The following is a 72,089-nucleotide window of genomic DNA, read 5'->3' on the forward strand; positions in this document are numbered from 1 at the left end:
TGTCCTATAGGGTCGCTATGAGTCGGAATTGACTCAACGGCACTAGGTTTTTTTGGGGGGGGTGGGATTATTTCTAATATTCATTTTACTTTGCATACACTAATCTGATTGGTGACAAAGGAAAATAAAATGTTTAGGCTATTATTTTCTTGGGCCTTGTATTTTTCTTATAAGGCATAGATAATCACATTTCATAGTTATGAATGTTATGCCAATTAAATATTGCTTCTGGGATTGAAGCATTGTTGTTAGCTACTTGAGTTATCTGAGGGCAAAAAAGAAATACATGGCACTCTTTGGCCAACAAACATCTGGTTTTCCACTTTATTTGTCTAGCGTAGAGAGGTGATCACTTTTTTTAGATGTGAATAAAATAGCACAGTGCCAGACCATGTGTCATTTGAGGTATATTGCATATTCCTTTTCCCTGTGTATTTCTATCTTAGTGGCCATAGCTCCACAGATGCTGTCCCAGACTTCTGTGTGGTCCCTAGTTGTCGAGCTCCTTCCCTTATGTCTTCCCAAATTCATCTAACTTGCTTTCTAAGCATTCATTCAAGGCTTGTCTCAAAAGTAAGATGAGTGTCCAAGTCTGTCTGATATATTTGATGGGCACTGCCACCAAATATTGACTTGTCATAATGAAGAACATGTCACTGTGAGGGTTCCATTCTCTTCAGTTGTGTAGATATTTCAGACCTCAAGTCTGCACTACTAAAAATTCATAGACCTCTCGGATGGTAACAAGAGCTAAAATCATAACTAGCACTTAATAGCAGCCCTAGCTGAGGAAGGCTTTAGATACAAGGATGTCTCAGCAAAAAGGAGATGGGCATTGAAGCCGATCTCTGGGATAAGTTTATAACTCCAGTGCATGCACTTGTATATAGTATGTGGTAGGCATGCAATAGACAGCGAATAGAATTAAAGATTGGCAACATGAACTGGAAGGTGCTTAAGTCAGTGATTAATCAAAGTCCACAGTTTGCTGTGAGGCTATGTCTTTAGGGCATTGTTAGAGGACCAGCAAATCAGCGTCAAAAACTAATTCAACTTAACATAAAATGCTTATAAAGGATTTCCAAAAATGCTCCTCCAACACAGAAACACACACACCATGCCCCATGGCTTCATGTAAATGTATCTACTATAGAATTTTTTACACAGTGTAATCACTGATTCAGGTGCTCATACAGTCCAGGCAAATGCCATGAATGTCCAAACCATCATTAATTGACGTAAATGGCATGTCACCACCTATTAGAGGGTGTGCTTCCTAAAGGGGCATGTCATATGTGATGTAGGCTCCAAGTTGCTGTATAGTATTTTGACTTTTTTTAGGCTGAAAATACACATTAGCTTAAGGTGAAATTAATTAACAACTCATCTAATATTTGGAAGGCCAACTTTGTACGGGCTAAACCTGTTGTTGCTCGTAATTTGTTGGCCTCTAAACTACAATATGATCTTCTGAAGAGTATCTAGGTATTGTTCTTCTATCTTTGGAGCTTAGCACAGTGTCCCAAGTGTAATAAAAGCTGAGTATGAACATATTCTTAAAAGTTCCCAGAAGAGTCTAATGTTGAGAACAATTATATTAACTGTACAAAACACCTCAGTGACCATGGGAAATGGCTACGTAAATATATATATTTTTTCTCCTCTAAAATAGAGATTTTTTTTAAGAAGAAAATCTCTATTTTTACATGCTCTCCCCCTTACCATAATATATCAAAAATATGATGAAGAAGATATAAAATTCATTCTAGGTAAAATTATCAGAACCCATAAAGTAAAATAATTTATTAAAACAACACACTTTGATATTTTATTAGTTTCAAGACAACTATGAAACCATCAGCTAAAATATATCAAGATGGTGCCAAGACTTCCTTGACCCTTGTCCTCTGGCCACAAAGACACTTTGGGTGCTTCACGATAGACTCCCACCCACATTCATGTATGCAGTGCTCCATGTGCTCATGAAATTGTTGCCAGTGAAACTGTCAGAAAGAAAATTTTGACCCAGAGAAGATATTCTGAAGAGAGTTAACAATCACTCAACTGTATGAGCTTGCTCTTTGCCAAGAAAATTAAAATGAAGCTTAAAGCTTTATCTATACCACCAAAGTGCAGCAGAGATTTGCGGAAATTATATTTCGGACTAAAAGAAGAGTTTAGCCTAAGTGTGCCAGAATTGATCATCTGTTTGATTTAAATTCAACAGCCATTCTGATAAATTCTTCTTTTTTTTTTTTTTTCTTGTTTAGACAGCCTCGATTTAATCTCCTTCCTTTGTTTCCATCTGTATAAAGAAGCTCTGCATTGCTAATCATTGGATTAAAGGATCTGAACTTGGGGTGCACACATGGGCTTCATGGGCTCCATGGACCCAAAAAAATTGATTGCAAAATATTTTCCGTATATGTTTTCTTTTGGGAAAAAATGAAAGAACTTTCATTAAATTGCCAAACGGACTAAGAAAATGTTAATAAACACTGGCCTAGAAGAACTTCCATTTCTCTTCCAACACTGAAATTTCTGTGATTTTTATAGAAAGTCATGCAAAGTGAATGTGACCACAGGAATAACTAAAAAGTATGTAAACATTTTATTGGAATAATAGATTAATTAACTTAAAAGTAAATGGCAAATAGATTGCTTTTGAAAAGTTTGGATTCTGTATCTTTTGAGATTGTCTACCATCATATTACAAAATTAAAAGCCAACTCTCAGTATACAAAGAGCTCTAGCAAATCAATAAGAAATGGATGAGCCACTCAAAAGAAAAAAAAAAATGAGCAAATGTTATCTCTTCTCCCAGGCCCGACCCTGATGCTTTATATATAAATATATGAACATGAATTTACTTATTGCTCCAGAACAAACTACTCTAAAATTCAGTGTCTTAAAGCAGTAATCATTTAATACATCATGCATCTGTGGGTAGGCTAGAGGTTGGTTGAAATCAGGTGGGCTTACATCTGTAAGTCAGTTGGGGACTCTTCTCTCAGCTGGGATGGGCTGGGGCAGTCTAGCTGCATTTCTCTCATCTTCCTCCCGAGAACAGTAGGCCATCCTAGGCATGTCCTGATCATAGGGATGGCAGATACATAATAACAATTAGAGACTTGGACCATTTTTAAGAGTCTATATTTGAACAGCCACATCATCACTTTTGCTTCATTTAATTGCCCAAAGCAAGTCATGTGGTCAAAGCTTGGAGAAATATGGAAGAACTGAAAAGTCACATGAAAGAATGCGTGAACACAGGTAGGTATAAAGAATACCAAAACAAAACCAAACCCATTATATATAGTTTAGAGGGAATTGTTGTTGTTGTGTGCCGTCAAGTCAATTCTGACTTATAGCAGGCATATAGGACAGAGTAGAGCTGCCCCATAGGGTTTCCAGGGAGTGCTTGGTGGATCTGAACTGCCAACCTTTTGGTTAGCAGCTGTAGCTGTTAACCACTATGCCACCAAGGTTATCTCTATAGGTGTTAAAATAGACTTTTACAAAATTCAACATTCAAAACTAATGAAAATTCTCAAGAAAATAGGAATTGATGGATACATCCATAACAGCATTTTACTTAATAAGAATATAAAGACATTTTCACTAAGATCAGGAAGAATGCTCACACTAAAATTCATCATTGCCCAGAATGTGTTGGATAATGCAATTAAATAAGAGAACTCAAGATGAAGCACAAGAATTGTAAGAGAAAAAGCAAAATCTGCAGAAGATATGAGCTTGTCCCAGAAAAAACCTACAGAATCGATAATAAACCAACTCAAACAATAAGGGAATTCAGTAAGTTAGAAGAACATAAAATTAATATACCAATATTAATAGTTTTCGTATATTAAACCAATAATGAGTTGTAAAATTTTTTACATTTACATTTAACAGAAAATATAAAATATTCAGGAATAAACCTAAAAGAAATATACAAAACCTATATGAGGGAAATTTTTTAGCCTCTCTGAAAGAATATTATTGCTGTTGTTAGATGTCATGGAATTGATTTCGACTCGTAGTGATCCCATGTGACAGAATAGAGCTTCCCCGTAGTATTTTCTAGGCTACAATCTTCACAGGAGCAGATCGCCATGTCTTTCTCTGGCAGAGCCAATGTTGTGGTACCAGGGATCCTTGAAAGAATACTAGACTTAAACAAATGAAAAGATAGTCCTTGTCCTTAGATAGGACAAACTAGCATCATCAAGTGTTAGGCCAACATAAGCTAATTTATTAATTTAACACAATCCTCAAAAATACCAAAAAGTTTCTTTATAAAAGTAGACATATTGATACTAAACACGCAAAAATCGTCAGGAAAACTATGTGAGGAGGCTAGCCCTAGTAGAGGTTAATCTTGTTGTTTTTAGCTGCCTTCAAGTCAGCCTCTGACTCATGGCAAACCCATGTGAAACGTACTTCAAAGCCTGTATAGTTCAAACAGTGTGGTATCTGTGGTATTACTGTCTATGTTTATATTAACACTACAACAGAATAAAAAGTCCAGAAATAGAACCACATTTATATGGAATATTAGGAAGTGGCATCTCAACTGGGCCGAGGATGGACTTTTAAATAAATGGTTCTGAGAAAACCGAGATGAAATGGACAAACTCCTAGAAATACACTACCTACCTAAACTAACTCAAATAGAAGTAGAAAATCTAAAAGACCCATAACAAAAGAAGAGATTGAACATGTCATCAAAAAGCTGTCAACAAAAAAAGCCCAGGACCAGATCGCTTCACTAGGGAATTTACCAAACATTTAGAGAAGAGATTATATCAATTCTACTCAAATTCTTCAAAAACAAAGAAGAGGAAGGAATATCCCCTCATTCGTTGTATGAAGCTGGCATCACCCTTATACCAAAATCAGGTAACGACATCACACACACAAAAAGCAAATTACAGACCAATATCCCTCATGAATACAGATGCAAAAAGTTTCAACAAAATTCTAGCTAAAAAAATTAAACAACACATCAAAAATATCATACACCATGATCAAGTGGGATTCATACCAGGAATGGAAGCGTGGTTCAACAATAGAAAATGAATCAATGTAATTCACCACACAAATAAAACAAATGAAAAGAATCACATGATCATACCCATTGATGAAGAAAAGGCATTTGATAAAATCTAACACCTTTTCCTGATAGAAACCCTCAGCAAAATAGGAACAGAAAGGAATTTTCTCCGCACAATTAAGGGCATATGTGCAAAACCAACAGCCAACATCATTCTCAGTGGAGAAAACATTTCCCTTGACAACAGAAAGGAGACAAGGATGCCCATTATCACCACTTTTATTCAATATTGTACTGGCAATCCTAGCCAAATCAATAAGGCAAGACAGAGAAATAAAAGGCATCCAAATCTGAAAGGAGTAAGTAAAACTATCCCTACTGACATCAAATACCCTAAAGATTCCATAAGACAACTGCTGGATTTAATAGAACAATTCAGCAGCCTTGCAAGGTACAAGGTCAACACACAAAAAATCAGTTGGGTTCATTCACACTAACAAGAAGTATTCTGAAAAGGAAATCAAGAAAACGCTATTTACAAAAACCACAAAAATGATAAAATACCTAAGAATTGCCCCTGGAATTAACCCGGGGACATAAAAAAACTTACACAATGAAAATTACAAAACACTACTGCAAGAGACTGAAAGAGAACTATAAAAATGAAAGGACATTCCATGCTCATGGTTTGGAAGACTTACTATAGTGAAAATGCCAATACTACCTAAGGAGAGCAGATACAATGCAACCCTGATACAAATTCCAGCAGGATTCTTTATGGAAATGGAAAAACTAATGACCAACTTTATTTTATTTTATTAATTGCATTTTAGATGAGGGTTTGTAGAGCAAATTAGTTTCTCATTAAACAATTCATACACATATTGCTTTGTGACATTGGTTGCCACCCCCATGAGTGTCAACACACTCCCCTTCTCTACCTTGGGTTCCCTGTTAACAGCTTTCCTGTCCTCTCCTGCGCTTTCGTCCTTGCCACTGGGCTGGTGGAACCATTTAACCTTGTTTTGATTTATGGGTTTGTCTAATCCTTGGCTGAAAGTGAAACCTCAGGAGTGATTTCAGTACTGAGTTAAAAGGGAATCTGGGGGTCATACTCTTGGGCCTTCTCCAGTCTCTATCAGACCAGTAAGTCTGTTTTTGTTTGTTTGTTTGTTTTTTGTGTGAGTTAGAATTTTGTTCAACATTTTTCTCCAGCTCTGTCTAGGACCCTTCTACTGTGATTTCTGTTAGAGCAGTCAGTGGTGGTAGCTGGGCACCATCTAGTTGTGCTGGACTCAGTCTGGGGGAGGCTGTAGTAGTGGCCTATTAGTTCTTTGTACTAATCTTTGCCTTGTAACTTTGGTTTTCTTAGTCCTCCCTTCTTCCAGATGGGGTAAGACCAGTAGAGTGTTCTAGATGGCCACTCTCAAGCTATTATGACCCCAGACATTAGTCTCCAAAATAGGATGCAGAACATTTTCTTTATAAACTATATTATGCCAGTTGAGCGAGATGTTCCCCTGAGACCATGGTCCTTATCTCTTAGCTTAGTAATTCAGTCCCTGAGGCAGTTTGGATGTGTTTACGGAGCTTCCATGACCTTGCCTTGTACAAGTTGTGCTGGCTTCCCCAATATTGTGTACTATCGGGCCCTTTACCATAGTTATGACTTATATATTGTTTACTTAGTGTTTTCCCCCACCCCTCCCCTCCCTTGTAACCATCAAAGATTGTTTCTTTTTGTGCGTAAACCTTTTCATGAATTTTTATAATAGTGATCTCATACAATATTTGTCTTTTTGTGATTGACTTATTTCACTCAGCAAAATGCCCTCCAGATTCATTCATGTTGTGAGATATTTCACAGATTCATCATAGTTCTTTATTGTTGCACAGTATTCCATTGTGTGTATGTACCATAGTTTGTTTATCCATTCTTCTCTTGATAGGCACTTAGATTATTTCTGTCTTTTTGCTATTGTGAATAATGCTGCAGTGAACATGGGTGTGCATATGTCTATTTGTGTGACAGCTCTTATTTCTCTAGGATATGTTCCTAGGAGTGGGATTGCTGGATCCTAAGGTATTACTATTTCTACCTTTTTAAGAAAACACATATCATTTTCCAAAATGGTTGTACCATTTTGCATTCTCACAGGAGTGTATAAGAGTTCCAATTTCCCTGCAGCAGAGTTCCAATCTCCCCATAGCCTCTCCCAAATTTTTTTTTATATCTATTTATTCGTGCCAGTAATGTCGAGGTGAGATAGTATCTCATTGCAGTTTTGATTTGCATTTCTTTTTCTTTTAATGGCTAGTGATCGCAAGCATTTCCTTATGTGTCTGTTAGCTGCTTGAATGTCTTCTTTGGTGAGTTGTCTGTCATGTCCTTTACCCACTTGTTAATTGTACTATATGTCTTTTTGTTGTGAGGGTGTTGGATTTCCCTGTAGATTTTAGAGATTAGAACATTGTCCGATTTCTAATAGCCCAGAATTTTTTCCCAGTCTGTAGGTTTGTTTTGGTGAAGTCTTTTTTTTTACTTTTTTTAAATTGAAGTTTAGTTGAAGGTTTACAGAACAAACTAGTATATCGTCAAACAGTGCACACATTGTTGTATGACATTGGCTAGCAAGGCCATAACATGTCAACACTCTCCCTCCGCAACCCTGGGTTCCCTATTACCAGCTTTTCTCTTCCCTCCTACCTTCCAATCCCTGCTCAAGGGTTGGTGCGCCTCTTTAGTCTTGTTTTGTTCCATGGGCATGTTCAATCTTTGGCTGAAGGGTGAACCTCAGGAGTGATCTCATTACTGAGCTGAAAGGGTATCCGGGGGCCATACTCTCAGGGTTTCTCCAGTCTCTGTCAAGCCAGCAAGTCTGGTCTTCTTTTTCATGTTAGAATTTTGTCCTACATTTTTTTCTGGTTCTGTCTGGGACCATCTATTGTGATCCCTGTCAGAGCAGTCAGTGGTGGTAGCTGGGTACCATCTAGTTGTACTGGGCTCAGTCTGGTGGAGGCTGTGGTAAATGTGGTCCATTAGTCCTTTGGACTAATCTTTCCCTTATGTCTTTAGTTTTCTTCATTCTTCCTTGCTCCCAAAAGGGTAAGACCAGTGGAGTATCCTAGATGGCCACTCACAGGCTTAAGACCCCAGACACTACTCACCAAAGTAAAATGTAGAACATATTCTTTATACACTCTGTTATGCCAAAAGAGCTAGATGTTCCCGGAGACCATGGTCCCCGCAGCCGTCAGCCCAGCAATTCAGTCCCCCGGGGAGTTTGGATATGTCTATGGAACTACCATGGCCTTGCCTTGTACAGGTTGTGCTGGCTTCCCCAGTATTGTACTGTCTTACCCTTCAACAAAGTTACTGCTTATATATTGTCCGTTAATTGTTTTCCATCCGCACCCCTCCCCTCCCTCTTAACCATCACAGATTGTTTCTTTTTGTATGTAAACCTTTTGATGAGTGTTTACAACAGTGTTCTTATACAATATTTGTCCTTTTGTGATTGACTTATTTCAAGCAGCACAATGTCCTCCAGATGCATCCATGTTATGAGATGCTTCACAGATTCATCGTTGTTCTTTATCGTTGTGTAATACTCCATTGTGAGTATGCACCACAGTTTGTTTATCCATTCATCTGTTGATGTACATCTAGGTTGTTTCCATCTTTTTGCCATTGTGAGCAATGCTGCAATGAACATAGGTGTACATATATCTATTTGTGTGATAACTTTTATTTCTTTAGGATATATTCCTAAGAGTGGGGTTTCTGGATCAAAAGGTATTTCTATTTTTAGTCTTCTAAGGAAGTGCCATATCGTTTTACCAAAAGTTGTATCATTTTGCATTCCCACCAGCAGCGCGTAAGAGTTCCAATCTCCCTGAAGCCTCTCCAACATTTGTTATTTTCTGTTTTATTGATTCGTGTCAGTAATGCTGGGGTGAGATGGTATCTCATTGTGGTTTTGATTTGCATTTCTCTGATGGCTAGAGATCGTGAGCATTTTCTCAAGTGTCTGTTGGCTGCTTGAATGCCTTCTTTGGTGAAGTGTCTGTTCATTTCCTTTGCCCATTTTTTAATTGGATTATTTGTCTTTTTATTGTAGAGCTGTTGGATTTTCTTATAGATTTTAGAGATTAGACCTTTGTCTGATTTCTAATAGCTAAAAATTTTTTCCCAGTCTGTAGGTTCTCTTTTACTCTTTTGGTGAAGTCTTTTGATGAACATGTGTTTAATTTTTAGAATATCCCAGTTATCTAGCTTATCCTCTGGAGCTTGTGTGTTGTTGGTTGTGATTTGTATCCTGTTAATGCCATGTATTAGGGCCTCTAGCGTTGATCCTATTTTTTCTTCTATGAACTTCATAGTTTTGGGCTTTATATTTAGGTCTTTGATCCATTTTGAGTTAGTTTTCGTACATGGTGTTAGGTATGGGTCCTGTTTCATTTTTTTTTTCATATGGACATCCAGTTTTGGCAGCACCCTTTGTTAAAAAAAAACTGTCTTTTCTCCATTTGATGTGCTTTGGGTCCTTGTTGAAGATCAGGTGACCATAAGTGGATGGATTTACATCTGGGCTCTCAATTCTGTTTCATTGGTCAATGTATCTGTTGTTGTACCAGTACCAGGCCGTGTTTACTACTGTAGCTGCATAGTAGGTTCTGAGGTCAGGTAGTGCTAGTCCTCCTACTTTATTCTTCTTCTTCAATAGTGCTTTACTTATCTGGGGCTTCCTCTTTCCAAATAAAGTTAATAAGTTTTTCCATCTCTTTAAAGAATGTTGTTGGTATTTGGATCAGTATTGCATTGTATTTGTAAATCACTTTGGGTAGAATTGTCATTTTCACAATGTGGAGTTTACCAATCCGTGAGTACATTTTGTTTTTCTATTGATGTAGATCGCTTTTGGTGTCTTGAAATTTTCTTTGTACAGGTCTTTTACACCCCTCATTAGATTTATTCCTAAGTATTTTATTTTTTTATGGGCTACTGTAAATGGTATTGTTTTCCGCATTTCCTTTTCATCATTTTCTTTACTGGTGTATAGGAATCCAACTGATTTTTGTATGTTTATTTTGTATCCTGCTCCTCTGCTGAATCTTTCTATTAGTTCCAGTACTTTTCTCCTGGAGTCTTTTGGATTTTCTAAGTATAGTATCATATCACCCACAAATAGGGACAGTTTAACTTCTTCATTATCAATTGGGATGCCCTTTATTTCTGTTTCTTGCCTTATTGCTCTAGCAAAGACTTTCAACACAACTTTAAATAGCAGTGGTGATAAAAGGCATCCTTGTCTTGCTTCTGTTCTCAAGGGGAATATTTTCAGCCTCTCTCCATTGAGAAAGATGTTGGCCATTGTCTTTGCATAGCTGCCCTTTATTATGTTGAGAAATTTCCATTCTATACCTATTTTATTGAGAATTTTTATCTGGAATTTGAGTTAGAGTTTGTCGAATGTCTTTTCTGAGTTGATTGAGATGATCACGTGATTCTTTTCTTTCCTTTTATTTATGTGGGGGATTAAGTTGATTGATTTTCTAATGTTAAACCATCCTTGCATACCTGCTATGAATCCTACTTGGTCCTTGTGTATTATTTTTTTGATATGATGCTTAATTCTATGGGCTAGAATTTTATTGAGAATTTTTACATCCATGTTCATGAGAGAAATTATTCTACATTTTTTTTTTTGGTGCCTTTGCCTGGTTTTTTGGTGTCTGAGCCAGGGCTTTTATTGGGGGGTAGGGAGGTTATTACCTTGTCCATCTCTTATCCTGTTATGGTTCTGTTCAGATTTTCGACATCATTTTGTGTTAGTTTGGGTAGGTAGTGTGTCTCTAAAAATGTGTCCATTTCCTCGAGGTTTTCAAATTTGTCGGAGTATAGTTTTTCATAATACTCTGTTATGATCCTTTGTATTTCATTTGGGTCTGTTGTAATGCTCCCTATTTCATTCCTTATTTGTGTTATTTGCATTCTCTTCTGTTTTTCTTTTGTCAGTTTGGCTGGTGGTTTTTTTTATTTTGTTGATCCTTTCAAAGAACCAACTTTTGGTTTTGTTGGTTCTTTCTATTTTTCTATTTTCTACTTCATTTATTTCTGTTCTAATCTTTATTATTTCCTTTCTTTTGGAGACTGTGGGCTTCTTTTACTGTTCTCTTTCTGTTTGTTTGAGTTGTGTAGCTAATATTTTGATTTTGTAATGACCAACTTTATATGGAAAGAAAGAGGCCCCTAGAGCCAGAGTACTATTGGAGAAGAATGAGTAAGAAGGCTCATACTCCTCAATGTCAAAACATACTTACAGGCATTGTAATCAAAACAGCATGGAATTGCTTCGGTTATGGACTCATAGACCAGCAGAGAGAGAACCCAGAAATAAATCCATCCATTTATGGACAACTGATTTTCAACAAGGGATCAAAAGCCCTTCATTGGGGGAGAAACAGTATCTTTAATATATGGTGCTGGCAAAACTGTATATGCACTTGCAGAAAAATGAAACAAGACCCATACTTCACACCATACACAAAAAACTAACTCAAGATGAATCGAAGACCTATATGTTAAACCTAAAACTAGTATGTTCCTGGAAGAAAACTATGGGACCTATTTTTTTTTTTTTTGTAAAAATAGAGTAACAAACATGACTACAAATGCAAGCATAAAAAAAAAAATTTTATGTATGCATAGGAGAAGACAAATTAAATAATTGTGACCTCATAAAAATTAATGTTTATGCCTACCGAAAGACTATACCAAAAGAGTAAAAAGACAGCCTACACAGTGGGAAAAACTCTTCAGAAATTACATATCTGATAACAGTCTAATCTCTAAAATATATAGAAAACTTCAACAACTCAACACCAGAAAGACTAACAACCCTATTATACAATGGGCAAAGGACATGAACAGAACATTTACTGAAGAAGACATCCAAGCAGCCAACAAGCACAGGAAAAGATGCTCAAGATTGTTAGCCATTAGAAAGTACAAATCAACACAACAGTGAAATACCATCTCACCCTGGCTAAAATGGCACTGATTATTAAAAAAAATACAGAAAACAATAAATGTTGGCAAGGTTGTGGGGAGATTGGAACCCTTATTCATTGCTAGTGGGACTGTAAAATAGTACAACCACTATGGAAAATAGTACAACCACTATGGAAAATAGTATGCACTTGCCCCCAAAACTAGAAATAGAACTACCTTGTGATCCAGCAATCCCAGTCCTAGGTATATACCCTAGAGACCTAACTGAAGTGACATGAACAGACATATACACACCTATGTTTGTTGTAGCATTATTCACAATAGCAAAAAAATGGAAAAAACCTAAGTGCCCTTCAACGTATGAAAGGATAAGCAAATGTGATACATACATGCAGTGGAATCTATGCAACCATAAAGAACAATGATGAGTTCAAAAAACATACTGTATGGATGGATCTGGACGACATAATGCTAACTGAAATAAGTCAATCATATAATGACAAATATTGTGTGATCCTACTTTTATAATAAGACAAGAATAGATAAATATACAGAGACCTATGAGTTGTCTCTATACTGAATCAGTGTCCTGTGAACAAGAGAAACAAATACATGAGCATAGATATGTTTCTAAGCAAGGTATGAACAAAGCACTATGAGTGCACAAACGAAGGCAATCAAATCCACCAGGGGTCATCAGGGAAGACTTCTTAGACCAAAAGATACTTGAGAAGGATGTTGGGACAAGAAGAATTTTCAGGGCCAAAAAAGGGTTATTCAAAGCAACATCTTCAAAGTCACAGAGTCGAGAGCATGTGGTGTGCTCAGGGAAATGTAAAAGGTGCTCAACCTAGCTGCAGTCCTCATATCTCCTTTTGCCTCACTCCTCAGAGAGCCAATGGGCTTCTGAAAGGTGGGCCTGGACACATTATTCAGGATTAGTCAACAGCCCCTCTGGCTAGAGTCTGATGAGTTTAGCACTTGGGTAAAACAGAATACTGAACGGCGGCTTGAGCAGTTCTTTTAACTCATGAAAATTGCTTTTAAACCTATGTTCTTTTTTTGGCATCAACCCAGTGACTCATTTGGGTTCCTGAGGCTTAATCTACTGAACCACCACTTGTCTGTCAGTTTGTCATACTGTAGTGGCTTGTGTGTTGCTAAATGCTGGAAGCTATGCCACCAGAATTTCAATTACCAGCAGGGTCACCCATGGTGAACACGTTTCAGTGGAGCCTCCAGACTAATAGAGACTAGGAAAAGGGACCTGGTAGTCTACTTCATAAAAAGATTGGCGAGTGAAAACCTTAGGAATAGCAGCAGAACATTGTCTGATACAGTACCAGAAGATGAGCCCCTCGGGTTGGAAGCCACTCAAATTACCACCAGGGGAAAGCTACCTCCTCAAAGAAGAGTCGACCTTAATGACGAGGATGGATTCGAGTTTTTGGGACTTTCATTTGCTGATGTGGCACAACTTAGAATGAGAAGAAACAGGTGAAAACATCCATTAATAGAATGTGGGATGTATAAAGTATGAATCTAGAAAAATTGGAAGTAGTAAAAAATGAATTGGAATACATAAAAATTGATATCCCTAGCATTAGTGAGCTGAAATGACTGGTATTTGGCCATTTTGAATTGGACAATCATATGGTCTACTTTGCCATGAATGACAAATTGAATAGGAATGGTTTCACATTCATCATCAAACAGAGCATTTCAAGATCTATCCTGAAGTACAACATTGTCTTGATAGGATGATATCAATATGTCTACAAGTAAGACCAGTTAATATGACTATTATGTGAATTTGTGCACCAACCACTAATGCCAAAGATGAAGAAATTCAAGACTGTTACCAATTTCTAAAGTCTGAAATTGATTAAACATGCAATCAAGATGCATTGATAATTACTGGTGACTGGAATGTAAAAGTTGGAAAAAAAAGAAGGATCAGTAATTGGAAATATGGCCTTGGTGAAAGAAACAACACCGGAGGCTGCATGATAGAATTTTGCAAGACCAATGACGTCTTTATTGCAAATACCTTTTTTCACCAACACAAATGGCAACTCTACACATGGACCTTTACAGGTGGAATACATAGGAATCAATTGACTACATCTGTGGAAAGAGATGTTGGAGAAGCTCAATATTATCTATCAGTCAGAAAAAGGCCAACTGCGCATATGCAAGTTCAATTTGAAGCTGAAAAAAATTAAAACAAGTCCACGAGAGCCAAAGTACAACCTTGTGTATATCCCACCTGAATTTAGAGACCATCTCAAGAATAGATTTGACTCTTTAAACACTAATGACTGAAGACCACATGAGTTGTGAAATGATATCAAGGACATCATACTTGAAGAAAGCAAAAGGTCATTAAAAAGACAGGAAAGAAGGAAAAGACCAAAATGGCCAAAATGGTTGTCAGAAGAGACTCTGAAACTTGCTCTTGAACATAGAGTAGCTAAAATGAAAGGAAGAAATGATAAAGTAAAAGAGCTGAACAGAAGATTTCAAAGGGCAGCTGAAGGAGACAAAGTATTACAATGAAATGTGCAAAGACGTGGAGATGGGAAACCAAAAGGAAGTACATGCTTTGCATTTCTCAAGCTGAAAGAGCTGAAGAAAAAATTCAAGCCTTGAATTGCAATATAGAAGGATTCTACAGGAAAAATACTAAACGATGCAGGAAGCATCAAAAGAAGATGGAAGGTATCTCAGGCTGGGTCCTCTAGAGAAACAAAACTAGTGAAGCTTATATATATATTTATATAGGGAAATTTATCTCAAGGAAGTGAAATATACAAAGTCATTGTACCAAAAGAATTGGTTGACATTCAAACATTTCAGGAGGTAGTATATGGTCAAGAACCAACGGTCTTGAAAGAAGTTCAAGTTGTACTGAAGGCATTGGCGAAAAACAAGACTACAGGAATTGATGGAATACTAAATGAGATGTTTCAACAAACAGATGCAACACTTGAAGTGCTCACTTGTCTATTTATGCCAAGAAATTTGGAAGATAGCTACCTGGCCAGTCGACGGGAAGAGATCCATACTTGTGATCATTACAAAGAAAGGTGATAAAACAGAATGTGGAAATCATCAAACAATATCATTAATATCACATGCAAGTAAAAAATTTTTTAAAAGATAATTAAAAAAATGGTTGCAGCAGTATATCAGTAGAAATCTGCCAGAAATTCAAGCTGTATTTAGAAGAGGATATGGAACCAGGGTTATCATTGCTGATGTCAGATGGATTTGGGCTGATATAGTGCTGGGAGATTAGCTGTCTAGGTTGGGAGGCACTCAAAATATGCAATAATTGCAGCAATGGATGTGAGCATGCCAATGATCATGAAAGTTGTGCAGAACCTGGCAACATTTCCTTCTGTTGTACATGGAGTCTCCAGGAGTAGCAGCTGACTCAACAGCAACTAACATCACGTAAAAATCTTAATTCTTTTCTATATTCCTCTAAACTCCCTCAATGTTTTTGCTCTTTAGTTTTCCAAGCTTGTATTGTTTTTAATACATCTATCAATTGCTACAATGTACAAGCACTCCATGCTCCTAGAATCTCTCTTCTAATCCTGGCTAATGCCTGGCCCAATCCTGCTTTACTCACATTTTCTCCCTGCTGTCTAGGTCTCAATTCTTTGTTGTAGAGGAAGAGAGTAAACAAAGATTGGAACCTTAAAGGCATTTGGCAAAAGTAATGACAGGATCCTAATATAACAACTTAAAACAAACAAATGGAAACCCAAATTCATTTTATACTAATGACACCACTTATTTCATAAAGTAACCAAACGGAAGGCATTTCCATCTTTCTCAGTAACCAGGTCTCAGAGAATACTCTATGGCCTATTAGCAGGAAAGAAGAAAAGCAATTTAAGGATACAAAACCAAAGCCCATTCCCAGTTTCAGCTATGCAGCTTAATAAAATACGGATGTGAAAATGAGGACGCAGCCTGAGGAAAGATCAGCTCCCATGGTTGCCTCCTTTAACAATAGTGTATTGAGCAGTTATGATGTCATTAGAAACCACATTCCAGGCAACCAGGACTGGGCATGGTTGTCAAGGCAGGCTCCTCTGCAGAAAAGGGATCAGAATGCTGCTGTGCTGATGGATAAGATGGGTGGGAGTCACTCTGGGAAGTGAGCCGGGTTGCTTCCAGGAGGAAGGTCTGGCAGATAAATTCTGTTTCCTATGTATCTTTTGAGGATCCCTGCTGGGGCAATGGTTAATTAAGTGCTCAACTGCTAACCAAAAGTTTGGCAGTTGAAATCCACCCAGTGGCTCCATGGGAAAAAAGACTTGATGATCTGCTTCTGTAAAGATTACAGCCAAGAAAATCCCATTAGGCATTTCTACTCTGTAACACATGGGGTCACTATGAGTTGAAAATCAACTGAATGACAAAAAATGTATCTGTTGTAATCTTTGGGTGGTACAAAAGCTCAACACGCTCAGCTGCTGACCAGAAGGTTGATGGCTTGAGTTTACCTACAGGCACTTCAGAAAAAAGGCCTGGTAATCTACTTCCAAAAAACCAACCACTGAAAACTCTACGTAGCACAGTTTTACTCTGACATATATGGGATCACCATGAGTTAGAGTGGACTCCTTACCAACTAGTGGTGACAGTGGTGGATGTTTCTTTTAAAGCAAACTGGAGGAGCAGAAAGGCACTGCTAACTTGTGTGAAATCAGAAATAGATCATCTTGGCCTATCCACTGCAGTGGAATAACAATGTCTTGGAAATAAGTGAGAATGGAATAAAAGGAAAGACCCCAAATAAGCATTGCTTGGACTGCTGTAGTCCTTTTCTTCCCAAGACTGAGTGGCCACTGAGTCACTGGAAAACACCCAGCCCTACTCCTGGGAAGGAAGATTTGGTGCAAATACTTTCAATTCTGGTCAGCATTATTTATTCCCAAGGTGATCACTCCTAAGCATTCACCTATTGGGCTTCCCCTCACAGAGGATCTAAGTGTGGTGGGGAGAAGGGCATGTGATGAATGAAGACAGTGCATTACAACGAAGGATATAGGACTGAGAAGGGAGTGACTCACTCCACCAGACTTGGGAGGGGTATTTGGATGCAGGCAGATACAGAGAAGCCTCCAGAGGGGTAACATATAGGCTGCATCTTGAAGGGTGAGAACTTGGGCAAGTGAAAATTTGAGAGGTTCTGGAAAGTGAAAGTTTCTGGCAAATTCTTGGAATGAGTGAATCTGGGAAGCAGGTTTTTATTCATGTGGGTAGGGCAGACAGGAGACATAGACTGGAAACACTGGTCAGGGCTGCATCACAAAAAGGCAGAGTATTAGGATGGTGTCAGCACAGACTCCGCAGCCAGACTCCTAGTCCTGTTACTCACTTTCAGCTTAAACTCCTTGCCTCAGTGTCCTGGTGTATAAAATGAGGGATGGAATCACTCCTCTATATGCAATCGCTGCATACAAATATAATCACTATATGTGTAGCACCAACTTGAGCTACATAGCTCACTAAATATTAGCTATGCCCAGATGCTAAGTTCTCTCCTAGGTATTTCTTCTGTATATTATTCCTGAACAAGTTGTTCGTTTGGGTTTTTGTTTACAGGTTATGGAACCCGCTCAAACTCAGCCAACAAAGGGGCATTCACTAGAAGGAGGCAGGGTAAAAGTTAGATGGTGAGGCTGAGCTGTCCAGAGATGAAATCTGGGATGCGATCCTCCTTGCCATGTCGGTCAGAAGCCAAGGCAGCCAGTGTCTGCTCCTCAAGGGGCCAAAGGATTCTCTTCTCTCATTTGCCTGTGTGCCTTCTCTACTATGTTCTCCTTTTCATCCTGACTCTTCTGGATCCATCAAATTCATCACCACAAAGGCAGAGGACGTTCATCAAAATGAAAATCTGAACATGGCAGGTCCTTGCTTCAAGCCTTCAGTCATCTCTCACTGCCTACAAGAATAAGTCCAAGCTATATTTTTCCACCCAATCCTAGTAAGGTAACCTTCACCATATGTGTTTCACACCTCCCCCCTTCTCCACCATCATCTACCATCACTCCACCTTGCATGTGCCATCTTTATTGGAATTGTGGTCCTTGGCCCAACCCCAAAACTCCTCAATGTAGCTTACAAAACTCCACAGGTGGCTTGTATGTGCTTGAAAGTTTGAGGAAAACTGGAATAGCTCTCCTACCACCACTGAGATGGGCAGAGTAAAGAGTAAGCTGGTACTCACTACGGGTGTTTGAACACACTCACTTGCTCGCGAAGCATCTGGAATGTTATCTTGGAAAGGGAGGGGCCAGTCATATTGGGGCTTGGAGGGACAGGGAGCTCAGGGGTAGTTAGGGGTTCTTTCCAATTTGACCTGTGGTAAGGTGAGGATCCTCTGCCTGGCACAGGCAGCTACACAAAATGGAGGTTTATTTAACCCATTCCACATTATGTTACTGCAACCATTAGTAAATAGTACTTTATTTTTTTTTTTTTAGAAAATGAAGAGCTCCAGGCAAAAGTAAAACCAAAGAGGACTATCCCCAGCAAACAGGGAAATGTAATAATTACACCTTTGGTAAAATTGCAGCTACTACGTGTATCTTCTCAAAGCTAGAGGCTTTATAAAATCCATACCCTGTATAATTCTCTTAACTACTGTTTCAAAGACAAGGTCAAAAAGCATTTGTCTTTTTATTTAAAAAGTTATTCATTTTTTGTTTTATTTGTTCTTTTAGCAACGTTTCTTGTTTAAGTTAAAAAAAATCTTTTAGGGAAGAACCTCCGATGCCACCCTCATGTCCAGCCTGCCTTCTTTGTCTCTATTACGCATTCTACTTTAACAAGAAGTCAGAGTCATGATAAAAACCTCCCAGAAATGGAAGGTAGGTTAATTCAGGGAACAGTAAAGTCCCTCTGGGAATACACTAGCAGAAATATTCAAGCAATGATATCATTCAGATGAAGCTACTGAGCCTGCTCTTCAGCTTAAAACATAGAACACCTCTTGAATATATAAAGATTTTAAACAATCTTCCCTAAATGAACATACACTATTAAGAGAAATTGCAAAGTTCCATTAACATTTAACACAAATAGATTAGAACTTGGCTCTCCCTGCTCTCATTTTCATCTTTTACAAGGATATGAGTTAAATCAAGCAAGAAACAAAGCAAGATTGAAGAATGCCATTATCAAAAATTATGATTGAGCCTTGTGCAAATAAATTGGGGATTTGAGATTATTTTTTCTCTGGAGGAGAAAACAACAGTAAAGAGTTGTTGATACTTCAAAAAGTTCTTTGATGATTTATAAGTAGTTTAGATCTAATGTGTTCCTTTCTAAAGTCATTATTATAAATCGAGGGTCACTAATATTTTTAATAAACATTGTTAAATTTTTTGAATATTTGTATTTTCTCTAATACAAGCAAATTAAGGTATTACAATCACTTCCTAGGACTTTGTAAAGTGCTTTACATTGTTTCAAAGATAATAGTTAGACCTTCTGAGCACCTATTGTGAGCCAGGCACTGGACATACATTATCTCTGCTCCTTATTCCAATTCTTCAAGGTCAGCATTAGTATCCTCATTTTACAGTAAAAATAACTGGGACTCAAAGTTATTAACTTAATTTCTCAAATTGTATACCTAGTAGGTGATATCCATTCTTACACTTTATCTGTTTGGCAGCATTTCCATGTGTTATATTTTGGCTGTATGATCTTTTATTTATTTTTTCTTGAGGAATTGGCTGAACTAAAAAAGGCAATGGTGAAATTATGTTATTGCTAGAGACCTTTATAAATAGCCCCAAAGTATAAGAAATACAAAATTTAAATAAATAAAAAGAAAAAATACACCAAATTCTACCACTCAGAGAAAATATAACCAATATTTTGGTATGGATTCTTCTAAAATTTTCCCCATGCAAATGTTAAGTAAAACTGCACCCACTGTATATATATCTTCTCATACTCAGACACAAACACACGCATGAAGACGTGTTGAGCAGTTTATACATACATTTATCCATGTATAGTCATTCACGCAGTTATCCATTCATCCATCTATCAATGCATTCACTCAACAAATGGTGAAAAACAGAGCTGGAGAATTGGGCCCAGGTCCTGTAGGGTTCTATTGGTCATCTTGAAGGTTTTAGACTTTAGCCTAAGAACACTAAAAAGAAACCATTGAAATGTTTAAATGAGGGAGTGATAGTATCATATATGCATTTTTTAAAAAAAATGACCCTGACTACAGAGTGCCGAGTTCTTAGACCTCAGTCTTAGGAGGACATGAGCAGGGAAAGAGTTCTGTAGCAAGCTGTGCAAGACGGGATGAGGGCTCTGGCCACTGTGGTGGTCCCAGGAGACTCCATGAAGGCACAATAGACAAGACTGTGGATTGAGTGCCCTCTATATTCTCACTTAATATATGCTGACTGTCCTTTCCATGGGAAGCCTGGTGAAGTAGTAGTTAAGAGCTACAGCTGCAAATCAAGAGATCGGTGGTTTGAATCCACCAGCTGCTCCTTGAAAACCATATGGGGCAGTTCTACTCTGTCATATAGATCACTAGGAATCCAAATTGATGTGATTTTTTTTTTATCCCGTCCATGTGAATAAATGTAGATCTATATGATCATTTTAATGGCTACATATTGAATGTTATGGGCATAAAAGCAAACAAACAAAAAACCAAAAAAAAAAAAAACGTTGCTGTGGAGTGAATTCCAACTCATAGCAATTCTATAGGACAGTGTAGAACTGTCCCTACAGGGTTTCCATGGAGTGACTGGTGGATTCCAACTGCCCACCCTTTGATTAGCAGTCGAGTTCTTAATTACTGAGCCATCAGGGCTCCGTTATGGGTACAGCGTGATTTATTTCACCATTCACAAATGATTTGGACAGCTACTTTAAAATTCTCAATATTAGAAAGAAACTGCAGAGAACAAACTTGTACATAAACCTTTTTAAAATATTTCCTTAGGATAGATAACTGGAACTGGAATTAATGCATAAAAGGGCTTGGAGGAGCTTTTGAACAATAGTGCAGCTGGATAGGTTGTACAATTCACTTCCACCAGGAGTGAAAAACAGTCAGCATTTTCTTGTATTCTCTGCTCATTTTTTGTAATCTTTGGCAATCTGATGGCCAATTTTTTCTTCTCAGTCCACTGAATAGTTGGATAATTTGTATTCTTCCATGGTTGGTCTTTTTTTGTCCTTAGCTCATTTTTCTATTGGAAGTTTAATTTTGTTAGACTGATTTAGAAGAAACCTTAAAGTAAAAACCTTTAACCATATGTCAAGTCACATATGTATTTTAGAGAATTCTTCCTGGCGTGGTACTTTTCATCTAAATTCGGTACATTTTTGGAATGCTTTTAAAATCTTTATAAAACCAAATTTATCAAATCTTCATGGGTTCTTACTTTGGTAACCTTAAGAAAGCATATTGTAGTTTTTTTTTAATTTATAGAGGGAGATTCTGCTAATAACATTACAAAAAATTGTCAAAAAGTATACGCATGTGGTTACAAGTGACAAGCACCTGAGCGGGTCTCTATCCATTCCTCCTTTAATACTTTAAAGGCAATGACTTTTAAGACTGAGCGGTTACTTTTCCCCACTCCAGTTATTTCCAGGGCTGGTTTTATGGTTTTTGGATCTACGGTTTACTCTCCCTTTCAGATTACCTTGTTCTGCGGCACACACATCTAAGAAATGGGGAATAGGGTAAAGTCTCTGAATCCTTTCCTGTCTGAAACATCTTATTCTACCCTCAAATTTAATAGATCTTTTGTCTAGAATTAGCAAAAAAATCCTAGATAAAATATCATCACCCCTCAGAAATGTGAAGATATTACTCTGCTATCTGCCAGCATTCAATGGGGCTGATCAGAAGTCTGATACCATTTTACCTCCGTTTCTTTTAGGGGTCATATTGATGGTGATGCTGGTGTGTTTGTTTTGGTCTCTGGAATTTTTAGTAGCTTTTTTCGATCTTAAGTCCTGTGAACTTATAAGATGATGAGTCTAGGTGTGCATATACACTAATTCATTGTGTTGAGCCCCTTCACTTTTTTTTCATTTCTTCTCTCTCTTGCTAGAACTCTTGCTATTTAGATATGGGACCTTCTGAACGGTTTCCCTTCTCTCTTTCCTCTGAGATGTTCTCTTTGTAATCTTGTTCTGCTTTCAAGAAGATTGCATCTTCCAAATCATTTATACATCATTGAAAGATAAGCTTCCTTATCTTTAAAAAGAAAATAATAGAACTCATCTCATGGAGTTGTGAGAGATAAGTGAGCTAATATAGGAAAAGGACTTTTTACAGTAACTGTCAGACAGCAAGCACTGTATAAATTCTGGGTGAGATTCTGTGAGAGGGACTTGCTTCATATGTCTGGAACTTTTTGCCTGTGTGTTTACATTTAAGTGAGGCCCTAAAACGTGTAATTCGGGAGCTCTGTGAACACAGACAGGGCTTGTTGTCTAGCAGGGTTTGGTTTTGCGATGGCCACCATTTTGCTGGAAAGTTTCTGATGTAAGTATTTGGCTTTTGTTCCCCCTGAAGCCTTTCAATTTTCTAAAGAAGAACCTTCAGATATTTTGCCTCAAGGATGAACGCCTGGTCACTCCCAATCTGTGCAATGCTTTTACTCTACTTTTGTAAATTTATTCCTAAGTGCTTTATTCCTTTTGATGCTATTATAAATAGAATTGTTTTCTTAATTTCATTTTGGGATGTTTAGTACTGGCGTATAGAAATACAACTGACTTTTTATATTGATCTTATATTCTGCAACACTGCTACACTTATTTTTTCTAATAATTTTTCATGGGTTCCTTAAATTTTTCTAATGTAAGAGCATGTCATCTTATATAGAGATAGTTTTACTTCTTCCTTTCAATATAGATGTGCTTTATTTCCGTTTCTTGCTAGAACTTCTAGCACAGTTCTGAATAGAGGTGGTGAGAGTTGCCACTCATGTCTCCTTCTAATCTCAGAAGGAATGCATTCAGTCTTTCACCACTCAGCATGTTAGCTGTGAGTTTTTCATATATACCCTTTATCAAGTTGAAGAAGTTCTTTTCTATTCCTAACTTTCTGGTATCTTTATTATGAAAAGATGTTGGATTGTGTCAAATGCTTCTTCAGCATCTGTCAATATAATCATGTGATTTTTGTCCTCTATTCTATTAATATGGTGTCTTACATTGACTGATTTATGGATGTTAAAGAAATCTTGCATTCCTGAGAAAAATTCCACTTGGTCATGATGTATAATTTCTTTCTTTTTTTTTTTCTCAGTGACAGGACTTATTATTTTGTGTGTGTGTGTGTGCTTTAAACGAAAGCTTGCAAATCAAGTCGGTCTCTCATACAAAAATTTATATACATCTTGCTATGTGCTCCTAGTTGCTCTCCCCCTAATGAGACAGCACACTCCTTCTCTCCACCCTGTTTTCCCTGTGTCCATTCAGCCAGCTTCTGTCCCCCTCTGCCTTCTCATCTCCCCTCCAGACAGGAGCTTTCCACATAGTCTCATGTGTCTGCTTGAGCCAAAAAGCTCACTCCTCACCCCTATCATTTTCTATCTTATAGTCTAGTCCAATCTCTTCCTGAAGAGTTGGCTTTGAGAGTGGGTCCAGTCTTGGGATACCAGAAAGTCTGGGGACCATGACCTCTGGGGTTGTTCTAATCTCAGTCAGACCATTAAGTCGGGTCTTTACGAGAATTTGAGGTCTGCATCCCACAGCTCTCCTGCTCCATAAGGGATTCTCTGTTGTGTTCCCTGTCAGGGCAGTCATTGGTTGCAGCCGGCACCATCTAGTTCTCCTGGTCTCAGGCTGATGTAGACTCTGTTTTTTTCTCTTGGGCTCATAATTAATTACCTTGTGTCTTTGGTGTTCTTCATTCTCTCCAGGTGGGTTGAGACCGATTGATGCATCTTAGATGGCCACTTGCTAACATTTAAGACCCCAGACGCCACTCTCCAAAGTGGGATGCAGAATGTTGTCATAATAGATTTTATTATGCCAATTGACCTAGATGTCCCCTGAAACCATGGTCCCCAGGCCCCGGCCCCTGCTACTCTGGCCTTCGAAGTGTTCAATTTATTCAGGAAACTTCTTTGTTTTTGGTTTAGTCCATTTGTGCTGATCTCTCCTGTATTGTGTGTTGTCTTTCCCTTTACCTAAAATAGTTCTTGTCTACTGTCTAATTACTGAATACCCCTCTCTCTCCCTCCCCACCCTTGTAACCATCAAAGAATATTTTCTTCTGTGTTTAAACTATTTCTTGAGTTCTTATAATAGTGGTCTCTTACAATATTTGTCCTTTTGCAACTGACTAATTTTACTCAGCATACTGCCTTCCAGATTCCTGCACGTTATGAGATGTTTCAGGGATTCATCATTGTTCTTTATCGAAGAGTAGTGTTCCACTGTGTGAACACACTGTAATTTATTTATCCATTCATCCGTTGATGAGCATCTGGATTGCTTCTATCTTTTTGCTATTGTAAATAGTGCTACAATGAACATGGGTGTGCATATAGCTGTTCATGTAAAGGCTTTTATTTCTCTAGGATATATTACAAGGAGTGGGATTTCTGGATTGCTTGGTAATTCTATTTCTAGCTTTTTAAAGAAGTGCCAAATCAATTCCCAAAGTGGTTGTACCATTTTACATTCCCACCAGCAATGTATAGGTGTTCTAGTCTCTCCACAACCTCTCCAACATTTATTATTTTGTGTTTTTTGGATTACTGCCTGCCTTGTTGGGGTGAGATGGAATCTCATTGTAGTTTATTTGCATTTCTCTAATGGCTAATGATAGTGAGAATTTCCTCATGTATCTGTTAGGCACTTGAATGTCTTCTGTGGTGAAGTGCCTGTTCATAATCTTTGCCCATTTTTTAGTTGGCTTGTCTTTTTGTAGTTGAGTTTTTGCAGTATCATATAGATTTCAGAGATTAGACGGTAATCGGAACTGTCATAACTAAAGACTTTTTCCCAGTCTGTAGGTAATCTTTTTACTCTTTTGGTGAAATCTTTGAATGAGCATAGGTGTTTGATTTTTAGGAGCTCTCTGTCATCTAGTTTCTCTTCTGGTGTTTGTGCATTGTTAATAATGTTTTATATACTGTTTATGCCATGTATTAGGGCTCCTAGCATTGTCCCTATTTGTACTTCCAAGATCTTTATTGTTTTAGATTTTGTATTTAGGTCTTTAATGTATTTTGAGTTCATTTTGGTGCATGGTGTGAGGTATGGGTCTTGTTTCTTTTTTTTTTCTTTGCAGTTGGATATCCAGCTATGACAGCACCATTTGTTAAACAGACTGTCTTTCCCCATTTAACAGAATTTGGGCCTTTGTCAAATATCAGCAGCTCATATGTGGATGGCTTTATGTCTGGATTCTCAATTCTGTTCCATTTGTCTATGTATCCATTGTCGTACCAGTACCGGGCTGTTTTGACTACTGTGGCAGTATAACAGTTTCTAAAATCTAGTAGAGTGAGGCCTCCCATTTTGTTCTTCTTTTTCAATAACTCTTTACTTAACTGGGGCCTCTTTCCCTTCCATATGAAGTTGGTGATTTTTTTCTCCATCTCATTAAAAAATGTCATTGGAATTTGGATCGGAATTCCAATGTATCTATAGATTACCTTCCGTAGATTAGACATTTGTACAACGTTGAGTCTTCCTATCCATAAGCAAGGTATGTTTTTCCACTTATGTAGGTCTCTTTTGGTTTATTGCAGAAAGGTATTGTAGTTTTCTTTGTATAGGTCTTTCACATCTCTGGTTAGATTTATTCCCAAGTATTTTATCTTCTTGGGGGCTACTGTAAATGGTATTGATTTGGTGATTTCCCCTTCAATGTTCTCTTTGTTGGTTTAGAGGAACCCAGCTGATTTTTGTGTGTTTATCTTGTATGCTGAACTCTTCTATTAGTTTCAGTAGTTTTCTTGAGGATTCTTACTCTTCTATTAGTTTCAGTAGTTTTCTTGAGGATTCTTTAGGTTTTCTGTGTATAAGATCATGTCATCTGCAGATAGAGGTACTTTTAGTTCTTCCTTACCAATCCAGATGCCCTTTATTTCTTTATCTGGCCTAATTGCTCTGGCTAGGACCTCCAGCACAATGTCGAATAAGGGTAGAGATAAAGGGCATCCTTGTCTGCCTCCCCATCTCAAGGGGAATGCTTTCAGGCTCTCTCCATTTAGGATGATGTTGGCTATTGGCTTTGTATAAATGCCCTTTATTATGTTGAGGAATTTTCCTTCTATTCTATTTTGCTGAGAGTTTTTATCATGAATCAGTGTTGGACTTTGTCAAATGCCTTTTCTGCATCAATGGATAAGATCATGTGGTTCTCACCTTTTGTTTTATTTATATGATGAATTACATTGAATGTTTTTCTAATGTTGAAACATCCTTGAGTAACTGGTATGAATCCTACTTGGTCATGGTGAATTATTTTTTTGATATGTTGTTGAATTCTATTGGCTAGAATTTTTTTGAGGATTTTTACATCTAGGTTCATGAGAGATAGTATCTGTTATTTGTGTGTGTGTATGTGTGTGGTGTCTTTACCTGGTTTTGGTATCAGGGATATGCTGGCTTCATAGAATGAGTTTGGGAGTATTCCATCCTTTTCTATGCTCTGAAATACCTTTAGTAGTAGTGGTGTTAACTCTCCTCTGAAAGTTTGGTAGAACTCTCTGATGAAGCCCTCAGGGCTAGGGCTTTTTTTTTGTTAGGAGTTTTTAATTGCCTTTCTATCTCTTCTTTTGTTATGTATTTATTTAGTTGTTCTATCTCTGCTTGCGTTACTTTAGGTAGGTAGTGTGTTTCTAGAAATTCATCCATTTCTTCTAGGATTTCAAGTTCATTAGAGTACAATTTTTCATGATTCTTTTAATTTCAGTTTGTTCTGTTGTGATATCGCCCATCTCATTTCCTATTCGGGTTATTTGCTTCCTCTCCTGTTTTTCTTTTGTCAGTTTGGCCAATGGATTATCAATTCTGTTAATTTTTTCAAAGAACCAGTTTTTGGTCTTGTTGACTTTTTCAATTTTTTTTCTGTTCTCTATTTCATTTAATTCTGCTCTAATTTTTAGTATTTACTTTCTTCTGGTGTCCAAGGGTTCTTTTGTTGCTGTCTTTCTATTTGTTGAAGTTGTAGGGAAAATTCTTGGATTTTGCCCCTTTCTTCTTTTTGGAGGTGTGCATTTATTGCTATAAATTGACCTCTGAGCACTGCTCTAGCAGTGTCCCACAGGTTCTGACAGGCAGTGCTTTCATTCTCATTGGATTCTATGAATTTCTTTATTCCATCTTTAATTTCTTCTATAAGCAAGTCATTTTTGAGCAGGTTTTTGTTCAGTTTCCAAGTGTTTGATTTCTTTTCCCTGCTTTTCCTGTTTTTGACTTCTACTTTCATGGCTTTGTGGTCAGAGAAGATGCTTTGTAATATTCTGATGTCTTGGATTCTGTTAAGGCTTGCTTTATGACCTAATACTTGTTCTATTCTAGAGAATGTTCCGTGCGCGTGGGAAAAGAAAGTATAACTTGACTGCTGTTGCATGGAGTGTTCTGTATATGTCTATGAGGTCAAATTGGTTGACTGTGGCATTTAGATCTGTGTCTTTATTGAGCTTCTTTCTGAATGTTCTGTCCTTCACCAAAAGTGGTGTGTTGAAGTCTCCTACTATTATTGTGGAGCTGTCTCTCTCACTTTTGAATGCTGATAGAGTTTGTTTTATGTATCTTGCAGCCCTGTCATTGGGTGCATAAATATTTAATATGGTTATATCCTCCCAGTATATATGAATCATTATATAGTGTCCTTCCTTATCCTTTGTGGTGGATTTAACTTTAAAGTCTATTTTGTCAGAAATTAATATTGCCACTCCTGGTCCTTTTTGAACTTTGTTTCCTTGATATATTTTTTCCCATCCAATAAGTTTTATTTTGTTTGTGTCTCTAAGTCTAACGCATGTCTCTTGTAGGCAGCATATAGACGGGTCCTATTTTTTAATCCATTCTGCCACTCTGTCTCTTTATGGGTACATTTAGTCCATTTACATTCAGTATAATTATAGATAGGTATGAGTTGAGTATTGTCATTTTGATTTTTTTGTGTGTGTTGTTGACAGTTTCTTTTTTCCACTTAATTTTTTGTGCTGAGTGGTTTATATAATGTCTTTCCCTCTTATTCATTGTTGCTGATTTTGTTTTTGCTGAGTCTTTATATTTTTCTTGTATTTTGTTTTGATGTGTAAGGTTGTTAGTCTTGTTTGTAGTTACCTTTTATTTATTTTTAATATTTATAATATTTTAATATTTATAAGATAATATTTATTTATAATAATTACCCCTATTTTTCTAAGGTTAAACCAAACTTTTATTTCTTTATATCGCCTTGGTTCCTCTCCATATGAAAGATTTATGACTACATTTTTTAGCCCCTCTTTATTGTTTTAATGTTGTCATCTTTTATAGAATGTCGTCACTGTTTCCCTGTTTTGAGAGTTTTTTTTTTTTTTTTTTTTAATCTTGATTTATTTTTGTGATTTCCCTGTGTAGGTTGATATCTGGTTGCTCTGTACTGTGTTTTAGTCTTGGGTTGATATCTGATATTATCAATTTTCTAACCAAAGAACTCCCTTTATTATTTCTTGTAGTTTTGGTTTGTTTTTTACAAATTCCCTAAACTTCTGCTTATCTGGAAATGTTCTAATTTCGCCTTCATATTTGAGAGACAGTTTTGCTGGATATATGATGCTTGGCTGACAACTTTTTTCCTTCAGTGTTTTATATAAGTCATCCCATTACCTTTTTGCCTGCAGGGTTTCTGCCTATTAGTCCAACCTTATTCTTATTGACTCTCCTTCATAGGTGACTTTTCGTTTTCCTAAAAATCTCTTTATCTTTTGTTTTGGCAAGGTTGATTGTAATATGCCTTGGTGACTTTCTTTTGGGATATACCTTGTGTGTGGTTCAGTGAGCATGTTGGATAGGTATCTTCTCATCTTTCATGGTATCAGGTAAGTTTTCTGCTAACTAATATTCAACAATTCCCTCTATATTTTCTATTATCCCTCCCTGTTCTGGTACTCCACTCACTCGTAGGTTATTTCTCTTGTTAGAGTCCCACATGATTCTTAAGGTTTCTTAATTTTTTAAAATTCTTTTGTCTGACTTTCTTGGAACATATTGGTGCCAAGTGTTTTATCTTCAATCTCACTTCCTTTCAGTTCATCAGTTCTGCTCCTCTGACTTCCTATTGTCTAATTCTGTAATTTTATTGTTTATCTCCTGAATTTCTGATTGCTGTGCCTCTATGAATTCTTGTGCCCTATTTCATTATGTTCTTGAATAACCTTTTTAATTTCTTCAATTGCTTTATCTGTGTGTTCCTTGGCTTGTTCTGCATTTTGCCTGATCTCTTGAAAAGCTCATGTATATTGATCTTTTGCATTCTACATCTGGCAATTCCAGGACTACCTCTTCATTTGGAATATTCTTTGATTTTTTTTTTAGGCAGCTTGTTGAAGCAATTGTGGCCTGCTTCTTTATATGAGTTGATAGTGACTGTTGTCTCCAAGGCATCTATAAGTTATTCTATTAATTTATTTTATGTTTCCTCACTGTACCTTAGCTTCTTGCTTTGTTTTGTTTTGATATGCCCAAATAGGCTGTTCGAGTGAGCTAGCTTGATTATTTGCACCTGTGATGCTCTAACATCCTGTTGACAGGTGGATAGAGCTGTTACCAGGTATATGAGACTAGAAGTCCGTTCACTTTTATGGGTTCAGCTCAGGTCTCCAGGTAATTGATCATGAAGTGTGGTGGTATAGGCTCTGTCCTACAGCCTTAGAGGGGCAGGGGTGATGGGTGTAGGCACAGGTATCAGGTTGCTGCAGGGGGTCACACTCTGAACAAGGCAGAGGCTGACAACTACCCTCCTGTATCTGTAAGGAAATCACACCCCTGTTCCCTACAGTGCACAGGTGGGTGAGTTCTGCAGCTGGACCATGGGCACCCATTGCTTTTTGTTGTAAGGCCTGGGAGGCATCACTTATCCTTGGACCCCTGTTGCTGGTGGATAGGTGACATGGGTAGAGCCACCAGTCCTGAGGCCTCTTATGTGGGTAGGTGAAAAAATTTTTTTTTTTTTTTTTTTTTAGGTGAAGACCCCGTTTAATAGGCAAAGTGGTGTCAAACATCAAAAACCCACCTCTTCACCACACAGCTGAAACAGTTGAAGTCAGATCTCAAGCAGTTACAGCATTGTAGTCTGCCAATGAGGGCCTAATCTCCTGAAATGGGCCCACACAGTTCCATGCAGAGGTGAAATGTATTCAAAGCCCATGGACCCTTTGTGCCTGGACGGGAGCCACTTCTGTCCTGAGCTCCCCAGCTTAATGGAGTTGGTAGATAATCTTTTCAACTGATTATTTATTCTTTCTCCAAGGCTGGGAGGATGGCTCATGGCATGCAACAGGATCTATCTCAGCCCCAGGGAAATTGACAGCCCCTGAAGCCAACTTGGGTGCTGGGGGTGCAGTAAAATAAACACAAGTACTTAGCTTTTTCTGAGAGCACTGTTCTTCTCTGGTCCCAGAGGTGTTAGTAGACTCTGTGGCTCACTGTCTCTCCCAGAGGAAACCACATCCCACATGCTACCACTAGCCCCACTGAGAATGGGCCATGAAATCATGCCCGAGGGGCACTAGTTCCTGCCAAATCAGGCCAGGCAACTCCTCGCTGCTTCTGAACCACCTTTCCCTCCCCCTGCCACTCAGTCTGATTTCCTAATTTTCCCTTTGATGTTCAGGATGCCCAGCTTGTCATATATATAATCGTTTTGCTTGTTTTTTCGGGTCTTTGTTGTAAGAGGGATCACCGGAAGCGTCTGACTACTCTGACACCTTGGACCCCCCTCCCTACAATTTCTTTTATATGATTCTAAATTCAGTTTGCTAGTGTTTTGCTGGGGAATTTTCCATCTGCATCCATAAGGGATATTGGTGTGCAGTTTCTTTCACTATGATATTTTTGTCTAGTTTGGGTATCAGGGTATAGAATGAGTTAGGAAGTGTTTCCTTCTCTTCCATTTTTCAGAAGAATTTGTGAAGAATTAGTATTAATTCCTTGGAAACCATATGGGGCAGTTCTACTCTGTCTATAGGGTCACTATGAGTTGAAATCGGCTCGACAGCAATGGGTAACGGAGTATTAATTATTTCTTTAATGTTTCATAGAATTCTTCTGTAAAGCCTTCTAACCTAAGCTTTTCTTTGTGGGAAAAGTTTAAATTACTAATTCAACCTTTTTGCTTGTTAGAGGTGTCATCAGATTTTCTATTTCTTCTTGAGCTACCTTGAGTAATTTGTGTCTTTTAATCCTTTGTCCTTTATCAAAGTTATCTAATTTGCTGGCATACTGTTTTTCATATTATTCCCTTTAATCTTTTTAATTCTGTAAGGCCATTAGTGATGTTCTCTCTTTTTTCTGATTTTAGTAATTTGAATCTTCCTGTTTTGGGTCAGTCTGTTGGAAGTTTTGCTAATTTTGTTTTTCTATTTCATTTTTTTCTGATCTAACCTTTGTTATTCCCTTTTTCTGCTTGCTTTGGATTAATTTTCTCTTACTTATCCAGTTTCATAAAGTGGAAGATTAGACTACTGAGTTGAGATTTTTTTTTTTAATGCTTTTACTGCTGTAAATTCTCCCCTGCATGCTGTTTTGACTGCATCCCATTAGTTTTGAAGTGTTGTCTTTTCACTTATATTTATCTTAAAGTATTTTTTAATTTAACTCATGATTTCTTTTTTGATCCATTTTTTCTTTAGGAGTGTACTGTTTAATTTCCATATACTTGTATATTTTCCAAATGTTCTACTGTTATTGGTTTCTAATTTAATTCCATTGTAGTTAGGAAGCATGTCTTATACTATTTCAGTCCTCTTACATGTATTAAGTCTTGTTTCATGGTCGAATATAGAGTCTATCACATATTGTAGCTGAGCTTGAGAAGAATATGTGTTCCACTGTTGTTGAGTGGAATTTTCTGTAGATTTTTCTTAAGTCTAGTCAGATTGTAGTGTAGGGTCTCAATTGACCTATCTTCAAGTTTACTGATTCTTTCTTTTGGAAGCTCAAAGCTGCTGTTGAGCCCCTCTGGTGAATTTTTCTTTTTAGCTATTACACTTTTTTTAACTCCAGAATGCCTATTTTGTTCTTTTTTAAAATAAATTCTATCCCCTTAATGATATTCTGTATTTGGTGAGACATTATTGGTGTATTTTCCTCTAATTCTTTAGACATGACTTGGTTTAATTCTTTCAACACATTTGTAGTAGCTAATTTAATTTTTTTCTCTGTTATTCCTCCATGCATCTGTCAGTTTGTCGTACTGTGGGGCCTTGCATGTTGCTGTGATGCTGGAAAATAATTAGCCAGTGAAAACCTTATGAATTGCAATGGAACATTGTCCTTCAATATATTTGTAATAGCTTATTTAAAGTTTTTTCTCTAATAAGTCCAAAATCTGGGCCACTCAGGGACAGTTCCCCGACTGTTTTTTTGTGTGTATGGTTTTGATCATACTTTCATTTTTATTTACCCAAATCCTACTGCCATCGAGTCGATTATGACTCATAACGACCCTATAGGACAGAGTAGAACTGCCGAATAGAGTTCCCAAGGAGCCACCAACCTTTTGGTTAGCAGCTGTAACACTTAACCACTACACCACCAGGGTTTCCTTTTTATTTATATGTCTCATAACTTTTTGTTGAATTTTGTCTTAGTTATCGAGTGCTGCTATAACAGAAGTACCACAAGTGGATGGCTTTAGCAAAGAGAAATTTGTTCTCTCACAGTCTAGGAGACTAGAAGTCCAAATTCAGGGTGCCAGCCCCAGAGGAAGGCTTTCTTTCCATGTCAGCTCTGGGGGAAGGTCCTTGTCATCAATGTTCCCCTGGTCTAGGAGATTCTCAGTGCAGGGACCCCAGATCCAAAGGATGCACTCCCCTCCTGATTCTTTATTCTTGGTAGTATGAGGTCCCCATCTCTCTGTTTGATTCTCTCTTTTACATCTCAAAAGAGATTGACTCAAGATACAACCTAATCTTGTAGATTGAGTACTGCCTCATTAACATAACTGTGTCTAATCCTACCTCATTAACATCATAGAGGTAGGATTTACAACACCAAGGAAAATCACATCAGATGACAAAATGGTGGACAATCACACAATACTGGTAATCATGGCCTAACCATGATTGACATATTTTGGGGGGACACAATTAAATCCATAACAAGTATTGAACATTTTAGAAAATATAGTAATTCTGGAAATCAGATTCCCCTCCCATCTCAAGGTTTTTTGTTGTTGCTGCAGTTTTTTGGTTGTTGCTATTGAAAGTCTTTCCTGGACTAGTTCTATAAGTTCTGCATTCTCTGTAGTATGCAGCCATGAGTATCTGCTCAGTTAGCTTAGCGGTCAGCTAATGATTCATCAGAGATTTCCTTAAATACTTTGAACTAGCAAGTCTTCTACCCTTTGCTAAGAGGATCTGTGTGTGTATTGGGGCATGCCTTCGATGCTCTGGCAGTTTACAATTCTTCTTTAGACTTTACTTCCTGCTTGTTCGGAGTTTCAAAGACTGCCAAAAATGAGATCATGTGGCTCTCACAGGTCCTTCCTGGACAGGAAAACAGGCTTGCACATCCACATGGCTTTGTAAGTCCCTGGATTATGGCAGAGCTTTTCAAAGACCCCTATGGATAGCTCATTCTCCAAATTGTCCGTTCAAGCTTTGGCCAGGTTCTTGTTTGTGCAAACTGGGACAGATGAGATACTGATCAATTGCCATGGAGTACTGTCAGGGATTGAATTATGTCCCCCCCAAAATGTGTGTATTAACTTGGTTAGGCCACAATTCCTGGTATTCTGTGGTTGTCTTCCATTTTGTGATTGTAATTTTATGTTAAAAAGGATTAGGGTGGGACTGTAACACCACCCATACCAAGGTCATATCCGTGATCTAAAGTAAAGGGAGTTTCCCTGGAGTATGTCCTGTACCACCTTTTATCCTTCAAGAGATAAAAGGAAAGGGAGGCAAGCAGAGAGCTGGGGACCTCACACCATAAAGAAAGAAGCACCAGGAGCAGACTGCATTCTCTAGACCCAGAGTTCCTGTGCAGAGAAGCTCCTTATTCAGGGGAAGATTGACGAGAAAGACCTTCCTCCAGAGCCAACAGACAGAAAGACTTCTCCTGGAGCCGACGCCCTGAATTTGGACTTGTAACCGGCTAGACTGTGAGAAAATTAATTTATCTCTGTTAAAGCCACCCACTTGTGGTTTTTCTGTTATGGCAGCACTAGATGACTAAGACAGTTACTTTTCTGACATTCCCTGAGGATAGGGCTTTTCCTGTGGATTAAACTCCAAATTAAATGACAACATTCTGCGAGTGTGGCTTTCCCAAGGAGCTGCAAAACTCCTCTGGAGATGGAAGTTTTACAGAAACCCCCCTTCTCCACTGGTGGCTTGAGGATGTTTTCACAGCTACCACATAACAGGAGTGAGGACAATGGGAGTAGGTCAAGGTAAAACACAATCGACCTTGCTGTTCTTACCAAGTTTCAGCTGTTTTTTGTTTTTGTTTTTTTAAATAAGTACTCTTAGATTGTTGCATGTATTTGCTTCATTTCCAGAGTTCTGAAAATGTTGATTTTGGCCATTTTTGTCAGTGTTTTTTTTGCAATCATGTACAGCAGATTTACAGAGGTACTCTCCACCATTCTGGAAGTCCCACCGCCCTAAGAATTCTTATGAAGACATTACAGATAGTTCTCAGATAACAGAACATGCTGTGCCATATGTTGTTTTTTTTGTGTGTAGTAAGATATAAATAACTAAACATTTGCCATTTTAAATATTTTTGAGTGTACAGTTCAGTGGCATTAATTACATTCGCCATATTGTGCAAACATCGCCACCATCTATTTCTACAATTTTTTTTAATTGTTGCAAACAGAATCTTCACTATCCCTTAAGAAATTACACCCCATTTCACTCTCATCCAGCCCCCAGGAACCACTAATAACTTTCTGTCTCTATGTATTGTCTCTAGATATTTTATATAAGCAATATCATGCAATACTTACTCTTTTTTGGTTGACTTATTTCACTCAGCATAATGTTTCCAAGGTTCATCCATGTTGTAACATGTATCAGAACTTTGTTTCTCCTTGTGGCTGAATCATATTCCATTGTGTATACACATTTTATTGTACAGTAGCTTTTTATTCATTCATTGGTCTGTTGACAGACATTTGATTGTTTCCACTTTTTGGCTATAGTAAGTAATGCTGCAATGAACACTGGTGTACAAGCATCTATTTGAGTCCCTCCTTTCTAGTCTTTTGGGTGTATATCTAAGAGTGAAATTGCTGAGTCATACATATGTAACTTTTTTGAGGCACTGCCTAACAATTTTCCACAGCAACTGTACCGTTTTACAAGCTCACCAGGAGTATATGAGGATTCCACTCCATATCCTTGCCAACAGTTATTTTCTGTTTTTCTAATAACAGCCATCTTGTGGTTTTGATTTGCATTTCCTTAATGACTAACGACTTTGAACATCTTTTCATGTGTTTATTGACCTTTTGTATATTTTCTTTAGAGGAATTTCTATTCAAGTCCTTTGCCCATTTCTTTTTTTTTTTCTTGTTTGTACATTGATTTTTTTTATTTTTATTTTTTTATTAACTTTTATTGAGCTTCAAGTGAACGTTTACAAATCAAGTCAGACTGTCACATATAAGTTTGTATACATCTTACTCCATACTCCCACTTGCTCTCCCCCTAATGAGTCAGCCCTTCCAGTCTCTCCTTTCATGACAATTTTGCCAGCTTCCCACTCTCTCTATCCTCTCATCCCCCCTCCAGACAGGAGATGCCAAGACAGTCTCAAGTGTCCACCTGATATAATTAGCTCACTCTTCATCAGCATCTCTCTCCCACCCACTGTCCAGTCGCTTTCATGTCTGATGAGTTGTCTTCGGGGATGGTTCCTGTCCTGTGCCAACAGAAGGTTTGGGGACCATGACTGCCGGGATTCCTCTAGTCACAGTCAGACCATTAAGTATGGTCTTTTTATGAGAATTTCGGGTCTGCATCCCACTGATCTCCTGCTCCCTCAGGGATTCTCTATTGTGCTCCCTGTCAGGGCAGTCATCGATTGTGGCCGGGCACCAACTAGTTCTTCTGGTCTCAGGATGATGTAGGTCTCTGGTTCATGTGGCCCTTTCTGTCTCTTGGGCTCTTAGTTGTTGTGTGACCTTGGTGTTCTTCATTTTCCTTTGCTCCAGGTGGGTTGAGACCAATTGATGCATCTTAGATGGCCGCTTGTTAGCATTTAAGACCCCAGACGCCACATTTCAAAATGGGATGCAGAATGTTTTCATAATAGAATTATTTTGCCAGTTGACTTAGAAGTCCCCTTGAACCATAGTTCCCAAACCCCCGCCCTTGCTCCGCTGACCTCTGAAGCATTCATTTTATCCTGGAAACTTCTTTGCTTTTGGTCCAGTCCAATTGAGCTGACCTTCCATGTACTGAGTGTTGTTCTTCCCTTCACCTAAAGCAGTTCTTATCTACTAATTCATCACTAAAAAACCCTCTCCCTCCCTCCCTTCCTCCCCCCCAACCACAAAAAGTATGTGTTCTTCTCAGCTTATACTATTTCTCAAGATCTTATAATAGTGGTCTTATACAATATTTGTCCTTCTGCCTCTGACTGATTTCGTTCAGCATAATGCCTTCCAGGTTCCTCCATGTTATGAAATGTTTCACAGATTCGTCACTGTTCTTTATTGATGCAATGTGTAGTATTCCATTGTGTGAATATACCACAATTTATTTACCCATTCATCCGTTGATGGACACCTTGGTTGCTTCCAGCTTTTTGCTATTGTAAACAGAGCTGCAATAAACATGGGTGTGCATATATCTGTTTGTGTGAAGGCTCTTGTTTCTCTAGGGTATATTCCGAGGAGTGGGATTTTTGGGTTGTATGGTAGTTCTATTTCTAACTGTTTAAGATAACGCCAGATAGATTTCCAAAGTGGTTGTACCATTTTACATTCCCACCAGCACTGTATAAGAGTTCCAATCTCTCTGCAGCCTCTCCAACATTTATTATTTTGTGTTTTTTGGATTAATGCCAGCCTTGATGGAGTGAGATGGAATCTCATCGTAGTTTTAATCTGCATTTCTCTAATGGCTAATGATCGAGAGCATTTTCTCATGTATCTGTTAGCTGCCTGAATATCTTCATTAGTGAAGGGTGTGTTCATATCCTTTGCCCACTTCTTGATTGGGTTGTTTGTCTTTTTGTGGTTGAGTTTTGACAGAATCATGTAGATTTTAGAGATCAGGCGCTGGTCTGAGATGTCATAGCTGAAAATTCTTTCCCAGTCTGTAGGTGGTCTTTTTACTCTTTTGGTGAAGTCTTTAGATGAGCATAGGTGTTTGATTTTTAGGAGCTCCCAGTTATCTGGTTTCTCTTCGTCATTTTTGGTAATGTTTTGTGTTCTGTTTATGCCTTGTATTAGGGCTCCTAGGGTTGTCTCTATTTTTTCTTCCATGATCTTTATCGTTTTAATCTTTATGTTTAGGTCTTTGGTCCACTTGGAGTTAGTTTTTGTGCTTGGTGTGAGGTATGGGTCTTGTTTCATTTTTTTGCAAATGGATATCCAGTTATGCCAGCACCATTTGTTAAAAAGACTATCTTTTCCCCAATTAACTGACACTGGGCCTTTGTCAAATATCAGCTGTTCATATGTGGATGGATTTATATCTGGGTTCTCAATTCTGTTCCACTGGTCTATGTGCCTGTTGTTGTACCAATACCAGGCTGTTTTGACTACTGTGGCTGTATAATAGGTTCTGAAATCAGGTAGAGTGAGGCCTCCCACTTTCTTCTTCTTTTTCAGTAATGCTTTGCTTATCCGAGGCTTCTTTCCCTTGCATATGAAGTTGGTGATTTGTTTCTCTATTACCTTAAAAAATGACATTGGAATTCGGATCGGAAGTGCATTTTATGTATAGATGGCTTTTGGTAGAATAGACATTTTTACTATGTTAAGTCTTCCTATCCATGAGCAAGGTATGTTTTTCCACTTAAGTATGTCCTTTTGAATTTCTTGTAGTACAGCTTTGTAGTTTTCTTTGTATGGGTCTTTTACATCCTTGGTAAGATTTATTCCTAAGTATCTTATCTTCTTGGGGGCTACTGTGAATGGTATTGATTTGGTGATTTCCTCTTCGATGTTCTTTTTGTTGATGTAGAGGAATCCAAGTGATTTTTGTATGTTTATCTTATAACCTGAGACTCTGCCAAACTCTTCTATTAGTTTCAGTAGTTTTCTGGAGGACTCCTTAGGGTTTTCTGTGTATAAGATCATGTCATCTGCAAATAGAGATAATTTTACTTCCTCCTTGCCAACCCGGATGCCCTTTATTTCTTTGTCTAGCCTAATTGCCCTGGCTAGGACTTCTAGCACAATGTTGAATAAGAGCGGTGATAAAGGGCATCCTTGTCTGGTTCCCGTTCTCAAGGGAAATGCTTTCAGGTTCTCTCCATTTAGAGTGATATTGGCTGTTGGCTTTGCATAGATGCCCTTCATTATGTTGAGGGATTTTCCTTCAATTCCTATTTTGGTGAGAGTGTTTATCATAAAAGGGTGTTGGACTTTGTCAAATGCCTTTTCTGCATCAATTGATAAGATCATGTAGTTTTTGTCTTTTGTTTTATTTGTGTGGTGAATTACATTAATGGTTTTTCTGATATTAAACCAGCCTTGCATACCTGGTATAAATCCCACTTGATCGTGATGAATTATTTTTTTGATATGTTGTTGAATTCTATTGGCTAGAATTTTGTTGAGGATTTTTGCATCTATGTTCATGAGGGATATAGGTCTATAATTTTCTTTTTTTGTAATGTCTTTACCTGGTTTTGGTATCAGGGAAATGGTGGCTTCATAGAATGAGTTGGGTAGTATTCCGTCATTTTCTATGCTTTGAAATACCTTTAGTAGTAGTGGTGTTAACTCTTCTCTGAAAGTTTGGTAGAACTCTGCAGTGACGCCGTCCGGGCCAGGGCTTTTTTTTGTTGGGAGTTTTTTGATTACCGTTTCAATCTCTTTTTTTGTTATGGGTCTATTTAGTTGTTTTACTTCTGAATGTGTTAGTTTAGGTAGGTAGTGTTTTTCCAGGAATTCATCCGTTTCTTCTAGGTTTGCAAATTTGTTAGAGTACAATTTTTCTTAATAATCCGATATGATTCTTTTAATTTCAGTTGGTTCTGTTGTGATGTGGTCCTTCTCATTTCTTATTTGGGTTATTTATTTCCTTTCCTGTATTTCTTTAGTCAGTCTAGCCAATGGTTTATCAATTTTGTTAGTTTTTTCAAAGAACCAGCTTTTGGCTTTGTTAATTCTTTCAATTGTTTTTCTGTTCTCTAATTCATTTAGTTCAGCTCTAATTTTTATTATTTATTTTCTTCTGGTGCCTGATGGATTCTTTTGTTGCTCACTTTCTATTTGTTCAAGTTGTAGGGACAGTTCTCTGATTTTGGCTCTTTCTTCTTTTTGTATGTGTGCATTTATCGATATAAATTGGCCTCTGAGCACTGCTTTTGCTGTGTCCCAGAGGTTTTGATAGGAAGTATTTTCATTCTCGTTGCTTTCTATGAATTTCCTTATTCCCTCCTCGATGTCTTCTATAACCCAGTCTTTTTTCAGGAGGGTATTGTTCAGTTTCCAAATATTTGATTTCTTTTCCCTAGTTTTTCTGTTATTGATTTCTAGTTTTATTGCCTTGTGGTCTGAGAATATGCTTTGTAATATTTGGATGTTTTGGATTCTGCAAAGGTTTGTTTTATGACCTAATATGTGGTCTATTCTAGAGAATGTTCCATGTGTGCTAGAAAAAAAAGTATACTTTGCAGCAGTTGGGTGGAGAGTTCTGTGTAAGTGTGTGAGGTCAAGTTGGTTGATTGTTGTAATTAGGTCTTCCGTGTCTCTATTGAGCTTCTTACTGGATGTCCTGTCCTTCTCCGAAAGTGGTGTGTTGAAGCCTCCTAGTATAATTGTGGAGGTGTCTATCTCACTTTTCAGTTCTGTTAAAATTTGATTTATGTATCTTGCAGCCCTGTCATTGGGTGCATAAATATTTAATATGGTTATCTCTTCCTGATCAATTGTCCCTTTTATCATTATGTAGTGTCCTTCTTTATCCTTAGTGGTGGATTTAAGTCTAAAGTCTATTTTGTCAGAAATTAATATTGCTACTCCTCTTCTTTTTTGCTTATTGTTTGCTTGATATATTTTTTTCCATCCTTTGAGTTTTAGTTTGTTTGTGTCTCTTCGTTTAAGGTGTGTCTCTTGTAGGCAGCATATAGACGGATCGTGTTTCTTTATCCAGTCCGAGACTCTCTGTCTCTTTATTGGTGCATTTAGTCCATTTACATTCAGCGTAATTATAGATAAATAAGTGTTCAGTGTTGTCATTTTGATGCCTTTTTATGTGTGTTGTTGACAATTTCATTTTTCCACTTACTTGTTTGTGCTGAGACGTTTTTCTTAGTAAATTGTGAGATCCTCATTTTCGTAGTGTTTGACTTTATGTTTGTTGAGTCGTTACGTTTTTCTTGGCTTTTATCTTGAGTTATGGAGAAGTTATACCTCTTTGTCGTTACCTTAATATTTACCCCTATTTTTCTAAGTAAAAACCTAACTTGCATTGTCCTATATCGCCTTGTATCCCTCTCCGTATGGCAGTTCTATGCCTCCTGTATTTAGTCCCTCTTTTTGATTATTGTGATCTTGTACATATTGACTTCAGTGATTCCCTGTTATGAGCATTTTTTTTAATTAATCTTAATTTGTTTTGTGATTTCTCTATTTGAGTTGATATCAGGATGTTCTGTTTTGTGACCTTGTATTGTGCTGGTATCTGATATTATTGGTTTTCTGACCAAACAATATCCTTTAGTATTTCTTGTAGCTTTGGTTTGGTTTTTGCAAATTCTCTAAACTTGTTTTTATCTGTAAATATCTTAGTTTCGCCTTCATATTTCAGAGAGAGTTTTGCTGGATATATGATCCTTGGCTGGCAGGTTTTCTCCTTCAGTGTTCTGTATATGTCGTCCCATTCCCTTCTTGCCTGCATGGTTTCTGCTGAGTAGTCTGAACTTATTCTTACTGATTCTCCCTTGAAGGAGACCTTTCTTTTCTCCCTGGCTGCTTTTAAAATTTTCTCTTTATCTTTGGTTTTGGCAAGTTTGATGATAATATGTCTTGGTGTTTTTCTTTTTGGATCAGTCTTAAATGGGGTTCGATGAGCATCTTGGATAGATATCCCTTCGTCTTTCATGATGTCAGGGAAGTTTTCTGTCAGCAGATCTTCAACTATTTTCTCTGTGTTTTCTGTCCTCCCTCCCTGTTCTGGGACTCCAATCACACGCAAGTTATCCTTCTTGATAGAGTCCCACATGATTCTTAGGGTTTCTTCATTTTTTTAAATTCTTTTATCTGATTTTTTTTCAGCTATGTTGGTGTTAATTCCCTGGTCCTCCAGATGTCCTAGTCTGCATTCTAATTGCTCGAGTCTGCTCCTCTGACTTCTGTTGTCTAATTCTGTAATTTTATTGTTAATCCTTTGGATTTCTACATGCTGTCTCTCTATGGATTCTTGCAACTTATTAATTTTTCCACTATGTTCTTGAATAATCTTTTTGAGTTCTTCAACAGTTTTATCAGTGTGTTCCTTGGCTTTTTCTGCAGTTTGCCTTATTTCGTTTCTGAGGTCATCCCTGATGTCTTGAAGCATTCTGTAAATTAGTTTTTTATATTGTGTGTCTGATAATTCCAGGATTGTATCTTCATTTGGGAAAGATTTTGATTCTTTTGTTTGGGGGGTTGTAGAAGCTGTCATGGTCTGCTTCTTTATGTGGTTTGATATCCACTGCTGTCTCCGAGCCATCACTGGGAAACTTGTTTTTCCAGAAAATCCGCTTAAAAAAAAAATGCAGTCAGATCCCTATCAGAACTGCCTTTGGATTATAACCGCCACCTTGTTTCCTGTAAGGATGAAAGTCTGAGATTTGAATCATATATGCTTGGCTGTAGCTGGTTCTGTGTTTTTAGTCCAATTAGGGATGGATTTTTGGTCCCTGGGTTTTTTGTGGTTGCTTCTCTCAGGCCGGAAGAATGGGTTAGGAAAAGACCAAAAAAAAAAAGGGTGGGGGGAAGCAAAGCTGCCATGGAGCTGGAGCCGTTCTCCCTCTGACTCAGGAAATTCCAATGTTAAAGAAGCCGCCTGGGAAGGGTGGGGAAGGGATCAGAGAGATAGGAGAGTAGCACCTCGGAATATAGCCAGGTTGCTTGTCTTGCTTGGAATGACTATGTTATCTGAGATTCCCGAGGGGCATGTCGCCTATATGTGCTGGCTGTGTGGAGATTGCCCCCAGGGGTCTGGCCCACTGAAGCAGCGGTCAGATCCTCCGCTGCCAGTCCAAAGCCCAGCGTCAAGGTTCCCCTGCTGGGACGCTGCACTTCCGGCTCCAAAATCAGTCGCTACCTCCCGGGGACTTCTCCCACCAGCCGCGTCGCCACGCCGCCCATGCGGACCGGCTGGGCCCCCTCCCGGTTTCAGTTCAGGGGGGTAGAGCTGCGCCCCTTGTTTGCACTGTCACAAGATTTATGAGTTCAGCTCCCCTGGGCCCAGAAGCCCGGTGCCAAGGTTACCTGACTGGGACGCTGGCTCCAGGCTCTGAAAACAGTCGCTGCTTCCCCGTATTTGTTCGTTTTCCATCTCTAAATCTGTGTTTGTTGTTCAGGGTTCGTAGATTGTTATGTATGTGATCGATTCACTTGTTTTTCCGAGTCTTGTTGCAAGAGGGATCCGAGGTAGGTCTACCTAGTCCGCCATCTTGGCCCCGCCTCCTGCCCATTTCTTAATTGGGTTGTTTGTCTTTTTGTTGTTGAATTGTAGGAGTTCTTTATACATTCTAGATATTAAATCTTTATTGGATATATGGTTCCCAAATTATTTCTCACATTTTGTAAGTTCTTTCTTCACTTTGTTGGTAAAGTCCTTTGACGCACAGAAGTTTTTCTTTTTAATGAAATCCAATTTATCTATTTTTCCTTTTGTTGCTTGTACTTTTGGCGTGATATCCAAGAATCCATTGTCAAAAACGAGGTCTTAAAGTTTTATCCTTTTGTTTTATTTTAAGAATTTTATGGCTTTAGTTCTTATATTTAGGAACCCTGGTGGTGCAGTGGTTAAACATTGAGTTGCTAACCAAAAAGTTCATCGGTATGAATCCATCAGCTGCTTCACAGGAGAAAGATGTGGCAGCCTGCTTCTATAAAGATTACAGCCTCGGAAACCCTATGAGGTCTGTCCTATAGGATCACTGTGAGTCAGAATTGACTCCATGGCAAAGAGTTTGGATTTTTTTCTGTGTTTAGTTCTTATATTGAAGTCATTGATCCATTTTCAGTTCATTTTTGTTTATGGTGTGAGGTATTGGTCCAGCTTCATTCTCTTGCAAGTTGATATCCAGTTGTCACAGCACCATTTATTAAAGAGAACTTTCTTTCCCTATTGAATGAATTTGACACCTGTGTCGAAAATCAGTTTACCATAGAGGCATGGATTTATTAATATACTCTCAAGTCTATTCCATTGGTCTATATGTCTATCCTTATACCATTGCCAGATTATCTTGATTACTGTAGCTTTACAGTGCATTTTAAAATTGAGAAGTGTGAGTCCTTCTACTTTGTTCTTTTTCAAAATTGTCTTGACTATTCAGGCCCCTGGAAATTCCATATAAATTAGAGGATCAGCTTTTCCATTACTACAAAGAATGTTGTTGGAATATTGCAAGAAATTGTGTTGAATCTATAGATTGTTTTGGGTAATAATGACATCTTAACATTATTAGGTCTTCCAATCCATGAATACTGGATGTCTTTCCATTTGTTTTTCCATTTGTTTCAGCAATATTTTATAGTTTTCACTACAAAAGTCTTAAACCTCACTGGTTAGATTTATTCCTAGGTATTTTATTATTTTAAATTAAAATGGAATTGTATTCTTAATTTCTTATTGTAAATGAATCATATTCTTAATCTTTTCAGATCGCTGAATGCTGGGTCTAAAAACACAATTGAGTTTGTGTGGTGATATTGTACCTTGTGACTTTGCTGAATTCATTTATTAGCACTAGTAGATTTCTTGTGGATTCTTTGGGATTTTCTATATCTAATGTCATGTCATCTGAAAATAGAGGAAGTTTTTCTTTTTTCTTATTGATTTGGATAACTTTTTTTTTTCAGGTTGGATAGCCCTGGATAGAAGTTCCAGTACAATCTTGAATAATAGTGGTGAATATGGACATCCTTGTCTTGATCTTGATTTTCAAGGGAAAGCTTTCAGTAACTCACCAGTGAGAATGATTTTAGCTTTGGATTTTTCATTAATGACCTTATCACATTGAGCAATTTCCCTTCTATTCCTACTTTGTTGAGTGTTTTTATCATGAAAGTGTGAGTTTGATTTCATCAATTGCTTTTCTAGATCAATTAAGGGATCATGTAGTCTTTTTCCTTTGTTCAATTACAGCAGTGTATTTCTTTGATATCATTAATATCACACTCAAGTAAAATTTTGCTGAAGATCATTCAAAAGTTGTTGCCACAGTACATGGACAGGGAACTACCAGAAAATCAAGCCAGGTTCAGAAGAGGATATGGAACTAGACATATCATTGCTGATGTCAGATGGATACTGACAAAACCAGAAAGATGTTTATCTGTGTTTTATTGACTGTGCAAAAGCATTTGACTGTGTGGATAATAACAAATTATGGATAACGTTGCAAAGAACGGGAATTTCAGGACACTTAATTGTGCTCGTGAGGAGCCTGTACTTAGACCAAGAGGCAATCATTTGAACAGAGCAAGGGGATACTGTGTGGTTTAAAGTCAAGAAAGGTGTGAATCAGGGTTGTGTCCTTTCACCATACTTAGTCAGTCTGTATGCTGAGCAAATAATCCAAGAAGCTGGACTGTATGGAGAAGGTTGGGGCATCAGGATTGGAGGAAGAGTCATAAACAACCTGCAATATGCAGATGACATAGCCTTGCTTGCTGACAGTGAAGAGGGCTTGAAGCACTTACTGATGAAGATCAAAGACCACAGCCTTCAGTATGGATTACACCTCAACATAAAGAAAACAAAACCCCTCACAACTGGACCAATAACCAACATTATGATAAACAGAAAAGATTGAGGTTATAAAGGATTTCATCTTTCTTAGATCCACAGTCAACACCCATGGAAGCAGCAGTCAAGAAATCAAAAGACGCGTTGCATTGGGCAAATCTGCTGCAAAGGCCTCTTTAAAGTGTTCAAAAGCAAAGATGCCATTTTAAGGACTAAGGTGCACCTGACCTAAGCCTTGGTGTCTTCAGTCACCTCATATGTATGTGAAAGCTGGGCAATGAATAAGTAAAACCAAAGAAGAATTGATGCTTATGAATTACGGTGTTGTCAAAGAATATTGAATATACTATTGACTGCCAAAAGAAAGAACAAATCTGTCTTGGAAGAAGTACAGCCAGAATGCTCATTAGAAGCAAGGATGGCGAGAGCTCGTCTCACATACTTTGGACAGGTTATTGGGAGGGACGGGTTCCTGGAGAAGGACATTATGCTTGGTTAAGCAGAGGGTCTGTGAAAGAGAGGAGGACCCTCGACGAGATGGATTGACACAGTGGCTGCAACAATGGGCTCAAGTATAACAACGATTGCGAGGATGTGCAGGATCTGGCATGTTGTGATGAGTTTAAACTGACTCGATGTCACCTAACAATGACAACAACAACATTACATTGATTGATTTTCTGATATTTAACCACCTTGGCATTCCTAGACTAACTCCCACTTGGTCATGGTGCATAATCCTTTTAATATGCTGTTGGATTTTGCTTGCTAGTATTTTGTGGAGAATTTTTGCATCTACATTCATAAGGGATATTGGTCTGTAGTTTTCTTCTCATGTGGTGTTTTTGTCTGGTTTACCAGGGTAATGCTGGCCTCATACAATTAATTAGGAACTGTTTATCCTATTTTATTTTTGTTTATCTTTTTAGTAGAGTTCGAGAAGATTGGATGCAATTCTTTTTTTTTTTTTTTAATAATTTTTATTGAGCTTCAAGTGAACGTTTACAAATCAAGTCAGTCTGTCACTTATAAGCTTATATACACCTTACTCCATATTCCCACTTAATCTCCCCTTAATGAGTCAGCCCTTCCAGTCTCTCCTTTCGTGACAATTTTGCCAGTTTCTAACCCTCTCTACTCTCCTATCTCCCCTCAATTGTTTTTTAAAAGTTTGGTAGAATTCCCCAGTGAAGCTATCTGGCCCTGGTGGACTTTAGATTACTGATTCCATTTCTTTCCTTGTTATGGGTCTGTGGAGACATTCTGTGTCTTCTTGAGTCAGTTTATGTAGTTTATTTGTTTGTAGAAATTTTTGCATTTTATCTAAGTCATCTAATTTGTTGCTATACAATTGTACATAGTGTTCTCTTTTAATTGTTTCTATTTCCATGGAGTCAGTAGTGATGTCCCCATTTTCATTTCTAATTTCAGATACTTGCATCTTCTCTTTTTCTTTGTTAAAATAGCTAAGGGTCTGCCAATTTTATAGATTTTTTTCAAAGAACCAACTACTGGTTGTATTGATTCTCTCTATTTTTTTTTAATTCTTTATTTCATTTAACTGTGATCTAATCTTTTTTACTTACTTTCTACCAGTAGATTTGGGCTTGGTTTGCTCTTCTTTTTCTAGTTCCTTAAGTTGTAATGTTAGCTTATTGGTTCAAGGTTATTCTTCTTTTTAGTGTACTCGTTTACTGCTATAATTTCTCTCTGATGCATCCCATAAGTTTTGATATGTGGTGCTTTCACTTATATTCATCTCTAAGTATTTTCTGATCTCTCTTTTGACTTTTTTCTTTGAAGCATTAGTTTTTTAAAAATAATGTGTTGTTTAATTTCTACAATGTGTGTAATCTTCAGTTTTCCTTCTGTTATCAATTTCTAGTTTTATTCATTGTGATCACACAAAATACTTTGCATGATTTCAGTATTTTAAAACTTTTGAGACTTGTTACTTAACGTATCGTCTATCTGGACAATGATCCAAATACATTGGAGAAAACGTCTATTGCACTGCTGTTGGGTGGAGTGTTTTATAAAATCTGTTAGGTCTAGTTGGTTTATAGGTTGTTGAAATTTTCTATTTCCTTATTGATATTCTTAGATATTTTACCCACTATTGAAAGTGGTGTAATGAAATCCCTGACTGTTATTTTAGAATCATTTCTCCCTTCAATTCTTTCAATGTTTTCTTCATGTATTTTGGGGCTCTGATGTTAGTTGCATATGTATTAATAATTGTTATATCATCTTGATGAATTGGTTCTTTTTTGTTATATAATGCCCTTTTTGTCTCATGTAACAGATTTCAACTTAGTCTTTTTTTTTTTTCTTATATTAACATAGTCACCCTTTCTTGGTTACTAATTGCATGGATTGCTTTTTTCCATCCTTTCACTTTTATTTGTGTCTTTTCTGGTCTAAGTTTATCTCTTGTAGATAACATAGAGATGGATCATGGTTTTGTTGTTTGTTTTTTAAATTCACTCTGTTAATCTCTGCCTTTTTATTGGAAAGGTTAACCCATTTAAATTTAAAGTAATTACCAATAAGTAGGAACTTAATTCTGTCATTTTGCTGTTTGTTTTTTGTATGTCTTACGCATTTTGCCTCTCATTTCTCCCAGTACTGCCTTCTTCTGTGCTTAGCTGATTTTTTTTTTTTTTTTTTTTTTTGGTAGTCTATCATTTTAATTCTCTTTTCCTTTCCTTCTGTGTAGAAATTAGATATTTTCTTTGTGGTACCATGAGGATAACATTTAACATCCTAAATTTATAACAAAACCCCATGAATTGATACCAACTTAACTTCAATAACACACAGAGGTTCTATTGCTACATCATTCCCCTTTTTTATGTTGTTGTCATCACAAACTACATCTTTATATATCATATACCCAATAACATAAATTTATAATTACTTTTTTATTCATTTGTCATTTTAAGACATGTGGAACGTAATGACTAAAGTTACCAAAAAAAAAAAAAGTATCATAAGACTGGCTTTTGTATTTGTCCATTATATTATCCTTACTGAAGATTTTGTGGGGGGGGGGGTACAGTGAAAAAAATGTAGCAGCTAGCATCCTTTCATTACAATCTGAAGGATGCAATCCAGCATTTCTTGTAGGATAGATTTGGTTGTAATTTAGTTTTTGTTTATCTGAGAGTGTCTTGATTTCACTATAACTTTTTAAAATTATATTTATTTTATTGTTGAGAATATATACACAGCAAAACATACACCAACAATTTCTACATGTACAAATCAGTGACACTGATTACATTTGAGTCATTCAATCATTCTCACCTTCATTTTGTGAGTTGTTCCTCCCCATTAACATGAAGTCATTGCACTCTAAAGTTCTCATCTACTCTTTCAAGTTGCTGTTGTCAATTTGATCCCTTATAGATAGTTCTTGAAAGAGCATAATGCCCAAGGCAGTCATTTTTTACTAGCTAAACTAAACTATTATTTGGTTTTAAGAAGACTTCGGGGGACAGTTTGGGTTTAAGGTTTAAAGATTATCTCAGGGCAATAGTTTCAGGGGTCCATCCAGCCTCCATGGCTTCAGAAAGTCTGGAGTCCATGAAAATTTGAAGTTCTGTTCTACATCTTCCTCCTTTTGATCAGGATTTTTCTATAAAATCTTTGATCAAAGTGGCCAGTAATGGCAGCTAGTTCTTCTGGTCTCATGGCAAAGCAGGCAGTTATTCATGGAGACAATTATCCACACATTCCATATCCTTCTCCTATCCCTGATTCTCTTCCTTTGTTGCTTCAGGCAACTAGAGACCAATTTTTGTACCTTGAATGGCCACTTGCCTCCAAGCGGCACTACCCAGCAAACTAGGAAGTGGAACAGAAGCATTAAACATGATGTTAGGCCTATTAACTGGGATGTCCCATGAAACCATGATACTAAACCTCCAAATCAAGGAGCCAAATTTCCTGAGGTGTTTCGTTGTGCATAAGCAGCCTCAGCAGCTACTCTTTTTTTGTTTATTTGTTTGTTTTTTTTTGGTATTTGTTGTAAATATATGTATCACACAACTTTTGCCAATTCAGCTTTTTGCAGGTGTACAATTTATTGATAGCACTTACAATAATCAGCTGTGCGACTCTATCCTTAATCAATGTGATTTTTCCATCAGTATAAACTGAAACTTGGTACTCTGTGAGCAATAACCCTCCTTTCCTTCTCCCTCCCACTCTCACTTTTGAAAGACAGTTTTGCCATATGTAGAATTCTTGTTTGACAGTTCTTTTCTTTCAGCGCTTTAGATATGTCATTCCATTGTCCTGGCTTCCATGGTTTTTGAGGAGAAATCAGCATTTAATCTTATCGAGGACCCTTTTTATGTGACGATTACCTTCTGTCTTGTTACTCTCAAGATTCTGTACCTTTCATCTTTCAGAATTTGGTTATAAAGTGTCTCATTGTGGGTATCCTTGAGTTTAACCTACTTGGAGTTAATTGGGATTCTTGGAAGTATAGGTTCATATCTTTTGTCATATTTAGGAGGTTTTCTGTCATTATTCCTTTAAGTATTCTTTCTCTTCTTCTGGGAGTCCCATAAGGTGTGTTTTGGCTTGCTTCATGGTGTCACCTAAATCCATTCGGCTCTGTTCTCTTTTCTCCATTTTTTTTTTTTTTTTCCTTTTGCTCCTCAGACTTGATCAATGGTCCTGTCTTCAAGTTCACGGATTCTTTTTTTTTTTTTGTCACCTCAAATCTGGTGAGCCCCTTCAGTGAATTTTTAATTCCAGTTACTGTATATTTAAGCTTCAATAATCCAGTTTGGTTTCTTTTTATAGTTCTGTTTATTTATTGATAATTTCATTTCATTCACGTATTGTTTTCCTGATTTCCTTTAGTTCTTTGTCTCTGTTTTCCTTTAGTTCTTTGAGCATATTTAACACTGTTGCTTTAAAATATTCTAGTCTGTACATTATCTGGGCTTACGAAGGGATAGTTTCGTCACTTTATTTTGTTCTTTTGAATGTGATATCCTTTTCTGATTCTTTGTATACCTTGCTATTTCTTTTTTTTTTAATTGAATATTATAATGTGTTAGGTCTGGAACAGAAGTTTCTTCCCCTTTTCCAGGATTTAGATTTTATCTTATTTTTTAGTTTTTGAAAGTTGTAATATTACAACTCATCAGTGAATTCCCCTAACCATTTTTCAGTTATGGTCCTCATGGACATGTGTGGACACAAAAGGCCCTATTCCCCAGCTAGTGTTTTGAAAGAGATTTCTTTGTACTTCAGGAGGAGAAGGACCTTTTCCAGTCTTTGCAAACTGATTCTGTGCCTGGGCCCTTTAACACTTAGTCTGACTTGCAGTACACTTAAGGGTCATCCCTATATAAAAGAGAGGAAGACCCTCAATGGGATGGATTGACACAGTGGCTGCAACAATGGGCTGAAGTATAACAACGATTGTGAGGATGGTGCAGGATCTGGCAGTGTTTCATTTGGTTGCACCTAATGTTGTGATGACTTTAAACTGACTTGATGTCACCTAACAACAACAACAACAACAACATTACATTGATTGATTTTCTGATATTTAACCACCTTGGCATTCCTAGACTAACTCCCACTTGGTCATGGTGCATAATCCTTTTAATATGCTGTTGGATTTTGTACATGTATTTCTCCTTGTGCATGCGTGTGATTTTCTCAATTTCCCCCATATACATGCTGCTTTTAAAAGCCCCAAGTTCTAAAGGAAATTTTCATTCCAGTCTCTTCTTCAGTCCTTAGGCATTAATTGTATGCTCTAATCACACTGTGTAGCCCCAGAGAGCTATAGATGGTCACAGACTTTGGGCATTGTCCACCACTCCTTCCCACCCCACATGAACCCTGAGACACACACAATAATCTTCTAGCTAAGTCTGATCTGCTCAGTCCAGAATTAGAAATCAGGAATATTCTCTGTGAGCATGGTCCGCACCACTTTAAGACGGCCAAGCTGCTGAACTGGGATGGAGGAGGGGCACAGCCAAGTAGAGAACCAAAGCTATCTTACCATTTAAAAGTCATCTTTTTCTTGAAGCAACAGTTCCTTAGTTGGTGCAACTCTCTGACTGCTTTTCAGAGCTCTTAGAAAGTTGTTTCCTTTGGTAATTCTGTGGGGGAACAGGAACATGGGACTGGTCATACCACTATCTTCCACTAAGTTCTCTGTGCCATATTTTTTATATATAAAATACGATCCAAATTCTTCTACAAACTTATGTAATTGAATTTTCCAAAATGTTATTAAAAATAGCAGATATCACCAATAATTTACATTTAATGATTTTGGATTTATCACAACATAACCCAAATCAGGTTTTCACTAAAATCCCTTTTGTCAAAGTCCACACTAATTTCCACCGTATTATATCAAATGGTTGATTTGATATAATACGGTGGAAATTAGCTTGAACTAGCAGCTTACCTTCCAATCTTGGGTTCATCAGCCCCTGCAGCTATGTGAGTCAGAAGAAGCCTACAGCCTGATGTCTGACCCATGGATGTGGGACTTGCCAACCTCTATAATCATGTGAGCCATGTTCTTGAGGTAAATAGCTCTCTCTCTCTCTAGATATATACACACCTCACTGGTTTTGCTTCTCTAAAGAACCCAGCCTAAGACATCTGCTGTAACAAATTACCAGGAACTTAGCGGCTTAAAACAATACAAATTTATTATTTTATAGTTTTGGAGGTCAGAAGTCTGAAATTAGTTTCCTAAGTTAAAATCAAGGTGTTAGCAGACCTGCATTCCTTCTGGAGACTCTAGGAAAGAATCTTCTTTCCTTACCTTTTCTTCTAGAAGCCACCTGAATTCCTTGCCTCACGGCTCTCCGTCAGTTTTCAAAACCAGCAGTATAGTATCTTCTCTTCTCCCTTCTTCCATCCTCACACCTTCTCTAACTCTGATCCTCTTCTTTTCCTCTTACACTCTCCTTATGATTACATTGGGACCACCAGGTAACACAGGATAAGCTCCCCATCTCAAAATCCTTAATCACATCTGTGATGTACCTTTTACAATGTAACATAACATATTACAAGTAGTTGGGATTAGGATGTGGGCAGAGGTGGAGGCATTATTTAGTGTATCATGAGACCCAAGTGAGATTTATATCAGGAGTACAAGGATGATTCAATATTAAAAAGCTATTAATATAATTTCTTATATTAATAGATTAGGAAAAAATCATATAGTAATCTACATAGATGAGGAAAAGATCTTCAGCAGAATTGAACATCTGCTCCTTTTAAAGCCACTCAGTAAAATAGGAATGCACACCTGGTTAACATGACAAAATATATACACCTCAGCCCAAAAACCTGTTTCTTACTTAAGGGGGATATGCTGTTTTCACTAAGATCAGGAATACAGCCAGGACCATCTACCATATCCTCTATTATTTACTATTATATTAAAAGTTTCAGCCAATGCAATCAGAAAAGAAGAAAAAATTAAATAAGTAAAAGTTACTAAAGAAGAAATAAAACCATCTTTACTTGCATTGATAAGAAAGTATATCTGAAAATCCCAAGACAATCAATGATAAAAATAATACCAATTTTAAGAAAATTTAGTTAGATAAAAGAATATAAAATTAATCCACAACATATAAACACACATACAGAAATCACTGTCTTTCATACATACAGATAATAACATCTGAAAATATACGATGGATAAGGAAATGTTGATTCACAAATAGAATAAAAAGATAAAATACTTAAGAATAAACATAAGAAATTTGCAAAATACAGTGCAGGGAACTTTTAAGATGCTCTTGAAAGGCAAAAATAGTCTTGATCAAATAGAGGAACATCCCTGTCCTTAGGTAGGCTGCACCACCCTCATAAAGATGTTAAGTCTGTTTAAGCCAATATATGAAGTTAACAGAATCCCAGTAAAAATACCAAGAAAGTTTTTCTGGAGCTAAATTGAGTCAAGTTGATTTCTAATTTATAGAAAACAAATGTGCAAGAATAATAAGGAAATTCATATAAAAGAAGGACAATGAGGAGCAGATAGCAAAACATATCATGTATCTCCCATCATGAAAACAGTGTGGTGCTGGTGCACAAAGAGACTGGACAAAGGGACAGAGCAGAAAATCCACATGGACCTAAGGAAATTTAACTTATGATAAAAAGTGACATTGCAAATCAGTAGATAAATATGTTGTTTTTTTTTTTTAATAAGTTGTGTCGGTACACCTGGATTGTCTTTGGAAAAAAATAAAATTGAATCCACTTCTCACATCAGAATAAATTTCAAATGGATCAGTGGCCATAATTTAAAAAATGAACCTGTATAAATATTAGGAGATAACATAGGTAGGTTCCTTTGTAAGTTGCATGTAGGAGAAGCTTTTGTAATATTCACTCAAAAGCCAGATGAAATCTGACACCATAAATTTTTTAAAAAGTAGCTGATTCCAGGCCTGGGCAGGGAAGCAATTCTGTAATATCTCACTGTGCCAGAAAGTTAAGTGTCCAAAGTTGAATGGAGGCATGTAAAACAAACACTGAGTTGGTTCACATGGATGCCTGCTAGCAAGACTCAGCATAATCAATTATCACACTTAGAATTAAAAAAAGAATTTATATAAGTTCTGTGGAAACATTGGTGGCATAGTGGTTAAGTGCTACAGCTGCTAACCAAAGGGTTGGCAGTTCGAATCCACCAGGCACTCCTTGGAAACTCTATGGGGCAGTTCTACTCTGTCCTGTAGGGTCGCCATGAGCCAGAATTGACTCAATGGCACTGGGTTTTTATAAGTTCTGTTAATAGTAATGTACCAGTGTCAGTTTCTTAGTTTTGACATTAGTACTGTGGTAATGTAAGGTGTTAGCAATACAGGAAACTGAGAGAGGGGTATGAGAACTCTCTGTGTTATCTTTGCAACTCTTCAGTAAATCTAAAAGCATTCCTGAATAAAATGTTTATTTAACAGAGAGAGAGAGAGAGAATGCATCGGGCATCTTAGTCATCTACTGCGGCTATAACAAGAACACCACAAGTGGATGGCTTTAACAAAGAGATATTTATTCTCTCATAATCTAGGAGGCTAGAAGTCCAAATTCAGGATGCCAGATCCAGGGGAAGGCTTTCTCTCCCTGTTGGCTCTGTGGGAAGGTCCTTGTCATCAATATTCCCCTGGTCTAGGAGTTTCTCAGTGAAGGGATCCCAGGTTCAAAGGATGCGCTAGTCTTCTGGTTCTTGTTTCTTGGTAGTATGAAGTCCCCCTGTCTGTCTGCTTGCTTCTTTCTCCTATGTCTCAAATGAGATTGATTAAAACACAGCCTAAACTTGAAAGATGAGAAGGTATCTCTCCAAGATGCTCATCAAACCCCACACAAGGTAGATCCCAAAAGAAAGTTACCAAGACATATTATAATCAAACTTGCCAAAACCGAAGAAAAAAAGAGGATTTTAATGGAGGCTAGGGATAACCAAAAAGTTATCTATGAAGGAGAGTCAATAAAAATAAGCTCGGACTCCTTGGCAGCAACCATGCAGACAAAAAGGTAACGGAATGACTTATATAAAGCACTGAAGAAAAAAATTTGCCAGCCAAGAATCGTGTATCCAGCAAAACCGTCTCTCAGGTATGAAGGCAAAATTAGGATATTTCCAGATAAACAGAAGTTTAAGGAATTCGTAAAAACCAAACCAAAACTACAAGAAATACTAAAGGGAGTTCTCTGGTTAGAAAATCAATAATATCGGATATCAACCCAAGAATAGAACACAGGACAGAGCTACCAGATATCAACCCAGATAGGGAAATCACAAAAATTAATCAAGATTAAAAAGAAAAAAAAGCTCAAAACAGGGAAACAGCAATGTCATTCTGTAAAAGATGACAACATTAAAATAATAAAGAGGGACTGAAAAATGTTGTCAAAGATCTTTCCTATGGAGACAAAGTCAAGGTGATATAAAAAAATCAAGGTTTGGTTTAAACTTAAAAAAATAGGGGTGAATATTAAGGAAACCACAAAGGAGGCTAACAATCCCACATAATAATAATAATAAAAAAAATCCCAGGAAAAGCAAAATCAATGACAATGAATAAAAGGAAAAGACAACATATAAACTACTCAGAACAAAAAATAAAAAAAAAGAAACTCTCAACAACACACAAAAAAAGACATCAAAATGACAACACTAAACTCATAATAAAAAAAAAAAAACTCATACCTATCCATAATTACAATGAATATAAATGAGCTAAACGTACTAATAAAGAGAGAGTGGCAGAATGGATAAAAAAAAAAAAAGAACCTGTCTACAAGAGACACACCTTAGACTTAAAGTCATGAACAAACTAAAACTTAAAGGATGGGGAAAAAAAAATCAAGCAAAGGACAATCAAAAAAGAGCAGGAGAGGCAATATTAATTTCTGACAAAATAAGCTTTAAAGTTGAATCCACCACAAAGAATAAGGAAGGGCACTAAATAGTGATTAAAGGAACAATATACCAGGAGGATATAACCATACTAAATATTTATGCACTCAATGACAGGGCTTCAAGATACATAAAACAAACTCTAACAGCTTTGAAAAGTGAGATAGACAGCTCCACAATAATAGTAGGAGACTTCAACATACCACATATGAGGTCATAAAGCAAGCCTTAACAGAATCCTAAACATCAAAATATTACAAAGCATCTTCTCTGACCATAAAGCCATGAAAGTAGGAATCAGAAATATAAAAAGCAGGGAAAAGAAACCAAACACTTGGAAACTGAAATTCATAGACTCCAGTGAAAACGAAAACACTTCCTATCAGCACCATTGAGATACAGCAAAAGCAGTGCTCAAAGGTCAATTTATATCAATAAAAGCACACCTCCAAAAGAAAGAAAAGGCCAAAATCAAAGAATTATCCCTACAACTTGAACAAGGAGAAAGAGAGCAACAAAAGAAACCCTCAGTCACCAGAAGAAAGCAAATAATAAAAATTAGAGCAGAATTAAATGAAATAGAGAATAGAAAAACAACTGAAAGATAAAACAAGACCAAAAACTGGTTCTTTGAAAAAATTAACAAAATTGATAAACCACTGGCCAAACTGACAAAAGAAAAACAGGAGAGGAAGCAAATAACCTGAATAAGAAATGAGATAGGCTATATCACAACAGACCCAACCGAAATTAAAAGAATCATATCAGATTACCACAAAAGCTTGTACTCTAACAAATTTGAAATACTAGAAGAAATGGATGAATTCCTAGAAACACACTACCTACCTAAACTAACACAAACAGAGGTAGAGCAACTAAATAAACCCATAACAAAAGAAATTGAAAAGGCAATTAAAATACTCCTAACAACAACAAAAAAAAAAGCCCTTGCCCTGACAGCTTCATCAGAGAGTTCTACCAAACTTTCAGAGAACAGTGAACACCACTACTACTAAAGGTATTTCAGAGTGTAGAAAAGATGAAATACTCCCAAACTCATTCTGTGAAGCCAGTATATCCCTGATAGCAAAACGAGATAGACACCACAAAAAAAGAAAATTACAGACCAATATCTCTCATGAATCTTAATGCACAAATCCTCAACAGAATTCTAGCCAGTAGTATTCAACACCATTCAACAATGTACCAAAAAAATTATTCACCATGACCAGTTACACAGGGATGGTTCAGCTTTAGAAAAACAATCAATGCCATCCATCATAGAATAAAACAAAAGACAAGAACCACAGGATCTTATCAATTGATGCAGAAAGGGTATTTGACAAAGTTCAACACCCATTCATGATAAAAAGTCTCAGCAAAATAGGAACAGGAGGAAAATTCCTCAATATAATAAATTGCATTTATACAAAGCCAACAGCCAACATCATCATAAATGGAAAGAGTCTAAAAGCATTCCCCTTGAGAACAGGAACCAGACAAGGATGCCGTTTATTTCAGCTCTTATTCAATATTGTGCTGGAGGTCCTAGCCAGAGCAATTAGGCTAGATAAAGTAAAGGGCATCTGGATTGTAAGGAAGAAGTAAAAGTATCTGTATTTGCAGATGACATTATCTTATACACAGAAATCCCTAAAGAATCCTCAAGAAAACTACTGAAACTGATAGAAAAGTTTAGCAGAGTATCAGGATGCAAGACAAACATAAAAAATCAGTTGGATTCCTCTACACCAAAAAAGAGAACATTGAAGAGGAAATCACCAAATCAATACCATTTATAGTACCCCCAAGAAGATAAAATCCTTAGGAATATACCTAACCAGAGATGTAAAAGACCTATACAAAGAAAACCACAAGACTCTACTACAAGACACCAAAAGAGACCTACATGAGTGGAAAAACATACCTTGCTCATGAATAGGCAGACTCAACATTGTAAAAATGTCTATCCTACCCAAACCGATCTGTAAGTACAGTGCAATCCTGATCCAAATACCATTTACATTTTTTAAAGAGATGGAGAAACAAATCACCAACTTCATTTGGAAGGGAAAGGGCCCTGGATAAGTAAAGCATTAAAAAAAGAAGAATGAAGTGGGAGGCCTACTGATTTTAGAACACATACAGTCACAGTAGTGAAAACAGCCTGGTACTGGTACAACAACAAATACATAGACCAATGGAACAGAACTGAAAATCCAAACATAAATCCGTCCGCATAAGAGCAGCTGATATTTGACAACTACCCAAATTCTGTTAAATGGGGTAAAGAAAGCCTCTTTAACAAATGGTGCTGGCATAACTGCATATCCATCTGCAAAAAAATGAAATAAGACCCATACCTTACAGCATGCACAAAAACTAATTCAAAATGGATCGAAGACCTGAATACAAAATCTAAAATGATAAAGATTATGGAAGAAAAATATGGACAATGCTAGTAGCCCTAACATATGGCATAAAGAGTATATAAAACATTCTAACGCTGCACAAGCTCCAGAAGAAAAACTAGATAACTGAGAGCTCCTAAAACTCAAACACCTGTGCTCATCCAAAGACTTCACCAGGGGGGAGTAAAAAGATTACCTACAGACTGGGGAAAAGTTTTTGGCTATGACAATTCCGATTAGCATCTGATCTCTAAAATCTACGTGATATTGCAAAAACTCAACAACAAAAAGACAACACAATTAAAAAGTGGGCAAAAGATAAGAACAGACACTTCACCAAAGAAGGCTTTCAGGTGACTAACAGATACATGAGGAAATGCTCATGATCATAGCCATTAGAAAAATGCAAATCAAAAGTACAATGAGATACATCTCACCCCAACAATGCTGGTATTAATCCTAAAAACACAAAATAATAGATGTTGGAATGGTTGTGAAAAGACTGGAACACTTATACACTGCTGGTGGTATTGTAAAATGGTACAACTACTTCAGAAGTCAATTTCGTGCTTCCTTAGAAAGCTAGAAATAGAACCAGCAAGACTATTGCTTGAAATATGTCCTAGAGTAATAAGAACCTTCATATGAACAGATATATGTACACCCATGTTCATTGCAGTATTGTTTACAATAGCAAAAAATGGAAGCAACCAAGGTGCCCATCAATGGATGAATGGATAAATAAATTATGGTATATTCACATAATGGAATACTATGCAACGATTGAGAACAAGGATGAATCTGTGAAATATCTCATAACATGGAGGAATCTGGAAGGCATTATGCTGAGGGAAATTAGTCAATTGCAAAAAGACAAATATTGTACGAGACCACTATTATAAGAAATCAAGAGATAGTTTAAACACAGGAGAAAATATGCTTTGATGGTTACTAGGTGGGAGGGAGGGAGAAGGGTATTCACTAATTAGATAGTAGACAAGAACTATTTTAGATGAAGGGAAAAAGAACATCCAGTACAAGAGAGGTGAGCACAACTGGACTAAACCAAAAGAAAAGAAGTTTCCTGAATACAACTGAATGCTTTGAGGGCCAGAGTAGCAGGGACGGGGGTTTGGTGACCATGGTTTCGGGGGACATCTAGGTCAATTGGCATAACAAAATGCATTAAGAAAATGTTCTGCAACCCACTTTGGTGAGTGGTGTCTGGAGTCTTAACACTAGCAAGTGGACTTCTAAGATGCATCGATTGGTCTCAAGCCACCTGGAGCAAAGGAGAATGAAGAACACCAAAGACCAAAGGTAATTATGAGCCCAAGAGACAGAAAGGTCCACATAAACCAGAGGCTCCATCAGTCTGAGACCAGGAGAACTAGATGGTGCCCGGCTACAACCAATAACTGCCCTGACAATGAACACAACACAGAATCCCAGTGGAGCAGGAGAACAGTAGGATGAAGACCGCAATTTCTTTTAAAAAGACCAGACTTGATGGTCTGACTGAAAGTATAGGGGACCCCTGAGGTCATGGTCCCCAGACCATTTGTTAGCCCAAGACTGGAACCATTCTTGAAGCCAACTCTTCAGAGAGGGTTTGTACTGGACTATAAGACAGAAAATGATACTGCTGAGGAGTGAGCTACTTGGCTCAAGTAGACACATGAGACTATATGGACACCTCCTGTCTGGAGGCAAGATAAGAAGGCAGAGGGGCACATGTGCTGGTTGAATGGACATGGGGAATACAGGGTGAGAGGAGGAGTCTGCTATTTCATTAGGGGAAGAGCAGCTAGGAGTAAATAGCAAGGCATGTATAAGTTTTTGTATGACAGGCTGGCGTTATTTGTAAACTTTCACTTAAAGCACAATAAATTAAAAAAAAAAGAAATGAACAAAAAAGCAAGATGAAACAAATCTACAATTAATAACAGAAGAATTCAGGAAAATAATACAGGAACAAAATTTCAAAATAACTAGAAATCATACAAAAAGAACAATTCGATATCCAAAAGGTAACAACAACATTACAGAAATGGACAGAAAAATAGGTTTAGGAGCAAATTTGAAACAATGGAAAACAGGGTCAGCAAAACTGAAGACAATTCCTTGGATACCACTTGTGGAAAAATCAGCTAAAAGAAAGAAGAAAAATGAAGAAAACCTGAGAACGATGTGGAATGCAATCAAAAGCAAAAATTTGCATGCAATGGAAGTTCCAGAACAGGGGGACAAAACAGAAAACAGAGAGGACCACTGAAGATTTTCTGACAGAAAATTTTCTTTATATCATGAAAGATGAAAAGCTGACAATCCAAGAAGCTTAATGAACCCCTTATGGGATAGACCCCAAAAGAAAGTCACCAAGATATATCAGTCACATCCACCAAAACCAAAGGCAAGTAAAGAATCCTGACAGCAACTTGAGAAAAACGGAAACTTGCATACAAGGGGAAACAATAAGACTAGGCTCTCATTAATCAGCAGAAACCATTCAGGTAGGAAGGCAATGGGATGACATACACAAAATCTTGAAAGAAAAAAAAAATTGCCAACCAAAAATAACGTATCCTGCAAAACTCTCAAATATGATGGCGAAATCACGATATTTCCAGATTAAAAAAATTTAAGGGGATTCATTAAAAAAAAATTACAAGAAATGTTAAAGGGAGTCCTTCAGTTAGAGAAACAACAGCCTGAATCTAGGACACAGGACAGCATCATCCAGTCACCAACCTACAAAATGAACTCTCAAGGATAAGAAAAAACTAAAGATTTACAACAGGAAACCAAGACGTGAATCTGTAAATGACAACAACAGTGTTGTTGTTGTTAGATTCTGACTCATAGCGACCCTATGCACAACAGAACAAAACCCTGTCCAGCCTTGTGCCATCCCCACAATCTTTGCTATGCTTGAGCTCATTGTTGCAGCCACTGTGCCAATCCAACTTGTTGAAGGTTTTCCTCTTTTCTGCTGACCCTGTACTTTCCCAAGCATGATGTCCTTCTCCAGGGACTGATCCCTTCAGACAACATGACCAAAGAATGTAAGACACAGTCTCGCCATCCTTGCTTCTAAGGAGCATTCTGGTTGTACTTCTTCCAAAACAGATTTGTTCATTCTTCTGGCAGTCTATAGTATATTCAATATTCTTCACCAACACCACAACTCAAAGGCTTCAATTCTTCCATCCTCCTTATTCAATGTCCAGCTTTCACATGCATATGATGTGATTAGGTCAGAAGCACCTTAGTCTTCAAGGTGACATCTTTGCTTTTCAACACTTTAAAGAGGTCCTTTGCAGCAGATTTACCCAGTGCAATAAGTCATTTGATTTCTTGACTCCTTTTTCCATGGCTGTTGATCGTGGATCCAAGTAAAATGAAATCCTTAACAACTTCAATCTTTTTCTCCATTTATCATGATGTTGCTCATTGGTCCAGTTGTGAGGATTTTTGTTTCCTTTATGTTGAGGTGCAATCCATATTGAAGGCTGTGGTCTTTGATCTTCATTAGTAAGTACTTCAAGTCCTTTCCACTTTCAGCAAGCAAGGTTGTATCATCTGCATAGTGCAGGTTGTTAATGAGTCTTTCTCCAATCCTGACACCCCGTTCTTCTTCATATAGTCCAGGTTCTCAGGTTATTTGCTCAGCATAGAGATTGAATAGGTGTGATGAAAAGATACAACCCTGACGCACACCTTTGCTGACTTTAAACCAATCAGCATCCCCTTGTTCTGTGCAAACAACTGCCTCTTGATCTATGTAAAGTTTCCTCATGAGACAATTATGTGTTCTAGAATTCTCATTCTTTGCAATGTTATCCATAATTTGTTATGACCCACACAGTCGAATGTCTTTGCATAGGCAATCAAACACAGGTAAACATCCTTCTGGTATTCTCTGCTTTCAGCCAGGATCCGTCTGACATCAGCAATGATATCTGTGGCTCCATATCCTCTTCTGAAACCGGCCTGAATTTCTGGCAGTTCCCTGTCAATATACTGCTGCAGCCATTTTTGAATGATCTTCAGCAAAATTTTGCTTACGTGTGATATTAATGATGTTGTTCTGTAATTTCCACATTTGGTTGGATCACCTCTCTTGGGAATAGTCAGTTGACCAGGAAGCTGTCTTCCTTATTTCTTGGCAAAGACAATTGAGCACCTCCAGTGTTGCATTTATTTGTTGAAACATCTCAGTTGATATTCCATCAGTTCCTGGAGCCTTGTTTTTCACCAGTGCCTTTAGTGCAGCTCTGACTTCTTCCTTCTGTACCATCAGTTCCTGATTATAGACTACTTCTTGAAATGGTTGAACATCGACTAATTCTTTTTGGTATAATGACTCTGTGTATTCCTTCCATCTTCTTTTGGTTCCTTCCATCCACATGATTAAGGTTGACTCTACTTCGAGGAGGCAGCTCTTCCCCAGCCATCTGTTGAGTGCCTTCCAACCTGGGGGGCTCATCTTCTGGCATTATAACAGACAATGGTCTGCTGCTATTCATAAGGTTTTCACTGGCTAATTCTTTTCAGAAGTAGAATGCTGGGTCCTTTTTCCTAGTCTTAGTCTAGAAGCTCAGCTAGCACCTGTCCTCCATGGGTGACCCTGCTGGTATCTGAATACCGGTGGCATAGCTTCCAGCATCACAGCAAAACACAAGCCCGCACAGTACAACAAAACGACAGACATGTGGGGGATGACAACATTAGAACAATAAAAGAGGGACTAAACGGTGTAGGTATAGACCTTTCAAGCATAGGGGAAGTCAAGTAGATATCAAGTAACAAAAGACTGGTTTAAGCTTAGGAAGATAGGGGTAAATTTCAAGGAAACTACAAAGAAAGTTAACAAACCTATTCATCAAAATAAAGAAGAAAACCATAAAGTCTCAGTAAACAAAAAATGTACAAAGACAAAAGAAATGAAAAACAAAAATCCAAAAGACAAAAGAAATGAAAAACAAAAATCCAAAAGACAAAAGAAATGAAAAACAAAAATCCAAAAAACAAAAAGAATTCAGCACAGGAGAGTAAGAGGAACAAAGAAAACATTAGCACCACAAAAAAAAAAAAGCACTACAAAATGACTGCCATAAACTCCCATCTATTTTTAATCACCATGAACTGTAAATGGCTTAAATGCACCCATAAAGAGACAAAGAGTGACAGAATGGATAAAAAACAGGACCCATCAATATGCTGTCTACAAGAGACACACCTTTAAACAAAGACATAAATATATTAAAAATCAAAGGATGGAAAAAATATAGGGTCAATGCTAGAGGCCCTAAATAAATAAATAGGATACAAACCATAACTAACAATATGCGAACACAGGAGGATAAGCTAGATTAATGGTGATCTTCTAAAAGTTATATTCATCAAAAGACTTCACCAAAAGAGTAAAAAGAGAACCTACAGACTGGAAGAAAGTTTTTGGCTATGACATGAGTGACACATCATACCAAAACCTTAGGGACACAGCAAAGATAGTGCTCAGAGGTCAATTTATAGCAATAAATGCACACATCAAAAGAGAAAAAAGGGACAAAATCAAAATGTTAGCTGTATAACTCAAACGAATAGAAATAGAACAGCAAAAGGGGCTCACGGCCACCCGAAGAAAGGAAATAATAAAGATTAAAGTAGAAATAAATGAAATAGAGAATAGAAAAACAAAAGAATGAATCAACAAAACCAAAAGTTGGTTCTTTGACAAGATCAACAAAATTGACAAACCACTGCCGAAACTGGCAAAAGAAAAACAGGAGAGGAAGCAGATAAAACCAGTAAGAAATGAAATAGGAGACATTGAAACAGACTCAACTAAAATAAAAAGGATCATAACAGAACACTATGAAAAACTATACTCCAACAAATTTGAAAGCTTAGAGAAAATGGACAAATTTCTAGAAACACACTACCTACCTAAACTAACACAAACTGAGGTAGAAAGTCTGAACAGACCTGTAAGAGGAGGTTGGCTTGGAAAGGTAATAATAATAAAAACTCACAAAAACAACAGCAAAAAATACAGCTCCATATGGCTGGAATTCTACCAAACATTCAGAGAAGAGCTCAAACCAGTCTTACTCAAACTATTTCAGAACATAGAAAAGGAAGTGGTGCTTCCAAATTCATTATACGAAGCCAGCACAACCCTGATACCAAAATCAGGCAAAGACACCACAAAAAAAGAAAATCACAGACCAATAACTATCATGAATATAGATGCGAAAATTCTCAACAAAACTCTAGCCAATAGAATTCAGCATCGTATAAAGCAAAAATGCATCCTGACCAATAGGGATTCGTACCAGGTATGCAAGGATGTTTCAACATTAAAATATCAATCAACATAATCCACCACATAAAAAAAACAAAAGAATCACATAATAGTTTCAGTTGATGCAAAAAAAAAAAAAAAACATTCAATTAAGTCCAACACCCATTCCTAATAAAAACTCTCAATAAAATAGGAATAGAAGGAAAATTCCTCAGTACGATAAAGGGTACCTATACAAAACCAACAGTCGACATCATTCTCAACCCAAAGAGGCTAAAAACATTCTCCCCAAGAACAGGAACTATACAAGGATACCTTTTATCACAACTCCTGTTTAACATTGTGCTGGAAGTCCTAGCTAGAGCAAAAAGGCAAGAAAAAGAAATAAAGGACATCTTTGTGGGTGATATGATATTACACATAGAGAACCCAAAAGGCTCCACAAGAAAACTACTGGAACTAAGAGATTCAGCAAAGTGGCAGGATTAAAAGATAAACATACAAAATGCAGTTGGATTCCTATACGCCAATAAAGAGAGCTATGAAAAGGTAATTAAGAAAGCAATAACACTTATAATACTCCTAAAAAAACAAAACCTTAGGAATAAATCTAACCAGGGAAGTAAAAGACCTATACAAAAAAAACTACAAAACACTACTACAAGAAACCAAGAGAGACCTACATAAATTGAAAAACATACTGTACTTGTGGATAGGTAGACTCAACATCGTGAAAATGTCAATTCTACCCAAAGCAATCTACAAATACAATGCAATACTGATCCAAATACTAACAGGATTGTTCATGAGTTGGAAAAACCAATCATTAACTTTATTTGGAAAGGGAAGAGGCCCTGGATAAGTAAAGCACTACCAAAAAAGAATAAAGTAAGAAGACTCACACTACTTGACCCCACAACCTACTATACAGCTATGGCACTCAGAACAGCCTGATACTGGTACAATGACAGACACATAGACCAATGGAACAGAATCGAGAACCCAGATGTAAACCCATCGACCTACGGTCACCTGATCTTCAACAAAGGCCCAAATGGGGAAAAGACAGTCTTCTTAACAAGTGTTTTTGGCAAAACTGGATGTCCATCAGTAAAAAAATGAAACAGGGCCCATACCTCACACCATACACAAAAATTAGTTCAAAATGGATCAAAGACCTAAATATAAAACCAAAACAATAAAGATCATAAAAGAAAAAATAGGGTCAATGCTAGAGAAAAGAGGCCTTAAATAAATAGGATACAAACCATAGCTAACAATACACAAACACTGGAAGATAAGCTAGATTAACTGTGATCTTCTAAAAGTTATGTTCATCAGAAGACTTCACCAAAAGAGTAAAGAGAGAACCTACAGACTGGAAGAAATTTTTTGGCTATGACATGACCAACAAAAGTCTAATCTCTAAAACCAACAGGAAAATTCAACACTTCTACAACAAAAAGACAAATAATCCAATTAAAAAATGGGCAAAGGAAATGAACAGACTCTTCACCAAAAAAAAAAAAATATTCAGGCAGCTAACAGACATGTGAGAAAATGTTCATGATCACTAGCCACTAAAGAAATGCAAATCAAAACTACAATGAGATCCCATCTCAGCTCGACATTACTAACATGAGTAATTAAAAAAAAAAAAAAAAAAAAGGAAATAACAAATGTCTGAGAGGCTTCAGGGAGATGGAACTCTTATGCACTCGTGGTGGGAATGCAATATGGTGCAACCATTTTGGCAAAAGATATGGCACTTGCTTAAAAAGCTAGAAACAAAGATAGCATATATCTAGTAATCCCAGTGCTAGGAATATATCCTAGAGAAATAAGGGCTGTCACACAAATAGGCATATCACACTCGTGTTCATTGCAGCATTATTCACAATAGCAAAAAGATGGAAGCAACCTAAGTACCTATCAACAGATGAATGGATAAACAAACTATGGTACATACACACAGTGGAATAATACACAATGATAAAGAACAATGACGAATCTACATCTCACAACATGGATGAATCTGGAGAGTGTTATGCTCAGTGAAACAGGTCAATCAGAAAAGGACAAATACTGTATGAGACCTCTATTATGAAAACTCAAGAAAAAGTTTACATACAGAAAGAATCTTTGATAGTTACTTATGAGGAGAGCGGTAGGGACAGAGAAACACTAACTAGACAATAGATAAGTGGTAACTTTGGTGAAGAGTAAGACAGTTCACAATACTGGGAATGTCAGCACAACTTGACCAAGACAAAGTCATAGAAACATCACAGACACATTCAAACTCCCTGTGGGACTGAATTACTGGGTTGAGGGTGGGGACCATAGTCTCGGAGGACATCTAGCTCAATTGGAATAGCATAGCGTATAAAGAAAATATTCTACATCCTACTTTGGTGAGTAGAGTCTGGGGTCTTAAGAGCTTGTGAGTGGCCATCTAAGATACTCCATGGGTCTCTCCTGTCTGGAGCAAGGGAGAATGAAGGAAACCAAAAACACAAGGGAGAAATTAGTCCAAAGGACTACTGGTGCACAACTACCACAGCCTCCATCAGACTGAGTCCAGCACAGCTAAATGGTGCCCAGTTACCACCACTGACTGCTCTGATAGGGATCATAATAGAGGGTCCCAGACAAAGCTGGAGAATAATATAGAACAAAATTCATACACACAAAAAAGTCCAGACTTAACTAGTCTGAAGAGGACCGGAGAAACCCTGAGAACATGGCCCCAGGGCACCCTATTAACTCAGTACTGAAGTCACTCCTGAGGTTCACCTTCAGCCAAAGATTAGACAGGCCCATAAAACAAGCAATAATACACATAGCTCAATTGTGTATATGACACTAAATGGGCACAACAACCCAGGGACAAGAATGAGAAGGCAGGAGGGGAAAGGAAAGCTAGACAGATAAAAATGGGGAAATCAAGGTTGAGAAGTAGAGAGTGTTGTTGCGTTACAGGGTTGGTAACCAATGTCATAAAACAATATGGGTATTAATTGTTTAGTGAGAAACTACAGTACTCTGTGTTCATCTGAAGCAAAGTTTAAAAAATAAATAAATGCAGGGAATACATATTAATAAGATTTAATATACATTAAAAAGATTTTTCCAACTGTTTCCACAATTTATGTAGAATTGTAGAGTTAAAAATTTTCTTCAATAATTGTAAATATATATGTTTTTAATTTTTATTGCCCTTTAAGTGAAAATTTGTAAACCAAGTCAGCCTCTCATACAAAAACTTACATACACCTTTCTATATACTCCTAGTTGCTCTCCCTTTAATGAGACAGCACACTTCTTCCCTCCACTTTCTATTTTCGTGTCCATTTGGCCAGCTCTGCCCCCCTCTGCCCTCTCATCTCCCCTCCACAGAGGAGCTGCACACGTAGTCTCATGTGTCTAATTGATCCAAGAAGTTCACGCTTCACCAGTATCATTTTCTATCCCATAGTCCAGTCCAATCCCTGTCCGAAGAGTTGGCTTTGGGAATGGTTGCCCTCTTGGGATAACAGAAGGCCTGATGACCATAACTCTGGGGTGCTCTAGTGTCAGTTGGACCATTAAGTCTGGTCTTTTTACAAAAATCTGGGGTCCGCATCCCACTGCTCTCCTGCTCCCTCAGGGGTTCTCTGTTGTGTTTCCTGTCAGGGCGGCCATCGGTTGTAGCCGGGCACCATCTAGTGCTTCTGATGCAGCCTCTGGTTTATGTGGCCCTTTCTGTCTCTAGGGCTCATAATTACCTTGTGTCTTTGGTGTTCTTCTTTCTCCTTTGGTCCAGGTGCCTTGAGACCAACTGAATCATCTTGGACATTTGCTAGCGTTTAAGACCCCACACACACTCTCCAAAGGGAGATGCAGAATGTTTTCCTAATAGATTTCATTATGCCAATCGATTTAGATGTCCCCTGAAACCACGGTCCCCAAACCCCCACCCCTGCTACGCTGGCTTTTGAAGCGTTCAGTTTATTCAGGAGGCTTCTTTGCTTTTGGTTTAGTCCAGTTGTGCTGACCTCTCCTGTATTGTGTGTTATCTTTCCTTTCATATAAAATAGTCCTTATCTACTATCTAATTAGTGAAAACCTCTCTCCCCTTCCTTCCCTGTTCTTGTAACCATCAAAGAAAATTTCCTTCTCTGTTTAAACTATTTTTTGAGTTCTTAAAGTAGTGGTCTCATACAATATTTGTCCTTTTGCAACTGACTAATTAAACTCAGAATAATGCCTTCCAGATTCCTCCACGTTACGAAATGTTTTACAGATTCATCATTGTTCTTTATCCATGCGTAATATTCCATTGTGTGAATAGACCATAATTTATTTAACCGTTCATCAGCTGATGGGCACCTTGGTTGCTTCCAACTTTTTGCTATAGTAAACAATGCTGCAATAAACATGGGTGGACATATATCTGTTTCAGTAAAGGCTCTTATTTCTCTAGGATATACTCCAAGGAGTGGAATTGATGGATCATATGGTAGTTCTATTTCTAGCCTTTTAAGGAAGAGCCAAATCGATTTCCAGAGTGGTTGTAGCATTTTACACTCCCACCAGCAGTATATAAGTGTTCCAGTCTCTGCACAACCTCTCCAACATGTATTATTTTGTGGATTTTGGATTAACGCCAGCCTTGTTGCAGTGAGATGGAATCTCATTGTAGTTTTGATTTGGATTTCTCTAATGGCTAATGATCCTGAGCATTTCCTCATGTATTTGTTCGCAGCCTGAATGCCTTCTTTAGTGAAGTGTCTGTTCGTATCCTTTGCCCACTTTTTAATTGAGTTATTTGTCTTTTTGTTGTTGAGTTTTTGCAGTATCATGTAGATTTTAAAGATCAGGCACTGATTGGAAATGTCATAGCTAAAAACTTTTTCCCAGTCTGTAGGTAGTCTTTTTACTCTTTTGGTGAAGTCCTTAGATGAGCATAGGTGTTTGATTTTTGGGAGCTCCCAGTTATCTGGTTTCTCTTCTGAACTATTAGTAATATTTTATATACTGTTTATGCCATGTATTAGGGCTCCTAGTGTTGTCCCTATTTTTTCTTCCATCATCTTTATTGTTTTAGATTTTATATTTAGATCTTTGATCCATTTTCAGTTCGTTTTTGTGCACAGTGTGAGGGATGGGTTTTGTTTCATTTTTTTTCTGGATGGATATCCAGTTATGCCAGCACCATTTGTTAAAGAGGCTGTCTTTTCCCCATTTAACTGACTTTGGGCCTTGTCAAATATCAGCTGCTCATATGTGGATGGATTTATGTGTGGATTCTCAATTCTGTTCCATTGGTCTGTGTATCTGTTGTACCAGTACCAGGCTGTTACTGTGGCGGTATAACAGTTTCTAAAATCAGGTAGAGTGAGGCCTCCCACTTTGTTCTTCTTTTTTAGGGGCCTTTTTTTTTTTTTTCTGGGGCCTCTTTCCCTACCATATGAAGTTGGTGGTTTGTTTTTCAATTTCATTAAACAATGTCTTCGGAATTTGGATTGGAATTGCATTGTATCTAAAGATCACTTCTGGTAGAATAGACATTTTCACAATGTTAAGTATTCCTATCTATGAGCAAGGTATGTTTTTCCACTTATGTAGGTCTTTTTTTGGTTTCTTGCAGTAGTGTCTTATAGTTTTCTTTGTATAAGTCTTTTATGTCTCTGGTAAGATTTATTCCTAAGTATTTTATCTGCTTGGGGGTACTGTAAATGGTATTGATTTGGTGATTTCCTCTTCAATGTTCTTTTTGTTGGTGTAGAGGAATCCAAGTGATTTTTGTATTTTTTCTATCCTGATACTCTGCTGAACTCTTTTATTAGTTTCAGTATTATGGTTTTCTGTGTATAAGATCATGTCATCTGCAAACAGAGAGATTTTTACTTCTTCCTTACCAATCTGGATGCCCTTTATTTCTTTATCTAGCCCAATTGCTCTGACTAGGACCTCCAGCACAACGTTGAATAAGAGTGGTGATAAATGGCACCCTAGTCTGGTTCCCGATCTCAAGGGGAATGCTTTCAGACTCTCTCCATTTAGGATGATGTTGGCTGTTGGGTTTGTGTAAATGCCCTTTATTATGTTGAGGGATTTTCCTTCTATTCCTATTTTGCGGAGAGTTTTTATCATGAATGGGTGTTGAACTTTGTCAAATGCCTTTTCTGCATCAATTGATAAAATCATGTGATTCTTGTCTTTTGTTTTATTTCTATGATGGATTACATTAATTGTTTTTCTAATGTTGAGCCATCCCTACATATCTCGTATGAATCCCACCTGGTCATGGTGAATTACTTTTTTTGATATGTTGTTGGATTCTATTGGCTAGAATTTTGTCGAGGATTTTTGCATTTAAGTTCATAAGGGATATAGGCCTGTAATTTCCTTTATTGTGGTGTCTTTACCTGGTTTTGGTGTCAGGAATATGCTGGTTTCATAGAATGAGTTTGGGAGTATTCCATCGTTTTCTATGTGCTGAAATACCTTCAGTAGTAGGTGTGTTAACTCTTCTCTGAAATTTGCTGGAACTCTGCAGTGAAGCCATCCAGGCCAGGGCTTTTTTTTGTTGGAAATTTTTTTATTATGTTTCCAATCTCTTCTTCTGATATGGGTTTATTTAGTTGTTCTACCCTTGTTTGTGTTAGTTTAGGTAGGTATTGTGTTTCCAGAAATTCATCCATTTCTTCTAGGATTTCAAATTTGTTAGAGTACAATTTTTCATAGTAATCTGATATGATTCTTTTAATTTCAGTTGGGTCTGTTGTAATATCACCCATCTCATTTCTTATTTGGGTTATTTGCTTCCTCTCCTGTTTTTCTTTGGTCAGTTTGGCCAACGGTTTATCAATTTTGTTAATTTTTTCAAAGAATCAGCTTTTGGTCTTTGTTAACTCTTTCAATTGTTTTCCTTTTTTCTATTTCATTTAGTTCTATTCTAATTTTTATTATTTCCTTTCTTCTAGGGCCTGAAGGTTTCTTTTGTTGCTCTCTATTTGTTCAAGTTATATGGATAATTCTTTCGTTTTGGCCCTTTCTTCTTTTTGTATGTGTGCATTTATTGATATAAATTTGCCTCTGAGCACTGCTTTCGGTGTGTCCCAACGGTTCTGATACGAAGCGTTTTCATTCTCGTTGGATTCTATATATTTCTTTATTCCACCCTTAATGTCTTCTGTAACCCAGTCTTTTTTGATCAGGGCATTGTTCAGTTTCCAAGTGTTTGATTTCTTTTCCCTGCTTTTTCTGTTATTGATTTCCCCCTTTTATGGCCTTATGGTCAGAGAAAATGCTTTGTAATATTTCAATGCTTTGGATTCTGCTAAGGCTTGCTTTATGACCTCATATGTGGTCTATTCTACAGAATGTTCCATGCGTGTTGGAAAAGAAAGCACACTTGGCTGCTGTTGGATGAAGTGTTCTGTATATGTCTATGAGATCAAGTTGGTTGATTGTGTCAGTTAGATCTTCCATGTCTTTATT

Source organism: Loxodonta africana, chromosome 14 (genome assembly GCF_030014295.1).
Source record: "Loxodonta africana isolate mLoxAfr1 chromosome 14, mLoxAfr1.hap2, whole genome shotgun sequence".
Lineage (NCBI taxonomy): Eukaryota > Metazoa > Chordata > Mammalia > Proboscidea > Elephantidae > Loxodonta > Loxodonta africana.